General features: G+C 45.8%; 6 non-coding genes across 6 annotated transcripts; 3 read left to right on the top strand and 3 right to left on the bottom strand.

The window, feature by feature from the left end:
- Window positions 1–10,715: 10,715 nt before the first annotated feature.
- trnav-aac (transfer RNA valine (anticodon AAC)) lies at window positions 10,716–10,788 on the top strand. Its single transcript has one exon. It is a non-coding gene; the product is annotated as a tRNA-Val (tRNA).
- A 4,779-nt stretch (window positions 10,789–15,567) lies between these two features.
- trnav-cac (transfer RNA valine (anticodon CAC)) lies at window positions 15,568–15,640 on the bottom strand. The gene has a single exon. It is a non-coding gene; the product is annotated as a tRNA-Val (tRNA).
- Window positions 15,641–18,496: 2,856 nt separating this feature from the next.
- trnag-ucc (transfer RNA glycine (anticodon UCC)) lies at window positions 18,497–18,568 on the bottom strand. Its single transcript has one exon. It is a non-coding gene; the product is annotated as a tRNA-Gly (tRNA).
- A 10,037-nt stretch (window positions 18,569–28,605) lies between these two features.
- trnad-guc (transfer RNA aspartic acid (anticodon GUC)) lies at window positions 28,606–28,677 on the top strand. Its single transcript has one exon. It is a non-coding gene; the product is annotated as a tRNA-Asp (tRNA).
- A 14,876-nt stretch (window positions 28,678–43,553) lies between these two features.
- trnav-cac (transfer RNA valine (anticodon CAC)) lies at window positions 43,554–43,626 on the top strand. Its single transcript has one exon. It is a non-coding gene; the product is annotated as a tRNA-Val (tRNA).
- A 19,975-nt stretch (window positions 43,627–63,601) lies between these two features.
- On the bottom strand, window positions 63,602–63,673 carry trnae-cuc (transfer RNA glutamic acid (anticodon CUC)). Its single transcript has one exon. It is a non-coding gene; the product is annotated as a tRNA-Glu (tRNA).
- Between the last annotated feature and the right edge of the window lie 8,416 nt (window positions 63,674–72,089).

Raw genomic sequence — 72,089 nt, forward strand, 5'->3', positions numbered from 1 at the left:
AAAGTTGATGAGCCACACAATGAAGTTATGGGAAAGAGTAGTGGAGGCTAGACTCAGGACAGAAGTGAGTATTTGCGAGCAACAGTATGGTTTCATGCCTAGAAAGAGTACCACAGATGCATTATTTGCCTTGAGGATGTTGATGGACAAGTACAGAGAAGGTCAGAAGGAGCTACATTGTGTCTTTGTAGATCTAGAGAAAGCCTATGACAGAGTACCCAGAGAGGAACTGTGGTACTGCATGCGGAAGTCTGGAGTGGCAGAGAAGTATGTTAGAATAATACAGGACATGTACGAGGGCAGCAGAACAGCGGTGAGGTGTGCTGTCGGTGTGACAGAAGAATTTAAGGTGGACGTGGGACTGCATCAGGGATCAGCCCTGAGCCCCTTCCTTTTTGCAGTGGTGATGGATAGGCTGACAGATGAGGTTAGACTGGAATCCCCGTGGACCATGATGTTTGCAGATGACATTGTGATCTGCAGTGAAAGCAGGGAGCAGCTGGAGGAACAGTTAGAAAGATGGAGGCATGCACTGGAAAGAAGAGGAATGAAGATTAGCCGAAGTAAAACAGAATATATGTGCATGAATGAAAGGGGTGGTGGGGGAAGAATGAGGCTACAGGGAGAAGAGATGGCAAGGGTAGAGGACTTTAAATACTTGGGGTCAACCGTCCAGAGCAATGGTGAGTGTGGTCAGGAAGTGAAGAAACGGGTCCAAGCAGGTTGGAACGGGTGGAGGAAGGTGTCGGGTGTGTTATGTGACAGAAGAGTCTCTGCTAGGATGAAGGGCAAAGTTTATAAAACAGTGGTGAGGCCAGCCATGATGTATGGATTAGAGACAGTGGCACTGAAGAGACAACAGGAAGCAGAGCTGGAGGTGGCGGAAATGAAGATGTTGAGGTTCGCTCTCGGAGTGACCAGGTTGGATAAAATTAGAAATGAGCTCATCAGAGGGACAGCCAAGGTTCGATGTTTTGGAGACAAAGTTAGAGAGAGCAGACTTCAATGGTTTGGACACGTCCAGAGGAGAGAGAGTGAGTATATTGGTAGAAGGATGATGAGGATGGAGCTGCCAGGCAAGAGAGCTAGAGGAAGACCAAAGAGAAGGTTGATGGATGTCGTGAGGGAAGACATGATGGCAGTTGGTGTTCGAGAGGAGGATGCAGGAGATAGGCTCTCATGGAAAAGGATGACGTGCTGTGGCGACCCCTAACGGGACAAGCAGAAAGGAAAAGAAGAAGAAGAAGTCAACCATGTTGTTTTTCAACGTTTTATCGAAAGAATGTTGCCTGATGCTCATGTTTTTTGGTCACGTGGTCCACGTCGATCCAATACATTAACTTATGTTATTTAGCACTGTAATAAGTCTTAAACATCCATCCATCCATTGTCTGAGCCGCTTCTCCTCACTAGGGTCACGGGCGTGCTGGAGCCTATCCCAGCTATCATCGGGCAGGAGGCGGGGTACACCCTGAACTGGTTGCCAGCCAATCGTAGGGCACATATAAACAAACAACCATTCACACTCACAGTCACACCTACGGGCAATTTAGAATCTTCAATTCATGCATGTTTTTGGGATGTGGGAAGAAACCGGAGTGCCCGGAGAAAACCCACGCAGGCACGGGTAGAACATGCAAACTCTGCACAGGCGGGGCCGGGGATTGAACCCCGGTCCTCAGAACTGTGAGGCTGACGCTCTAACCAGTCGTCCACCGTGCCACCAAGACTTAAACAACCAAAGAAAAAAATTAGTTATTTGTAATAACAATCAGTTGTTGGTGTAATGTGGTGGCCACAAGCTTTATTATTTATTTGTTTATTTATTTTTGTGGCCACAAGCTGAATAGCTGCTCAACATTTTGACGAAAATAAATCAATAGCCCTGCCTCAGTCAACTACTTCCTGTTTCCAGCTTTGCTAACTGACAGTAGGACTCTAGCGCCATCGTCGCTGAGGAGGCAAATTACACCCCTTCTCCTCATATGGTTACCCAACGTTCCAATTTGTCACGCGATTGGTCTTAATAATCGACTAAAAACATGCCAGAAACGTCAAGACATTAATATTGGCCATTAAACATTTCAAGTATATCCAAAAACAGTAAGCATGCCCTGCCCAAAATAATTAATGCAAAAAACGACAGTGAAAACAAAACCAACCTCTCGTGAAATACTTAACTACTATAAGCTACTGAAACTACTGAAAACATAAAACAAAATTAAAAAAAATACATAATTGTAAACAAATGTATGGTCACGAGTAGGCCCCGTGTTTCTCAATTTGCTTTACCTGTTGATGTGAAGTGACATCATATCCAATTTAGCTTCCTTAAAATCTTCTGACTGGTCACTCGTAGGAGGTTGACAAATTACAGGAGTCTGTCTTCTGTATTAACATTTTCTTTCAGTCGTTGATGGCAAAAATGCAATTTTATCATCTAATTTGTTAAGATAACCTAACTTGACCACTCGTTTTCCAAAGTGATGTTCAGGTCACCTGGGACATCTCAGTGTTCTTACGTAAAGGCTAAATAAGTGTTGCTGTTGGAAAATGACTTCATCATAAAACGCTAAAAAATATATACTTTTGGTGATTACGAATTGTTGATTAATTCATATTAAAATGTGCAAGTGCACATAATGTCAGAGAGCACTGAAGACTTTATCAATCATTCAGAAAGAGAAGTTACAAATTGTGAGGAAATTAGAACGTCTCACATTCACTTACGAAAACGAGAAACTATTTGCTCGGAGATAGTGAAGTCTAACTCTGGCAAGCGGATTCAACATTTAAACTGTTAAGGACGTAATATAATGTCAATGTTCAATAGATCATGGAACCTTCAATCGTCCTTGCGTGTTCGTTTTCTTTGTCCAAAGAGAGAGGAAAAAACAAGACACCAACGTGCTGAGTCTCAGGGTGCATTCAACCAACTGCCCACGAGAGTGCAGGTTCAGTGAATGACACACCTTGTTTATTTGAGCTAACTCCTTTTATACACGTCAGAAGGTTTCGTTATGACTGTTCAGCAGAAGGTTTTGATATATGTTTAGCAGAAGGTACCTCTGGCCTTGGATGTTTTCAGAAAAGGGAGTCATCCTAAGAACATCATTCTTCAGTAATCTACCTTGGGTGCAATAAAAAAGAAAAGGGAGTCATCCTAAGATGTGGGCACCCCTCTGGCCTTGGATGGTTTGGAAATGGAACTTAATTGTTAAAGAAATGAACATAGCTTCATGAGTACAAATAGAACAATCCAACAATTCCTCTGTTTACATAGTGGAACTATGTAACATACCCAAAGCAGTACTACTCTATGTGGAAGGCTATTAAGAGGATATATAAACAACGTAGTCATGAGCTAAGCATTCTTCATAAGGCAGTACTACTCTTGAGACAGGCCAAAAACCTCCCCATATATTGATTTGAGGAGGGAAAAAGACAAGTCCCGTAACATGCTAAGAGAAAAGACACTGTATATTCTTAATCAATAATTCATCCATCTGGACACGACGTCGTCTTGTGTGAGCAGAACTTCAGGAGTAGGAGCTCCTTCGGAGGTCATCAACATCTGTGATTCCGGCTGGTTCATATTCTTTTCCACCACTCCCGTGAACATAAGGTGTTTCCATTTTCCAAACCACGCCGTAGCTCAATCTTCCAGGGGGTTGGAAACGCCTGTTGAATCTGCCATTTCAGCAGCCAAAGTTTGTAACCCATGTAGGGCTCTCGTTACTTTTCCATCCCGGGCTGTCTTGTTGGGAATAAAAGTACAACATTGTGGACCAAACATTGCACAAACACCATTCTTTTCGGCAAGGATCATGTCAAGGGCCATGCGGTTTTGAATTGCCAAGAGGGAAGTGGGGGCCAATTGTTCAGCTAAGCTTTCAATGGCATCACTGGTTTAGTTTACTGCTCTTTGCAAATGATAATAAACAAAGTTGATCCTATCCACATTCTTGTTTGGAGTTACTGGGAACAATGCAGAGATGATGGGCATATTTTCAAATCCTGCTGCAACTTGATCAATCAGTTTGTATTCATTTGGAACTCCTCTGGGCACTCCAATGCCATCGATGTATGTGGTTCTGTCCTCTGACCAATTATCGCTGATTGATCTCTTTGACCTCACATTAGTTTCTGTTTTTGGTCTCGTTATTTGATCCTTGGCGAAAATTACAGTGGTTGACGCCACATAGGAAATCATTATACATGTCCCTTTCCATTTGTCAGGTAATGCAGCTCTTACTACATTAATTTCACACATATTTGCCAAATCACCTAAAGACCTTTTGCTCAATAACGTAATATTTCCCCATGTAGTGACATCTATTATATTATGACAAAATGGAAATACCCCCACATATTTAGTTTTGTTCTGGTTAATTCTGTCATGCTTTAAACAAGTGTAATTTCCTTCTGCATAATGGGGCACTGCACTTTTAGGTAATTTTGGCCACATATTCTCATACTTGGCGCATCGAGGGCTAACGTTATGGTTTATTTTGTATATTTCAATCATGCAATTTAGTGAATCAATATCCATAATTGGTCCTGGAGCTAAACATACAGTGGGTCGTGCGGCTGCACACATTATACAATCCCCAAAATTGCCAAGTCGGCCCGTTTCTTGTAAGTAGGCTATCCACATGTTTTGTTGTGTGTATCCTGTGGCTAAAGCTAAAATTTGACTTGATGTAATTTTGTCTGTGACCGAAAGAACGAGATCCCGGATACAAGCGGCCGAAATGAGTTTCCTCCACAGGGTGTCTGGGCTCTCCCTTAGAGATAGGGTGAGAAGTTCGGTCATCCGGAAGGATCTCAGAGTAGAGCCAGATGAGGTGGCTGGGGCATCTGATTCGGATGCCTCCCGGACGCCTCCCTGGTGAGGTGTTCCGGGCACGTCCCACCGGGAGGAGACCCCGGGGACGACCCATGACACGCTGGAGAGACGACATCCTTCGGCTGGCCTGGGAACGCCTCGGGATCCCCCCGGAAGAGATGGATGAAGTGGCTGGGGAAAGGGAAGTCTGGGCATCCCTGCTAAAGCTACTGCCCCCGCGACCCGACCCCGGATAAGCGGTAGAAAATGAATGGATGGATGGATAATTATAATTTGGAATGGTGTTCCACATTTGCTTTGTTCCCTTTCTCCTGCTACATGAATTGTTGGTCTACTAAATTCCCCCCGTTTGCCGAATGCAACTTGAAGCAATAAATACAACACTAATGAAACAATCGAAGTGGTTTGGCAAAACGACATTGTGACCTGTGGAACCAGGTAGTCCCTTTTCCTTCAAGTTGGTAGGCGTGTGAAGTCCTCGCAGTCACGGTGAACGGTCCCGTCCACCTTGGTTCAGGCCACTTCCTCTTCATCACTCGAAGCCAAACAGATGCAGGTGGATTATCGCCGTCCGACTGGATGCCTGCAAAGCTGGACAGAACACCTCTTAATAGATCAAAGTAAGACAGTCGTGACAAGGAAGAAGGTGACTCAAAGGTTGAGCCAGAACCTGGACCAGTAAAAGAAAAAGGAAAAACATGTTATATTTCGAACTGGCTGAGTTTTATTGTACTATTTACAGATGCTCTGATGGAAATGAGCACAATTGGGAGAGCTCTCAACCATGACATATTTGACTGTGCACAGCACTTAGCCAATTTTTGTTTTAACGTTGCATTCATATGTTCAACAACTAATTTCGTTCACGACTCGTTCAATTACAGCCCATCCAGCCACTCGTTCCCCATTGTTTTTCCTATAACAACAGCCATCCGTAAACAACTTTCTCCCTCCCTTCAACGGTTCTGACAATAAATCTGAACGACATGCTTTGTCTTTTCTAGCCTTCACCTCACACCAATGCATTCCTACAGTTACACCGTCGGCCATGTTAGTATTGACAGGTGTAAACTGAATATGCGGTTGTTCTAACAATGATACATTTTCATTTTTTGCTTGTTTGAAAAGGTAAATAGTCGTGAGTTGATGAAAGCGGTTGTGGAGTGTTTGGTGTGTACGCAGAGCGGGTGCATTAGCACCACATGTGCGCAGATTTCGATAAGGGCAACAGCTGCTGCTGCATACCTCTCGCAGTCAGATGCACATGCTACAATTGGTTCTAACAAAACACTCGTTGGTACAATACAGCAGCGGCAGTATGAGTTTTGTTCGAGATGTCCAAGTGAAACGGTAGTTTATAGTTAAGAAGTGCCAAAGCAATGGCTTGACTTAATTCTTGTTTAATTTGTATGAAGAGTTCTTTCTCATCATGTGTCCAATTGAGTTTAGCCGACAGATTTCTTAATCCTTCTCGTTTAAGTGCCAATGAAATGTGAGGCGCAGAAAATGGCATTTTAAACAAAGGCAATAAATCCGATGTCAGGTGAACAACTGCCCCAACACCCTCTCGTCCCACCACTATTCTATCAGTTTGTAAAATACCATGAGTATTCTGGAGGGTCAGGGGGTGGCAGGAATGGCCCCAAGGACACAATCCACATCTTCCACTCCGCAAATGCCTGCAGCACGCTGATATTTATTTGACACGTGTCGACCAGTCCCCAATAGATGTCAATAACATGAGTCACAGCTTTTTGTTGGACACATGCCAGCACATGTGTATGCAGGTCTCCTTTGGCCGGCAGCATGGGTCCATCTGGAAACACAATGTCAAGTCCGTGTACTACACGTACAATGGCAGCATTATATTTTTGTAAAATGTCTGTTTGGCACATTTCCCCTGCCTCGTCCTGTTGTTTCACTGTGTCCTCTGGGCAGCAGGTCGGGACAACAGTTGGCAGTGTGTCCCTCTTGTCCACAGGCGTAACAACTGTAGTTACTCTGTGCTTCAGCAGGGCCTCGACAGACACGTGCCAACGTGTCCAGTTTTTCCACATGCAAAAAATCCTATTGTCATGAACGGAACAGAGAATAGGACCCAAAAATGCTCGACTCCAAAACAAATGGACAGTTTCCAAAAAGAGAGGTTTAATATCCAGGCATAGGTCGGTACACAGGCAGGCAATCCAAGAAAGGCAACAGTATCCAAAAACATGTGGCAAAGAGGCGAGGTCGATAATCGGAACAGGGTCAAATCTTACTGTGAGTCTGTGACATGGAAACAAGGAATGCTGGAAAGCGACGACAAGGTACAACGAACTGGCGACGAGAGGGAATGAGACACGAGGTTCAATACAAGGGGTAATTAGGGTGAACGAGGCACAGGTGGTGAAGATGCTCACAGGAGCAGGTGTGTGTGAAACAGGGGGGAAGACAAAACCCGGAACACACACCCATGACAGTTTTCTCTCCTGTGTGTATTTTCATGTGTCGTTTCAAATTGCTCTGAAAAGCAAATATTTTCCCATACCGAGAACATTTCCATCGTTTATTTTCAGTGTGACATGTCAGATCACCTTCACTCTGTCCATCATCATCATCAGTGTGAGGAGGGTGTGACGTCATGTCGTCACTATCTGATAGTGGAGCTCAGAGTCCATTTGCTTGTGATCCTCCACAGTGGTCTCCATCAGCTTTTGTTGTCATGTGCTGACTTGAGCTGTGCTAACTTGAGCTTGGAGGCTCCGCCACTCTGCTCTCTTTACTTTGACCTTCATCTTCACTCTTCAGTGGGACACCAGTCGAAGGAAACTTGGTGATGTCCTCCTCCACTTCATGTTTGATGTGAGTGTACTCTTCCTCATCCTCTTTTTTAATGGGAGTGGGCTCCAATTTCTCTTCTTCTTTGATGCGGTGGACCTCTTCATCCTCCACTTCCTCTTTAACGTGAAGGGGCTCTACCTCCTGCCCCGCAGAACGAAGATCTTCACTGATGTCTGCAAGATGGTCACATCAATTGTCATGTTTGACTTAAATGTTGTGTCATATGGTTTATATTTATATTTAAGTTTATTCGGACAGTCAGTTGAGTTAAGGTTTATTGGATATAATAAAAATAGGCAATAGTCATTCTTTCTCATCGCCAGTTCCTTGTACCTTGTCGTCGCATTCCAGCATTCCTTGTTTCCACGTCAAATACTCACAGTAAGACTAGACCCTGTTCCGATTATCGACCTCGCCAAAGGTAGAGGTTGCAAAGGCCAAACAAGAGTCATATGATGACATATATGCCAGGTTGGACACAAAAGAAAGAGAAAATGATGTCTACAGGTTGGCCAGACAGAGGGATAGAGATGGGAAGGATGTGCAGCAGGTTAGGGTGATTAAGGATAGAGATGGAATTGTCTTGACTGGTGCCAGTAGTGTACTGGATAGATGGAAAGAATACTTTGAGGAGTTGATGAATGAGGAAAATGAGAGGGAAGGAAGAGTAGAGGAGGCAACTGTGGTGGACCAGGAAGTGGCAATGATGAGTAAGGGGGAAGTTAGAAAGGCATTCAAGAGGATGAAAAACGGAAAGACAATTGGTCCTGATGACATTCCTGTGGAGGTATGGAAGCTTCTAGGAGAGGTGGCTGTGGAGTTTTTGACCAGCTTGTTTAATAATTCTAGCGGGTGAGAAGATGCCTGAGGAATGGAGGTAGAGTGTGCTGGTGCTCAGTTTTAAGAACAAGGGTGATGCTTATATAAAAACGAATAACAGGCGCGTCAAGATCAGAATTCACCGTCATCCCGTATCGGTTAATTAGCAACAGAAAGCTCTGCGATTCCTCATTAAGTCTAACATACTTTGATAATTGTCAGATTTACTTTTCGACAGAAATGTTTGTTTTGCATTTCAGCAATGAGACAGAAATAACATTATACTCTCTTCTCTCTGGTGCATCATTGAACAGTATGCAAACTTATATATTTTGGGGGTACAGCTAGCGAGGCGGTTTGCTGGTCCTGCTAACGGATAACACGAGAGCAACAGTTTCAGTCATGTAGTGGTTGTTATGTTCACCAAACAGGCGTAAGGTCCCTGTTTGGAAACGGGTCTGATGGGCTTTTTTGTTTTCCCACAAAGAAGAGCCCCACGAAAAGCTAAAGACCAGTTGAAGTTAACTCCCCGTCAGTGAATCGGACCCCTGTCTTCCGCGTGACAGGCAGATATACTGTGCACTACACTACCTCGGAGTCTTTTGACCTACTTTCACTGAGTGTATGCACCTGAATGCATGGCAATGCCAGCGAGCCGTTTTGCTGGTCCTGCTGACACGAGAGCAACAGTTTCAGTCGTGTAGTGGTTGTTATGTTTGCCAAACACGTGTAAGGAAGACTGGAGGTGGAGGAGAATACAAGAAAGTCAGTACAAATGCGGGTAGCCAAGTAATGAATCGAACACAAGAGAACGAATCACAAGAGTACCACGGACGATACTACTGGTGCTGGATTCCTGGATCTGGAAGGCTTACTGTATCTGCAGGCAGTGATTAGTGCTGATTGAGGACAGGTGCGTGGGCGAGGAGGTGATGCTTGCTGGAGAGTTAGAGAGGGAAAAGGGAGGCATAAAGTGCCACCCAAGTTCCAAAAAGGAACTGCAGGGCACAGATCATGACAGTCCCCCCCCCCGAAAGGGATGCGTGACACCGTGAAAGCAGGATGTTTGTTGATTATGTGGGGTGGAGGGGGTAAGGCCGGAGGGCTAAGGGTGCTGGTGGTGACAGGCTTGAGCAGAGACACATGAAATGTCGGGTGGATTTTGAGAGAATGAGGGAGCTTCAACTGAACAGAGGTGGGTTTTAAGACTTTAGTGATCGGAAAAGGACCAATGAAGCGTGGCGTGAGCTTCCGTGATTCGGTCTGGAGAGAAAGGTCACGGGAGGAGAGCCAAACCATCTGACCCACCTTGTATACAGGCGTAGGGGAGCGACGAAAATCCGCCAACCGCTTGTTTCTTTCGGCTGACCGAGCCCTGACGTCCTTCCAAATGTAGTTAGAGTTGTGGGCCCACTGAAGTACTTAAGAGCATGTGAAATTGGGGACGAAAAGCCAGTCTGGAAGTCCAGTCTTGGGATCCGGTTGGATCTGCACAAATACTGTAGTTACACATTTAACAGCTGAATGAGGTGCAAACACTCAAATGATCCTCACATCAGAGCACATTTTCCATTAGGAGCTGTGTTGGGTTATTCACGTGGTTTTAGCGCATTGGTCCCCATTACTAATCAAAATGACAGAAAATACTTTGAGAGATAGGTTCCACTAACCCAACCCGTGATCGTATAGTGGTTAGTACTCTGCGTTGTGGCCGCAACAAGTCCGGTTCAAATCCGGGTCACGGCAAGAGCGAACCCCTGCAGTTGCTTTTTGCGCCGTGCTGCTGGGACAGTAAAAATCCTCCACAGGGACTTGCAGAGGGCTCAAACCTTTCTGGGGCTCGTGGCGAATGGATAACACATCTGACTATGGATCAGAAGATTTGAGTATCAACTCCTGGCTAACTCGTGTACAGCTTTGCATATGGTGTTAAACCCAATTCAGAGTGCTGCATTGCATATGGTCACTTTGTTTGTTTCCTTTCTTCAAATCACAAATGGCCAGAGGAATTTCATTGATGTAGAAATAAGAAGAAAAGATGGTTGGCTCGATAACTGCTCAAAACACTTGGTCCCCTCAAAAGAATTCTGACTTCAGTAATGCTTAAATAAATTCCATTATGACTTATCATTTGTAAATATTCAATTCTGCTTGTGAGTTGGTTACTTGGTGGGATGGTCTGTCAATTAATCCATGTCCGCTTTTGGGCACAACAGCCACCACAGTTTCCATAGTGTAGTGGTTATCACGTTCGCCTAACACGCGAAAGGTCCCCGGTTCGAGACCGGGTGGAAACAGCTTTTCTTGCTTGTCAGGCAGCTGTTGTACGTGGTGTGCTGGTGATGTTCTGCAGTAAAAGTTACCATAGCTTAGTTGTGTGCATGTGCCAAGCCAGCCAAGGTGATCAGAGAGGCAGGCAGGAGAGTACTTGGTGTATCTTCTGGCAGGAAAGGAGAGAAGGAGACTTGGTGGTGGAACCTCACAGTACAGGAAAAAGGTTAGCTAAGAAGAAGTGGGACACTGAGAGGACCGAGGAGAGGGGAAAGGAATATATTGAGATGCGACACAGGGCAAAGGTAGAGGTGGTAAAGGCCAAACAAGAGGCATATGATGACATATATGGCAGGTTGGACACTAAAGAAGGAGAAAATGATCTATACAGGCTGGCCAGACAGAGGGATAGAGATGGAAAAGACGTGCAGCAGGTTAGGGTGGTTAAGGATAGAGATGGAAATATGTTGACTGGTGCCAGCAGTGTGCTAGCTAGATGGAAAGAATACTTCGAGGAGTTGATGAATGAGGAAAATGAGAGCAAAGGGAGAGTAGAAGAGGCAAGTGTGGTGGACCAGGAAGTGGCAATGATTAGTAAGGGGGAAGTTAGAAAGGCATTAATGAGGATGAAAAATGGAAAGGCAGTTGGTCCTGATGACATTCCTGTGGAGGTATGGAAGCATCTAGGAGAATTGGTTATGGAGTTTTTGACCAGCTTGTTCAACAGAATTCTAGCGCGTGAGAAGATGCCTGAGGAATGGAGGAAAAGTGTGCTGGTGCCCATTTTTAAGAACAAGGGTGATGTGCAGAGCTGTGGGAACTATAGAGGAATAAAGTTGAAGAGCCTGACAATGAATTTATGGGAAAGAGTAGTGGAGGCTAGACTCAGGACAGAAGTCAGTATTTGCGATCAACAGTATGGTTTCATGCCTTGAAAGAGTACCACAGATGCATTATTTGCCTTGAGGATGTTGATGGAAAACTACAGAGAGGGTCAGAAGGAACTACATTGTGTCTTTGTTGATCTAGAGAAAGGGTGTGACAGAGTACCCAGAGAGGAACTGTGGTACTGCATGCGGAAGTCTGGAGTGGCAGAGAAGTATGTTAGAATAATACAGGACATGTACGAGGGCAGCAGAACAGCGGTGAGGTGTGCTGTAGGTGTGACAGACGAATTTAAGGCAGAGGTGGGACTGCATCAGGGATCAGCCCTGAGCCCCTTCCTGTTTGCAGTGGTGTTTGATAGGCTGACAGATGAGGTTAGACTGGAATCCCCGTGGACCATGAGGTTTGCAGATGACATTGTGATCTGCAGTGAAATCAGGGAGCGGGTGGAGGAACAGTTAGAAATGGAGGTATGCACTGGAAAGCAGAGGAATGAAGATTAGCCAAAGTAAAACAGAATATATGTGCATGAATGAGAGGGGTGGTGTGGGAAGAGTGAGGCTACAGGGAGAAGAGATAGCAAGGGTGGAGGACTTTAAATACTTTGGGTCAACCATCCAGACCAATGGTGATTGTGGTCAGGAAGTGAAGAAACGGGTCCAAGCAGGTTGGAACGGGTGGAGGAAGGTGTCAGGTGTGTTATGTGACAGAAGAGTCTCTGCTTGGATGAAGGGCAAAGTTTATAAAACAGTGGTGAGGCTAGCCATGATGTACGGATTAGAGACAGTGGCACTGACGAGACAACAGGAAGCAGAGTTGGAGGTGGCGGAAATGAAGATGTTGAGGTTCGCTCTCGGAGTGACCAGTTTGGATAAAATTAGAAATGAGCTCATCAGAGGGACAGCAAAGTTTTGATGTTTTGGAGACAAAGTTAGAGAGAGCAGACTTGGATGGTTTGGACACGTCCAGAGGAGAAATAGTCAGTATATTGGTAGAAGGTTGATGAGGATGGAGCTGCCAGGCAAGAGAGCTCGAGGAAGAGAGAAGGTTGATGGATGTCGTGAGGGAAGAAATGATGGCAGTTGGTGTTCGAGAGGAGGATGCAGGAGATAGGCTTACATGGAAAAGGATGACGCGCTGTGGCGACCCCTAACGGGACAAGCCGAAAGGTAAAGAAGAAGAAGAAGTTCTCTCGGCTTCATTGCAACTCATAGCCTTTCTGTTAGGCCTAAAGTGATTGCACATTGCCCATTTAGCTCTGTAAATATATTTTTAAATTTGCTTTCCCAAAATGTATTGAAGCCACACGTATTATAACTCAACTGATTTGGAGTAAACTGAGAAGCAAAACTTATGCATTTGTTAAAATATTTAACCTTTAGACATCTTTAAAATTCCAGTTTGAAACTGAGAAACAGCGCAAATAAGTACAATTGTCTGCTACTTCACAGGTTACATTGACAGTAATAAAATAAATATGAAAGAGGTCAGTAGAAAGTCATACAAATCAAATATTAAAAATAAATTTTACAATTACACAAACCGTACAAGTGCACAAAAATAAATAATTACAAAATTAAACTACATAAAAAATACAAGTCGCCATATTAATATCTACTGAACTCACAAACGGCAACTTCATGTAAAAAATTCAAGAAACATTTAACTTTTTTCTGTTGGTAGCACACAACAGGAGCAGACTGTTCTTCGGTACAAGTGCTCTGTTGAAGAGTTTACGCCCATAATAATCTTTTGCACGACCTCAAAGGTGTCACGGAGGTCACTGGGGTATCTGAGATTTAGCACATAAATGAGTCCAAAATGCATAGAGCAACCATTAGTAGGTTTTGCAAAACCTTGATGATTTCAAGGACAACTCCAGCATGCAGTCATCACTTGAGGCATGTTATTTGAGGACATAAATGCCCATTGTCATGTCTTCAATGGCAAAAAAGAAACAAGGTCAAGAACAATTATTACCAACCAAAGTCGAATGAATTCCGCTTACTTTTTTGACGTTCTTCTACGTTCACAATTTTCATTCGAGTCACACCATTCTATTTTCAACACATTCCAAAAATTCACGCCAAATTTGCTTGTATTTTTCTCACTCCAAAAACATTGTGGAATTTTTGGAAAACTCAGTTTTCATCACTAAAATCCCAATGCAATGCGGGAAGGCCGTGTGAAAGCGAGGGCTGTCAGGTCCTTGTTTCAGCACGTGACGGCCAGCTGGAATGCTGGCCGTCCGGCTGCCCTCCAGTCTCCAGCCTCTCAATCCTGATTCCCCTTCACTGACAGAACCATTCACGGTGTCCGCGCAGGAGACTGGGATTCGATTCCCCCACGGTGAGAAGGTTTTTGCCAGCTTCACCTTTTGGTGAAGTTGCTTTTCATGGAAGATTTATAATAATAATAATGACAATTTAAAAAACGCCTTGTTCACAACCAGACTTAAAAGAAGGGACCTTTCACATGGGAAGTGCACATGATCACCACTAAACGACAGTAACATCCACTCCACTTAAGATTTACAACGTGACCAGCAAACCACGTGCAACAGCTCTGACGAGAGAGACAAAAAATAACCTGTTTCCACCCGGTCTCAAACCAGGGACCTTTCGTATGTTAAGCTAACATGAAAACCACTACACTATGGAGACTGTTGTGGTTGTAATAGCCAAGAGTGGACATGGAGTTAATTACAGACCGGGCCAGCGTATGAATATTTTGAATGCTAAGGCATGATAAATTCACACATAAAAAAGAAAAGAAAACGTAAATCGCTGATATATTTGTGGATCTGACAAACATGTAAATAATTTTGAGACAAATCTCCCCCCTTAGTTGTAGATATCAGATTTAAAAAGAAAAAGAAAAAAAAGCTTTGTTTCTACCCATGGACGTTTCTCATATGAAGGGAACATGATAGCCACTACACTACAAAACTGCTACTTATGCTGCATTCACACAGGATGCTACAGCGAGTTGTTGCTGTGCGTAACTCGTGGGCGTTCGCGGGTGGTCATCGCGCACATAGCCTACCAGAGAAGAGGGGGAGGGGCCTTACCTGTTGGAGGTGTGAACAACCGCACATCCTCATGATGCAATAGTGATGGGCACGGCAATTCTTTTGAGTGTACTGCATCATTTAAAGCAGTTCTATAAAAAGATTCGTTCACCGAATCGTTCGGTTCATTTTCAGAGACTCATTCAAGTGCTTCCTCATTCCGTTCATGATCCATCCCTGAGGTTCATGTTCACTCAACACATTCACCGAAGGACGATGCGTTGTTGTTGTCACGTAAACTAGGAAAGGCGGGGAGATTTTCAAAAAACAAAAACCGTCAGCTAAATTACCACCTACCTATCTCTGTCTCGGCAAGCTCTTGAACACCCGGCATCGGTTGTGACTCATGAACATGTGTGCGAGCTCAGCTACCGAACATCCTTCTGCATCCCCTGACGTCCAGCGAGGATCTCACTTTTCTGCATTCCACCGCGGTGGACAGCGTCGTTGACCAGCACCCGCCACCCGGGCTTCCTGCTCACTGTTATTGTCATCTGATTAGTGTCTTTGGGTGTCTTGCGAAGCGCTTCATAAGTTTATTGTATTATTATTATTATTATTATGAAATAAAAAGCTTAATAATCGCATTAGAGACACAGAGGGAATTATATGTGTAAGTACATACATTTATTATTAATTTACATTTATTTTAATTATGTGTGCTTGTTTCTATGTGCTTGACTGACTCAACATTAGCCGTTAGCTTGAAGAAACGGCTGCTAGTGCAAGCTATCCCTCGTGTAAAAACCATGTGTTAATTGCAGATATATTTGTGCCAAAGATTTTGACAAAAATCTCTCCCATAGTTTTTCATGGCAGATCAAAAGAATAAAGAACAACTAACAAGCCTTGTTTCCACCCGGTTTCGAACCAGGGACCTTTTGCGTGTGAGGCAAACGTGATAACCACTACACTATGGAAACTGCTGGTTTGCTTTGTCCAACAGCCCCAACAGTACTTTTGGGAGCTGCCAGCCAGCAAGCCAATGGAAAAAAAATCTGCATTTGACGTTTTGGACGGTAAATCGAACAGATTCACGACTACCATCTACACATCCAGGAGAAACAAGTCATCAGGGGCCTCATGTGCAAAAACCTGTGTGGCTTTCCTACTGAAACATGGCGTTGCTCAAACCCAGAAAACGTCTGCACAAAAACGTGGCGCACGTTCTTTTTCACGGCAAAGTTCAGATGTATCAAGAGTGAAATGAGCATGGAAATGTGCGGTGCCTGACGCCAACTTCATGGCTGGCGTACGCACGTTTCTGCAGCTGTTGGTGATGGTGGGAAGGGTTAGAGAGACACGGGGGCCTGTGCGCTCGGAGGATGTGCCCAAAACCGTGGTAGATGTTTCAATTTCTTCGCGTGCCCTCTGGCCTGAACGGTAACTTCCAAAAACAAAAGTAACGAGACGACAAATCCGGAAAAGAGAGACAAATGAAACCAAATGGCCTGTGCTGCATATTTATTCCTTGGGCGACCCTCCGATGAAGCGACGAGAAAGATAGCCAGATGTTTGATATTTGCCTGACATTCGCCAGGGACTCTCTACAAGTTACACGACAATTTTCACTGCAAATCAATCCAAACACTTTCTTTCATTCTGATTGCTGTTGGAGTTGGCAATGGGTTGCGGGTCATCATTGCCCCGTGACCGTCTCGCCCCACCCCTACCAGTATCCCCAATTTGAATGCATGGCACCCCAGCACACATGATCACAGTACAGCAATAATGGTGATGTTTAGGAATATGTTTGACGATTATTGCCTTTTGGTGATTTTTAATTGCATCCAGTTTTTCTATGATGCAAGATATCAGCAAACCTTGACCTGTAGTAAGTAGTGGCCTCCCATTGCCACCTACTACAGCAAACACAATGAAAATCTTTTGATATATGCTGATTTGTTCCTCATTTGTCACCCTGGGATGTGTAACTTGTAGACGGTCCCTAACACAGACTGAAAGCGACATGTCGACTCAAGCGCCATTATTGCCGTTATTACATCTACATTTTGGGTGACCAGAAATCCAGCCGCAAGTTTTTTTTTACAGACAGTTTCTGAAATTGTCCTCCACATACTACACACGTGAAATAGTCGAAAATGTTGTAATGAGGCCGAGTACAAGCGTGTGAGAACTGAATGTTAGGCGAATAACAAACATCCGAGCAACTTTCTCTCGGTATATTTATTAAGATGTGAAGGAGCTAGTTTGACTTTTACTCGTTGGGAAAATAAGCGTTCGGATATAACCGATTTTGAGGTTTGCTGTTTTTCCAAACTCTTTTCAGTTCGAGCTGTGCAGTATGTGTAACCAAGGAGACGCTGCGCTCTTTGTGACGTACGCAGTCACGTGATGAAAGAGCATCAGTGTATAGAAAACCTCAGGGGGCTTTCCAAAAGTAATCAGTTCCAAGACCAGCAAGAAGCTCGTATCTTGACTTCAGCCATGGAGGGTCCATTTTTCATCAGGTATGTAAACGTTGACGAGACGTTAAAGGACTTGCTCGTAATCTTCTTCTTATTCTTTTCCTTTCGGCTTGTCCCGTTAGGGGTCGCCACAGCGCGTCATCCTTTTCCAGTTCATGCCTCCATCTTTCTAACTGTTCCTCCAGCTGCTCCCTGCTTTCACTGCAGATCACAATGTAGTCTGCAAACATCACGGTCCACGGGGATTCCAGTCTAGCCTCATCTGTCAGCCTATCCATCACCACTGCAAAAAGGAAGGGGCTCAGGGCTGATCCCTGATGCAGTCCCACCTCCACCTTAAATTCGTCTGTCACACCTACAGAACACCTCACCGCTGTTCTGCCCTCGTACACCGAGAGCCTGTCTCACCTCTTCCCGAAAAGCTCCACAACACTCGTCCTGTCTCAGCTTCCACCACATGGTTCTCTTCTCTGCCTTTGTCTTCCTAATCTTCCTCCCCACCACCAGAGTCATCTTACACACCACCATCCTATGCTGTCTAGCCACACTCTCCCCTACCACAACCTTACATTTGGTAACCTCCTTCAGATTACATCGTCTGCACAAGATGCAATCCACCTTCGTGCTTCTACCTCCGCTCTTGTAGGTCACCCGATGTTCGTGCCTCTTCTGGAAAAAAGTGTTCACTACAGCCATTTGCATCCTTGTTGCAAAGTCTACCACCATCTGTCCCTCCAAGTTCCTCTCCTGGATGCCGTAATTATCCATCACTTCTTTATCGCCCCTATTTCCTTCACCGACATAGCCATTACAATCTGCACCAATCACGACTCTCTCGCTGTCTGGGATGCTCAGAACTACTTCGTCTAGCTCCTTCCAGAATTTCTCTTTCACCTCTCGGTCATAGGTCATAGTGGTCTTTCACCACTTATCACATTATACATAACACCCTCAATTTCAGGTTTCAGCCTCATCACTCGATCTGATACTCTTTTCACCTCCAAGACATTCTGAGCCAACTCTTCTTTTAAAATAACCCCGACTCCATTTCTCTTCCCATCTACACCATGGTAAAATAATTTAAACCCTGCCCCTAAACTTTGAGTCTTCGACCCACAGTAGCTGAATTTTCAACGGTGCCCTGCAGGTTGACGGCGCCGGTGGCGGACGTTTTTAACCCGGGCCACGACCGATCCAGTATGGAATTCTTTGGATGAACGCTCATATTTGTTTGGTAAAGTTTTAAGCCGGATGCCCTTCCTGACGCAACCCTCTGCATTTATCCATGCTTGGGACCGGCCTACAGTTTGCACTGACTTGTGCCCCCCATAGGGCTGCATCAAAAAATCTTGCGTTGGCTGGGAATCGAACCCAGGTCAACTGCTTGGAAGGCAGCTATGCTCACCACTATACCACCAACGCCTGCTTCTATACTACTAACACATGCATCCTATATATGTGGCTGATATAACCACTTGGATAAACCGAATAAAAACCACTTGGATAAACCCAATAAAATGATTACAAAACATTACATTAAAAAATTACAAACAAATGAGCTTCACAAAACATGTGGAAGTATAGTCTCAATATTAGTAGATACAGTGTCAAAACAAATTAAAATCGCAAAATATGAATATGAAAATATGAAATATAAAATTGACTAATGGCGGCACTAATGGTTTTTCTTCAACCGAACCTGCTTCTTTCCCACTTGAGGTCCGGAGGAAGACCACCCCAAGGATCAGCTGATCTGCGTTCGTGAGTTCGCACTGCAATCCTATGATGTACGTCAATGCGTAATAATTGTGGGGAAATTACGAGCTTCCTACGAAATCCCAAATTTGCCTTCTGTTGCTCTGACTCAACGCAATAAACCCTCACACGCTCATTTAGTTTAGTCAAGCGACTACACACGATGTCCTCTTTTCCAATTTTCGTATGCTTTATTTTCTTTCTGTCGTTTACCCTTAGTGTTATGTTCTTGTAGTTCGTAGTCGTAGTTGTGTGTTTCATGAAATATAACATAAAATTTCACTCGAGGTCGTATTTTGTGTGTGTTCTCAATTTAAGTCAACCTCTGTAACCTCGGACTTAAAATGTCGTAGTGTGGAGCAACCTTCAGATTCTGAAGGTTTGTCGTCATTTCGCCAAAAGTTAAACTTGAAAAATTTGATGGGGTCCCCTTTTCGAGACATTAGTTTGATTTTTAACAATTAAATCAAAATTACGATAAACCGGAAGTAACGCAAACGTCGCTCCCGGCTTATTACTTTCTCCTAAATTAATTACAATTCTTATTTCATACACAATCGCTACAGTATTGATGCAACCCGCGTGAGGAGATTTCAAGTTTTGAATTTAGAACACACAGAAATACAAGCTATTTCAGTAAAATCGACACGTCGCCCGCCATTTTGTGTGTGGCATGTCAAACCTAATCTGTGTTGAGCAGCATTCCGTACCGTAGACACAGCGTTGTAAATACTTGCAAACGTGAGAATAGTAAGATTAGCCTCTCAGTAAAACGTGTGAAATCCTTTGTGTTGGGAGACAACACTTGGCATCTACGGCGGCCGCAATTTTGTCTCTCTGCTTTGTGTATTGCAACCACCAGGCTTCGCCATGTGGTCGTACGCGTCACACATAGAGGCCTCCGTAGTCCGCCATCTTTGGCGTCCACGTGACATCATGTGGCTCTTCTTCGGTTGGTCTTTGCGGTCGACTGCCACCTCATGGAAGTTTGCGTCATGACGTAACCTGTGACCTCCCCCCTCTCGAAGTTACCCGTTAGCCATCTACCCGCTAGCAAGCTACTGACGATCGCCTACAAAGACGCCCGACCGATCGATGATTGTTACTTTGGGAACAATAAACTTAGCCTGTCTGTCGCCCCACATTATGATTTTCTGCTGTTTTGCGAGTGCTTTTTCGACCAGTTTTAACCACGCTGCGCGCCGCAAGCCACCGCAAGCCACCGCACCGCAAGCCACCGCACTCTCCCAGAGCCTAGCGTTCCTCGTAACCTAGCAACCGCTAGCCGCTAAGCTACCGCATACGCCAAACGCCGCGATTGCTTTTATTAATTTAAAAGCTTCCGTTTGTGATCGCTTTCAAAACGCCGAGAGACGCGATTGGTTTCATTAAGTTAAAGGTTTATTTTTTCTTTTTCTCTCGTCTGCAAAACGGCTAAAGCCATTCAATCCAACCGCGCAACGATGGCGATTGTGATGAATTGAAACGTTCCCGTTGTCGCTCGTTTGCTTCAACACAACCGCAACAATTGTACGATTGAAGCGTTGTGCCTTTTTTATTTTTAACCAATTTTGAGACTTACAACGTGAGAGTATGACAAGCTTTAGCAACGAAGGCCCTCCATCACCCAAGCGATAAACGCCATCTTCCATTCGCGTACGTGCACTGCACATTACAGGAACCACATTGAGTGGTTTAATTACGTGCTTGTCTATTTTTAATCACTTTGGGTGACACGTGCCAAAACTTTGAACATTTGCTGGAAAAAACTGACACCTGGTCCGGTTCGCTCGAACGCGACAAGCCCAAAAGTCAGGTATCCTCCTTCGCGACCCCACAAGGGGTCGTTAACAAAGAAGTGGGTACGACTGCACATGCTATCCTTGAGATCATACGCAGCTTTGCGAATAATGTGAAGCAAGACCCACGACAGCCCCTGCTTGGAGGCCACGTCCCCGAGCTCGGCCAGCCCGCCGTGATGGTCTGTTCTGACTCCGACGTCTCCAAATAGCGATGACAAGCGTCCCGTCCAACTGACTGGCCAAGCACATAACTGACCACTGCGATGACCAGGGAACACCCGTTACTAAAATCAAAATTCGCGGATTCGACAATCCGACCTCGACAGTCTCCGACCGTGCCCTGTGACTCACTGAATGACTTCAGCTACCTGTCAAACAAAAAGACAAGCACCCATTTTGGCGTCTTCTAGGTAAACTCACCGCTAATGACTCATCAGGGAAATTTTACTTGATTACCACACTTGAACGTACGTTCCAACATGACGGACTCGTGGATACTGCAGCAGACATCACTGTCATGTCCGAAGACGTGTTTGACCTACTGCGTGACAAAGTACAGCAAGACAGCCGTACACTTAACCTTCAACACTGTGAAATGACAATTCGCCCCCTTGCTTTGGTGAACACCCACTTAAGCTCGCGAGTGTGGTTCCACTGGACAATAGGGCCACATTCCATAATTCATCCTGTGTTCGTGTCACCTGTCAAGTCAGTACCTTTGCTCATTGGACAAGATCTGCTAAGTCGTTTCATGCCATTAATTGACGACGCTGGACGCGAGATTTATGCACAGGTGCGCCGGCCCCTGAAGCGGCCAGAACACAATAGAGAATTCTCCCAGTGCTACGCTCTCATCCTCCTGGATGCGTCGCCGCTACCAAAATCGCAGCCAGATGACAGCTTGACGAAAGGGATGTGCACACCGGAAACGCTGAAGATGTCCACCAGTGGGCGCTCTCGCAACCATTTTTCCAAGCTTTTGAGACCACAAGACCCCTCGGTGAGATGGAAAACTGCGCCCTATGATATATACGCATATTACGGGCCCCGGACCTCATTGGTCCATCCATTCAGCTGTCACTCTAACCTTGATTGTGTCTTTCTTGATTAGCTGGCCGTCACTCTCGGTGCCATCTGTTTTCCCGCCCGGCCCACCCTTTTGTTTCCAAGGCAACGCCTGGAACCCAACTCTTCTGGTGCACCTGCAACGACCACTTGGGTTGTGCAATTCCACAGTGGTCTCCATCACCTTCTGTTGTCATGCGTCGACTTGAGCTGCTTGAAGGCTCCACCCCTCTGCTCTCCTCACTGACCTTCATCTTCACTCTTCAAAGGGACACCAGTCGACGGAACCTTGGTTATATCCTCCTCCTCTTCCTCTTCCTATGTGGGGGCACACTTCTTCCTCTTCTTTTTTAATCAAAATGGGCTCCTTCCTCTTTGATGTGGTGGACCTCTTTGTCCTCCACTTCCTCTCTAATGTGAGGGGGCTCTGGCTCCTGCCGCTCAGTACGAAGATCTTCAGTGATGGCAGCAAGACAGAAGACAACCCACATGAGGAGATTTCAAGTTTTGAATTCAGAACACGCGGCACGGTGGCCGACAGGTTAGAGCGTCAGCCTCACAGTTCTGAGGACCAGGGTTCAATCGCCGGCCCCGCCTGTGTGGAGTTTGCATGTTCTCCCCGTGCCTGCGTGGGTTTTCTCCGGGCACTCTGGTTTCCTCCCACATCCCAAAAACATGCATTAATTGGAGACTCTAAATTGCCCGTAGGTGTGACTGTGAGTGCGAATGGTTGTTTGTTTGTATGTGCCCTGCGATTGGCTGGCAACCAGTTCAGGGTGTACCCCGCCTCCTGCCCGATGACAGCTGGGATAGGCTCCAGCACGCCCGCGACCCGAGTGAGGAGAAGCGGCTCAGAAAATGGATGGATGGATAGATAATACAGGTAGACTGCAACAACCGTCACTTCTAATGTCCATCCATTTGGTCACATATCAAATAATATGTATCCCTGAATTGCTTAAAGTGCAAATAACAAAGTCAGGCCACAGAGACAAGTCGCTAGCTGGCATTGCTGATGCATTCCGGTGAAATGAAGTGGGCAAAAGACTCCTCATTAGTATAGTGGAGAGTATCTCCGCCTGTCATGTGGGTTTGATTACACGAAGGGGAGTTGACTTCATGTGGCCCGCAGCTTTTCATGGGGGTCTTCTTTGTGGGGAAACAAAAAAGTCCATCAGCCTGGATTCCAGACAGGGACCTTATGCGTGTTTGGCGAACATAACAACCACTGCACACCTGAAACTGTTCCTCTCGTGCTATCTGTTAGCAGGACCAGCAAACCGCATCGCGAGCTGGCATTGGTGTTCAGGTGCATTGAGGTGTGCTCGACAGTCAGTGACTGTTGGGCAAAAGACTCCTCATTAGTATAGTGGACAGTATCTTCGCCAGTCAAGCGGAAAACCGGGGTTTGATTTCCCGACAGGGACTTGAGTTCATGTGGTCTTTAGCTTTTGGTGGGGCTCTTCTTTGCGGGAAAACAAAAAAGCCCATCAGCCTCGTTTCCAAAGAGGGACCTTACGCGTGTTCGGAAAACATAACAACCACTGCACGACTGAAAATGTTACGCTCATGCTATCTGTCAGCGGAACCAGCCAACTGCCTCGCGAGCTGGCATTACCGATGCGTTCAGGTGCATTGTGTGCTTGACACTAGGTGAAGGTAAGGTAAAAGACTCCTCGTTACTATAGTGGACAGTATCGCAGCCTGTCATACGGAAGAGTGGTGTTCGATTCGCTGACGGGGATTTGATTTAATGTGGTCTTTAGCTTTTGGTGGGGCTCTTCTTTTCGGGAAAACAAAAAAGCCCATCATCCTCGTTTCCAAACAGGGACTTTACGCGTTTGGCGAACATAACAACCACGACATGACTCAAACTGTTGCTCACGTGCTATCTGTTAGCAGGACCAGCAAACTGCCTCGCTTCCTGGAATTGCCTATGCGTTCAGGTGCGTTGACGTGTGCTCGACAACCAGTGAATATAAGCTACAAGACTCCTCGGTAGTACAGTGGACAGTATCTCCGCCTGTCACGCGGAAGACCCGGGTTCGATTCCCCTACGTGGAGGTGAGTTCATGTGGTCTTCAGGATTTTGTGGGGCTCTTCTTTGCGGGAAAACATAAAAGCCCATCAGCCTCGTTTCCAAACACGGACATGACGCGTTTGGCAAACAAAATAACGACTATAACTGTTCCTCTCGTGGTATCTGTTAGCAGGACCAGCAAACCGCATCGCTTGCTGGCATTGGCGTTCAGGTGCATTGAGGTGTGCTCGACAGTCAGTGACTGTTGGGCAAAAGACTCCTCATTAGTATAGTGGACAGTATCTTCGCCAGTCAAGCGGAAAACCGGGGTTTGATTCCCCAACGGGGACTTGAGTTCATGTGGTCATGAGCTTTTGGTGGGGCTCTTCTTTGCGGGAAAACAAAAAAGCCCATCAGCCTCGTTTCCAAAGAGGGACCTTACGCGTGTTCGGCGAACATAACAACCACTGCACGACTGAAAATGTTACGCTCATGCTATCTGTCAGCGGAACCAGCCAACTGCCTCGCGAGCTGGCATTACCGATGCGTTCAGGTGCATTGTGTGCTTGACACTTGGTTAAGGTAAGGTAAAAGACTCCTCGTTACTGTAGTGGACAGTATCTCGCCTGTCACACGGAAGACTGGTGTTCGATTCCCTGACGAGGATTTGATTTAGTGTGGTCTTTAGATTTTGGTGGGGCTCTTCTTTCGGGAAAAAAAAAAAACCCATCATCCTCGTTTCCAAACAGGGACCTTACGCGTTTGGCGAACATAACAAACACTACATGACTCAAACAGTTGCTAACGTGCTATCTGTTAGCATAACCAGCATACTGCCTCGCTTCCTGGAATTGCCGGTGTTCAGGTGCATTGACGTGTGCTTGACACTAGGTGAACATAACAACCACTGCACGACTGAAACTGCTATCTGTTAGCAGGACCATCAAACCGCATCGCGAGCCGGCATTGGTGTTCAGGTGCATTGAGATGTGATCGACACTCAGTGATTATTGGGCAAAAGACTCCTCGTTAGTATAGTGGACAGTATCTCTGCCTGTCATGCGGAAGAGCGGGGTTTGATTCCCCGATGGGGAGTTCATATAATGTGGTCTTAATCTTTTGGTGGGGTTCTTCTTTTCGGAAAAACAAAAAAGCCCATCATCCTCGTTTCCAAAGAGGGACCTTACGCGTTTTCGGCGAACATAACAACCACTGCACGACTGAAACTGTTACGCTCATGCTATCTGTCAGCAGAACCAGCCAACTGCCTCGCGAGCTGGCATTACCGATGCGTTCAGGTGCATTGTGTGCTTGACACTAGGTGAAGGAAAGGTAAAAGACTCCTCGTTACTATAGTGGACAGTATCGCCGCCTGTCACACGGAAGACTGGTGTTCGATTCGCTGACGGGGATTTGATTTAATGTGGTCTTTAGCTTTTGGTGGGGCTCTTCTTTTCGGGAAAACAAAAAAGCCCATCATCCTCGTTTCCAAACAGGGACTTTACGCGTTTGGCGAACATAACAACCACGACATGACTCAAACTTATGCTCACGTGCTATCTGTTAGCAGGACCAGCAAACTGCCTCGCTTCCTGGAATTGCCGATGCGTTCTGGTGTTCGACAACCAGTGAATATAAGCTACAAGACTCTTCGGTAGTATAGTGGACAGTAACTCCACCTGTCACGCGCAAGACCCGGGTTCGATTTCCCTACGTGGAGGTGAGTTCATGTGGTTTTCAGGATTTTGTGGGGCTCTTCTTTGCGGGAAAACAAAAAAGCCCATCAGCCTCGTTTCCAAACACGGACATGACACGTTTGGCAAACAAAATAACGACTGTAACTGTTCCTCTCGTGCTATCTGTTAGCAGGACCAGCAAACCGCATCGCTTGCTGGCATTGGCGTTCAGGTGCATTGAGGTGTGCTCGACAGTCAGTGACTGTTGGGCAAAAGACTCCTCATTAGTATAGTGGACAGTATCTTCGCCAGTCAAGCGGAAAACCGGGGTTTGATTCCCCAACGGGGAATCATGTGGTCTTGAGCTTTTGGTGGGGCTCTTCTTTGCGGGAAAACAAAAAAGCCCATCAGCCTCGTTTCCAAAGAGGGACCTTACGCATGTTCGGTGAACATAACAACAACTGCACGACTGAAACTGTTACGCTCATGCTATCTGTCAGCAGAACCAGCCAACTGCCTCGAGAGCTGGCATGACCGATGCGTTCAGGTGCATTGTGTGCTTGACACCAGGTGAAGGTAAGGTAAAAGACTCCTCGTTAGTATAGTGGACAGTATCTCTACCTGTCACGTGGAAGACCGGGCTTCAATTCCCCGACGGGGAGTTGGTTTCATTTGGTCTTTACCTTTTGCTTTTGGTGGCGCTCTTCTTTTCGGGAAAACAAAAAAGCCCATCATCCTCGTTTTCCAAACAGGGACCTTACGCGTTTGGCAAACATAACAACCACTACATGACTCAAACTGTTGCTAACGTGCTATCTGTTAGCGGGACCAGCAAACTGCCTGCCTTCCAGGAATTGCCGATGCGTTCAGGTGCATTGACGTGTGCTTGACAAACAATGAACGTAGGATACAAGACTCCTCATTAGTATAGTGGATAGTATCTCCGCCTGTCAGGCTGAAGACCGGGTTTCGATTCCCCGACGGGGAGCTGATATAATGTGGTCGTTACCTTTTGGTGGCGCTCTTCTTTTCGGGAAAACAAAAAAGCCCATCATCCTCGTTTCCAAACAGGGACTTTACGCGTTTGGCGAACATAACAACCACGACATGACTCAAACTGTTGCTAACGTGCTATCTGTTAGCAGGACCAGCAAACTGCCTCGCTTCCTTGAATTGCCGGTGCGTTCAGGTGCATTGACGTGTGCTCGACAAACAGTGAATGTAACCTGCAAGACTCCTCGTTAGTATAGTGGACAGTAACTCTACCTGTCATACAGAAGACTGGGTTTCAATTCCCCGACGGGGAGTTGGTTTCATTTGGTCTTTAGCTTTTGGTGGCGCTCTTCTTTTTGGGAAAACAAAAAAGCCCATCATCCTCGTTTTCCACACAGGGACCTTACGCGTTTGGCAAACATAACAACCACTACATGACTCAAACTGTTGCTAACGTGCTATCTGTTAGCAGGACCAGCAAACTGCCTGGCTTCCAGGAATTGCTGCGTTCAGGTGCATTGACGTGTGCTTGACAAACAGTGAACGTAGGCTACAAGACTCCTCGTTAGTATAGTGGACCGTATCGCTGCTTGTCATGCTGAAGACCGGGTTTCGATTCCCCGACGGGGAGCTGATATAATGTGGTCGTAACCTTCTGGTGGGGCTCTTCTTTAAGGAAAAACAAAAAAGCCCATCATCCTCGTTTCCAAAGAGGGACCTTATGCGTGTTTAGCGAACATAACAACCACTGCACGACTGAAACTGTTACGCTCATGCTATCTGTCATCAGAACCAGCCAACTACCTCACGAGCTGGCATTACCAATGCGTTCAGGTGCATTGACGTGTGCTTGACACAAGGTGAAGGTAAGGTAAAAGACTCAGCGTTAGTATAGTGGACAGTATCTCCGCCTGTCACTGCACAACTGAAACTGTTGCTAACGTGCTATCTGTTAGCAGGACCAGCAAACTGCCTCGCTTCCTGTAATTGCCGGTGTTCAGGTGCATTGACGTGTGCTTGACACTAGGTGAAGGTAAGGTAAAGACTCCTCGTTAGTATAGTGGACAGTATCTCCGCCTGTCACGCGGAAGACCGGTGTTCGATTCGCCGACGGGGAGTTGAGTTCATGTGCTCTTCAGATTTTGGTGGGGCTCTTCTTTGCGGGACAACAAAAAAGACCATCATCCTCGTTTCCAATCACGGACAAGACGCGTTTGGCAAACAAAACAACCACTGCACGACTGAAACTGTTCCTCTCGTGCTATCTGTTAGCAGGACCAGCAAGCTGGCATTGGCGTTCAGGTGCATTGAGGTGTGCTCGACAGTCAGTGACTGTTGGGCAAAAGACTCCTCATTAGTATAGTGGACAGTATCTTCGCCAGTCAAGCGGAAACCGGGGTTTGATTCCCCGACGGGGACTTGTGTTCATGTGGTCTTTAGCTTTTGGTGGGGCTCTTCTTTGCAGGAAAACAAAAAAGCCCATCAGCCTCGTTTCCAAAAAGGGACCTTACGCATGTTCGGCGAACATAACAACCACTGCACGACTGAAACTGTTACGCCCATGCTATCTGTCAGCAGAACCAGCCAACTGCCTCGCGAGCTGGCATTACCGATGCGTTCAGGTGCATTGTGTGCTTGACACTAGGTGAAGGTAAAAGACTCCTCGTTACTATAGTGGACAGTATCTCCGCCTGTCACTCGGAAGACTGGTGTTCGATTTGCTGACGGGGATTTGATTTAATGTGGTCGTTAGCTTCTGGTGGGGCTCTTCTTTTCGGAAAAACAAAAAAGCCCATCATCCTCGTTTCCAAAGAGGGACCTTATGCGTTTTCGGCGAACATAACAATCACTGCACGACTGAAACTGTTACGCTCATGCTATCTGTCAGCAGAACCAGCCAACTGCCTCACGAGCTGGCATTACCAATGCGTTCAGGTGCATTGACGTGTGCTTGACACAAGGTGAAGGTAAGGTAAAAGACTCAGCGTTAGTATAGTGGACAGTATCTCCGCCTGTCACTGCACAACTGAAACTGTTGCTAACGTGCTATCTGTTAGCAGGACCAGCAAACTGCCTCGCTTCCTGGAATTGCCGGTGTTCAGGTGCATTGACGTGTGCTTGACACTAGGTGAAGGTAAGGTAAAAGACTCCTCGTTAGTATAGTGGACAGTATCTCCGCCTGTCACGCGGAAGACCGGGGTTTGATTCCCCGACGGGGAGTTGAGTTCATGTGGTCTTCAGGATTTTGTGGGGCTCTTCTTTGCGGGAAAACAAAAAAGACCATCAGCCTCGTTTCCAAACAGGGACAAGACGCGTTTGGCAAACAAAACAACCACTGCACGACTGAAACTGTTCCGCTCTTGCTATCTGTCAGCAGAATCAGCCAACTGCCTCGCGAGCTGGCATTACCGATGCGTTCAGGTAAATTGTGTGCTTGACACGAGGTGAAGGTAAGGTAAAAGACTCCTCGTTACTATAGTGAACAATGTCTCTGCCTATCACGCGGAAAACCGGTGTTCGATTCCCCGACGGGGCGTTGAGTTCCTTTGGTCTTTGGCTTTTCGTGGGGGTCTTCTTTGTGGGAAAACAAAAAACCCCATCAGCCTCGTTTACAAAGAGGGACCTTACATGTGTTCGGCGAACATCACAACCAATCGTGTTTACACACTATAAAAACATCCCACCGCATCCCATCAGTAACACCGCCTTGCGCATTTCCCACATCCTGTACAATAGGCTTGATTGCTTGTGCTGGGACCACAAATAATAACGGAGGTTATATTAAGATATCATATCACAGGTTCTTGCAGATGTTTAAACACTAAAAAGGAATACCACCGCACCACTCAATAGCACCGCCTTGCTCATTTCCCACATCCTGCCCGGCCCTTTTCTGTCCTCTCTTGTCCTATTGCTTAGTTGTTGTATGTCCTCACCAGGTGCCCCCTGTCCACAAATAACAACACAATTTGAGTTTTGTACCGTTACTTGTGGTCAAATATCTAGACTGTCTTAACGATTTTCTTTGACTGGCAATGAGTCTTTCACATCTCTGTGGAGATATTTTGGCCCAGTCTTCCTTGCAGAATTGTTTAAATTCAGCAAAAATTGAGGCTTTTCAACCATGAACGCCCTTTTCTAAGGTCATGCCACTGCATTTCAATCTGATTCAAATCTGGATTTTGACAAGGCCACTCAAAAACCTTCATTTTGTTGTTTTAAGCCATTCATAACCTTAACTGAGGCAAGGGAGGCCTGCAGTTCCTTTGAAAGTACTCAATGAAACCAATTACTCAAGTAACTTTAAGAAAAAAAAAATGAAAATCAAGAGCATAAACATAAAATAAAATAAAAAAATAATAGTATATGGGAGTTGACACACACCATTTAAATTTTTAACTGCACAAAAAGCAACAACATATGTATTGGGCCCTACAGAAACAATATTTGCTTTATTCACTTAAATGACTTCATGAAGAAGCTGTTTGCGGACCAGACTTAGTTATTGTGTGTGTGTGTGCGACACCATAGGGCGAGGGCTAATTTTGCCATATGCACTACCAAAACAACAATAGAAACATCTGCAACTTACCGCAAGTTGTTTTCTCAAGTTAGAAATGGGCTGAAATATCCACGTTTTGGCAGTCAAAATTTATGAGCTGCATGACAAAGCTGTTGTTTTTTTGGAGTCTGTAAAGTAAACACACTTGCGCAGCTGTTTACCCACCCCCCAAAAAATGTTTCATTTTGATTGGATCATGAAGGCTACTGCCTTGAGTCATCTGATTGGTGAATTGGAGTCAAATGACACTCGTGATCACGTTGGATAGGCGCAAATGCGCCCTATAAGGAAGTTGAAGATGTAGTCTAAAAATAGACACGCACACGCAGGAATGGATAAATAAAAGTAGCGAACGGCATGTCGATCATTGTCACGGAGTAAAAGTATCGATCCTTCTTCAAATAAATACTCAAGTAAAAAGTGTGATTGATTTAAAGTACTCTGACAAGTACAGTTTATCTAAAATGTTACTTGAGTAAATGTAACGGAGTAAATGTAGCACGTTACGACCCACCTCTGTGTAAAACAAAACACTTTCTGTACAGTTCATGAATGGATACCACTTGCAGCACAGGTGTCAAACTCTAGGCCCGGGGACGTGATCCGGCCCGCCACATCATTTTATGTGGCCCGCGAAAGCAAATCATGTGTCAACTTCCATGATTCTTGCTAAAATCTGTTCCAAATTTGTGTATAATATTCATATGTCGGCGACACGGTGGAAGACTGGTTAGAGCGTCTGCCTCACAGTTCTGAGGACCGGGGTTCAATCCCCGGCCCCACCTGTGTGGAGTTTGCATGTTCTCCCCGTGCCTGCGTGGGCACTCCGGTTTCCTCCCACACCCCAAAAACATGCATGCTCGGTTAATTGAAATCTCTAAATTGCCCGTGAGTGCGAATGGTTGTTTGTTTGTATGTGCCCTGCGATTGGCTGGCAACCAGTTCAGGGTGTACCCCGCCTCCTGCCCGAAGATAGCTGGGATAGGCTCCAGCACGCCCACGACCCGAGTGAGTAGAAGCGGCTCAGAAAATGGATGGATGGATACTTCAAGGACAAGGAAAAGGACCCACAGCAGATCATTATATTTCATAAAGATTTAATAGCAACTATATTATGCTGCTTCCCATGGGCCCACCACCTGTGGGAGGGGCCATCGGGGTCAGGTGCATTGTGAGCTGGGCATTGACCAAAGGCAGGGACCTTGGCGATCCGAACCCCAGCAACAGAAGCTGGCTCTAGGGACGTAGAACGTCACCTCTCTGGCAGGGTAGGAGCCCGAGCTGGTGTGCGAGGTCGAGAAGTTCCGACCTGATATAGCCGTGCTCGCCTCCACACACAGCTTGGGGTCTGGTACCAGTCATCTCGAGAGGGGTTGGACTCTCTTCCACTCTGGAGTTGGTGTTTCAACTCCCACCTCCAGCAGACCTTCACCCACGTCTCGGGGAAGGTGAGGAACATTGAGTCCGAGTGGACCATGTTTCGCGCCTCTATTGCCAGAGCGGTGGCTGTAAGCTAGTCGGTGCCTGTCGTGGCGGAAATCCCTTTTTTGGCCTGTGGGACACCTGAGGCAGCTGATGAGTACCGGCTGGCCAAGCGGAATGCAGCTTTGGTGGAGGCAAAAACTCAGGCGTGGGAGAAGTTTGGTGAGCCGAAGGAGAACGACTTCCGGATGTTCTACCATCCGGCGTCTCAGGAGGGGGAAGCAGTGCACCATATACACTGTGTAAAGTGGGGATGGGGGGCTGCTGACCTCGAATCGGGACGTTGTGAGTCGGTGGGGAGAATAGTTCGAAGATCTCCTCAATTCCACCGACACGCGTTCCCATGAGGAAGCAGAGTCTGGGGTATCTGAGGCGGGCTCTCCTATCTCTGGGGTTGAGGTCACTGAGGCGGTTAAAAAGCTCCTCAGTGGCAAGGCCCCGGTGGTGGATGAGATTCGCCCGGAGTTCCTCAAGGCTCTGGATGTTGTAGGGCTGTCCTGGTTGACACGCCTCTGCAGCATCACGTGGACATCAGGGACAGTGGCTCTGGATTGGCAGACTGGTGGTCCCCCTTTTTAAAAAGGGGGAACGGAGGGTGTGTTCCAACTACAGGGGGATCACACTCCTCAGCCTCCGTGGTAAGGTCTATTCAGGGGTGCTGGAGAGGAGGATCCGTCAGGAAGTTGAATCTCAGATTCCCGAGGAACAATGTGGTTCGTCCTGGCTGTGGGTCAGTGGACCAGCTCTTCACCCTCGGCAGGGTCCTCGAGGGTGCATGGGAGTTTGCCCAACCAGTCTACATGTGTTTTGTGGACTTGGACGTGGAGTTCTGTGGAGTGTGCTTCGGGAGTATGGGGTACTGAACACCTGTACGACCGGTGTCAGAGTTTGGTACGCATTGCTGGCAGTAAGTTGGACTCGTTCCCGGTGAGGGTTGGACTCTGCCAATGCTGCCCTTTGTCACCGATTCCGTCCATAAATTTTATGGACAGAATTTCTAGGCGCAGCCGAGACGTAGAGGGGGTCCGGTTTGGTGGCCTCAGTATTGCATCTCTGCTTTTTGCAGATTATGTGGTTCTGTTTGCTTCATCAAGCCGGGATCTCCAACTCTCACTGGAGCAGTTTGCAGAGTGTGAAGCGGCTGGGATGAGAATCAGCACCTCCAAATCTGAAACCATGGTCCTCAGTCAGAAAAGGGTGGCGTGCCCTCTCCAGGTCAGGGATGAGATCCTTCCCCAAGTGGAAGAGTTCAAATATCTTGGGGTCTTGTTCACGAGTGAGGGAAGAATGGAACGGGAGATCGACAGGCGGATCGGTGCAGCGTCTGCAGTGATGCAGACTTTGTATCGGTCCGTTATGGTAAAGAAGGAGCTAAGCCGAAAGGCGAAGCTCTCAATTTACCAGCCGATCTACGTTCCTACCCTCACCTATGGTCACGAGCTGTGGGTCGTGACCGAAAGAACAAGATCCCGGATACAAGCGGCCGAAATGAGTTTCCTCCGTAGGGTGTCCGGGCTCTCCCTTAGAGATAGGGTGAGAAGTTCGGTCATCCGGGAGGATCTCAGAGTAGAGCCGCTGCTCCTCCTCATCGAGAGGAGCCAGATGAGGTGGCTCGGGCATATGTTTAGGATGTTTCCTGGTGAGGTGTTCCGGGCACGTCCCACCGGGAGGAGACCCCGGGGACGACCAAGGACACGCTGGAGAGACTACGTCTTTCGGCTGGCCTGGGAACACCTCGGGATCTACTGCCCCCGCGACCCGACCTCGGATAAGCGGTAGAAAATGGATGGATGGATACACGACAAAGACAAGATATTTAATGTTCAAACTGATAAACTTTATTGTTTTTCGCAAATAATCATTAACTTCGAATTATATGACTGCCAGACATTCCCAGCAGACCCTCACAATACGTTTGGCCTGCCACGTCGGACCGGCATCTTCCCCCACCATCGGAGCCAACTCACCACCAGGTGGTGATCAGTTGACAGCTCTGCCCCTCTCTTCACCCGAGTGTCCAAGACATGCGACCGCAACTCCGATGACACGACCACAAAGTCGATCATCGAACTGCGACGTAGGGTGTCCTGGTCCCAAGTGCACGTGTGGACACCCTTATGCTTGAACATGGTGTTCGTTATGGACAATCCGTGACGAGCACAGAAGTCCAATAACAGAACACCGCTCGGGTTCTGATCTGGGGGGCCGTTCCTCCCAATCACGCCCTTCCAGGTCTCACTGTCATTGCCCACGTGAGGATTGAAGTCCCCCAGCAGAACGATGGAGTCCCCAGTGAGAGCGCTCTCCAGCACGCCCTCCAAGGACTCCAAAAAGGGTGGGTACTCTGAACTGCTGTTTGGTGCATAGGCACAAACAACAGTCAGGACCCGTCCCCCCACCCGAAGGCGGAGGGAGGCTACCCTCTCGTCCACTGGGGTGAACCCCAACGTACAGGCGCCAAGCCGGGGGGCAATAAGTATACACCACACCTGATTTGCAAATCATGTTCGACATATATTTAATTTAATACACTACAAAGACAAAGATATTTAATGTTCAAACTGATAAACTTTATTGTTTTTAGCAAACAGTCATTAACTTAGAAATTTATGGCTGCAACACATTCCAAAAAGCTTGGACAGGTGGCAAAAAAGACTGAGAAAGTTGAGGAATGCTCATCAAACACCAGTTTGGAAAATCCCACAGGTGACCAGGCTAATTGGGAACAGGTGGGGGCCATGATTGGCTATAAAAGGAGCTTCCCTGAATTGCTCAGTCATTCACAAGCAAAGATGGGGCGAGGTTCACCTCTTTTTGAACAAGTGCGTGAGAAAATAGTGAGAAAATAGTGAGAAAATATAATAGAAAATAGAAAATAGAAAATAGAAAATAGAAAATAGTAAATAAAATATGTTCCTCAACATACAATTGCAAGGAATTTAGGAATTTCATCATCTACAGTCCATAATATCATCAAAAGGTTCAGAGCATCTGGAGAAATCACTGCATGTAAGTGGCAAGGCCGAAAACCAACATTGCGATCCCTCAGGCGGCACTGCATCAAAAACCGACATCAATGTGTAAAGGATATCACCACATGGGCTCAGGAACACTTCAGAAAACGAATGTCAGTAAATACAGTTCGGAGCTACATCCGTAAGTGTAACTTGAAACTCTACTATGCAAAACAAAAGCCATTTATGAACAACACCCAGAAACGCCGCCGGCTTCTCTGGGCCCGAGCTCATCTAAGATGGACTGATGCAAAGTGGAAAAGTGTTCTGTGGTCCGACGAGTCCACATTTCAAATTGTTTTGGGAAATTATGGACGCCGTGTCCTCCGGGCCAAAGAGGAAAAGAGCCATCCGGACTGTTACGGACGCAAAGTTCAAAAGCCAGCATCTCTGATGGTATCGGGCTGTGTTAGTGCTATTGGCATGGGTAACTTACACATCTGTGAAGGCACCATTAATGCTGAAAGGTACTTAGAGGTTTTGGAGAAACATATGCTGCCATCCAAGCAACGTCTTTTTCATGGACTCCCCTGCTTATTTCAGGAAGACAATGCCAAACCACATTCTGCACGTGTTACAACAGCGTGGCTTCGTAGTAAAAGAGTGTGGGTACTAGACTGGCCTGCCTGCAGTCCCGACCCGTCTCCCATTGAAAACGTGTGGTGCATTATGAAGCGTAAAATACGACAACGGAGACCCCAGACTGTTGACCAGCTGAAGCTGTACATCAAGCAAGAATGGGAAAGAATTCCACCGAGAAGGCTTCAACAATTAGTGTCCTCAGTTCCCAAATGTTTATTGAATGTTGTTAAAAGAAAAGGTGATGTAACACAGTGGTAAACATGACCCTATCCCAGCTTTTTTCGAACGTGTTGCAGCCATAAAATTCTAAGTTAATGATTATTTGCTACAAACAATAAAGTTGAACAGTTTGAACATTAAATATATTGTCTTTGTAGTGTATTCAATTAAATATAGGTTGAACATGATTTGCAAATTATTGTATTCTGTTTTTATTTATGTTTAACACAATGTTGGGGTTGTAGTTAAAAAAAAAGGTTTTCACATCTCACATGCTTTTAGCACATTTAAACTTATTAAAACACACTTATTAATGTGTTCGTTACCACCTGTTCTCACTTTCACTTGCATAGTTTTCCAAATAAGAGATAAGTGTGCATGCTTCAAGCTATTTTAAAAGTAAAACATAATTGTTATTGCCAATTATTTACAAGTATTTACAAGTTTTGACAAGGCCGACAGCTCCAGCTAGAGAATATCCACTTTCTGAGATTCATTCAGGGTGCGGGGGACGACAGGTCACAAACACTAAAAAATTAAAAGGCACACAGGGTAAAATATACAGCAACCTAAACATGCAAATGAGACAAAGAGGAGAGACCCTCCAATAAGTGACCACTTAGTTTTGGACTTGTCAAAAGCCTTTGATCCAATCAATATTGACATCCTCTGATGCCAGTGCTGCAGTTTCCTATCAGGATGATGACTTGACTGCGAGTCATTTTTATGGGGATCCAACAGTCGACCCTGCCGAAATCCCCGGTAAGCCGACTGTGGCTGAACAAGGTGGAAAACCGTCAGCCCCGTCATTAGTAAGGACAAGAAAAGAAATCGCCTTCCTCATCTGTCAGCAAGATCCAAAAAACAGCTTATTATTACAGTGTTCAAATAAAAAGTGGCAAGCTCTCAATCATCTATTTTACAGTGTGTGTGTGCATGAGAATATCTTGAAAACTGCGTTACGTTTGTATAAAAATAAACACGCTTGCCTGCTGATCCACAAACGCATCTTCAAAAATCGACAAGCAGAAGTGAATATTGACAAATGATATCATGTAAATATTCATCATCATCATGTCAAGTTATGATAAATGCACACACAACATTTAAGAGACGTGTGTAAATCATGGATATATTTGTGGAAATCATTCTGAGACAAATCTTTACCCATAGTTAATCATGGCAGAAATACAGAGCCAGCCAATTTCGAACCAGGGACCTTTCACATGTGAGGCGAACTTGATAACCACTACACTATGGAAACTGCTGGGTCATGTCCATACCGGTCTACCATGCACTAAGGGGAGCTGCCAGCCAAGTAACCCGAAAAAAAACACCGTGAAACCAAGATGCTGGTTGATTATGTGGGGCGAAGTGGTAAGGCCGGAGGGCTAAGGGTACTGGTGAGACAGGCTTGAGCAGAGACACATGAAATGTCGGGTGGATTTTGAGAGAATGAGGGAGCTTCAACTGAACAGAGATGGGATTTAAGACATTAGTGATCGGAAAAGGACCATTGAAGCATGGCGTGAGCTTACGTGATTCGGTCTGGAGAGGAAGGTCACGGGAGGAAAGCCAAACCATCTTAGCCACCTTGTATACAGGCGAAGGGGAGCGATGAAGATCTCTGAAGTTCCTTTCGGCTGACCGAGCCAGGGCAGCCCTGACGTCCTTCCATAGTTGGAGTTGTGGGCCCACTGAAGTACTTCAGAGCGTGTGAAATTGGGCATGAAACGCCGGTCTGGGAGTCCAGTCTTGGAATCCAGTTGGGTTCTCTGAGCCCTTTTGACCACTTGTTCTATGTCCCACGTCGCGGCCCCAACAAAGCAGGAGGAAGAAAGAAACTTGAGGTCGTCTGCACAAATACTGTAGTTACACATTTAACAACTGAATGAGGTGGAAACACTCAAATGATCCTCACATTAGAGTACATTTTCCATTTGTAGCTGTGATGGGTTATTCACATCTGGTTTTAACGCATTGGTCCCTATTACTAATCAAAATGACAGAAAATACTTTGAGAGATAGGCTCCACCAACCCACGCCGTGATTTTATTGTGGTTCGTACTCTGCGTTGTGGCCGCAACAACCCCGGTTCAAATCTGGGTCACGGCAAGAGCGAACTCCTGCAGTTATTTTTTGCTGCGTGCTGCTGGGACAGTGAAAATACTCCACAGGGACTTGCAGAGGGCCCAAACCTTTGTGGGCCTAGTGGCACAATGGATAACGCGTCCAACTACGGATCAGAAGATTCTAGGTTCAACTCCTGGCGAGCTTTTGTACAACCTTGCATATGTTGTTAAACCCAATTCAGAATGCTGTATTGGATACATTCACCTTGCTTGTGTCCTTCCTTCCTTTTAACAAGGGTTGATAATTAGCACTTGTGCTAAAACACTGCTTTGTCCAATGTTTTTGTGATGTTTATTTTAAACAAGCAAATGATTCATTGAAATAGACTGTGAGGAAACTTTTAACTCTTTGGGTAAAATGGAAAACTGCATGTGATCCTGAATAAAATGGACATACATTTTGTAATGTAATATTATATTATGTAACTATAGCACACTGTGCAGTTTCTCTTCTGTGTATTTGTATTTGCTTTTATTTTGCTTTGTTTTACTATACTGTCTGCTCCCAGGTCAGCCTTGCAAAAGAGAATCTGTTCTCAATTACCTTGCCTGGACATATAAAGATTAAATTCAATTTTAATTTTTTTTTAATGCTGGATACCTTTCAAACACTGATAGTAACCTCAGGAGCTTCAAAGATTATGACAAATCAGTCAGCCATATTAGGAGTCAGGAAGGAGCTGACCGCATGACGGCGTCAGAAGACGGCATGGTGTCCCTCCAGATTTCGGAGCCCCCAATATTGACTCAGGGACTCAGGGACTCTCCCACCTGCTGCAGTTGTTGGCGGACACTGTATATTGCTTGTTGGCCAATAAAGGTGTCTTTGTTTATCAAGCTTGTATCAGTGGAGTCTTTTTCAAAATCGCCCTTCACAATTGAAAGTCCGACAGGCCTGTCGGGGGGCTGTGGGTAATAACGGGGCAGTTCCAATGAACCATGTGTGCAAAACAGGCTGACTTTTGCGATGGTGGGGCAGCACCATCTAAATTGAGTTTTTCTTAAGTTGTAAATAAACAAGGTGAGGTATAGGTGTCCTCCATTAAGCAAAAGAGAAGATCTGTCACGAGTGGATTTAGACTGGACCCAAGAGCAGACGGAGGCTGAGAGGTTGTGATGAAAAGTTCATGGAAAAAGGGGAATGGAGATGGTCCTTGAGATGTGTTGGCAGGTTGTTCAGTCAGATAACATGTGACAGGCGGTGACGAGGACAGGCGCTGGCTTCGCGGCAGAAATCTACTTGGCGAGTAACACGGAGGGAACACTGAGGACAAGGAGAAACACAGAGGTCAGAAAGATGATGATGATGATGATGATGATGATGATGATGATGATGATGATGATGATGATGATGATGATGATGATGATGATGATGAATTACATAGATTACTTGGTAACTGGGGAGCCGTTGTTCCGCAGGAGACATTTCAATACTCTGGCGAGAGTTTCCCGGATCTGGCAGGCTTTTATGCAGGTGATGTGTGTGTGCGGCCAAGGTGTGCTGATTACTGTGGAGAGAGAGAGAGAGAGAGAGACAGAGAGGGTGAGAGAAGAGCAAAGCACCACCCAGGCTCCAACAAAAGGACTGCAGGACAAGATCGTTTAAATAAAGAGAGAGGTGAAGAAAAGACCCTGTTAGGCCTCGTACACACAAAGACAATCGGGTTGTTTTTGTCCCAATTTTGCCCTGTCCCAACCGAGGACCTCAAACGCCAGACTGTATCATGTCTTAAATTTATACTGTGAGATTATCTTGAAATCTGAGATGTGCTAAGTGGATTTGTCCAGAATATAGATCAAAATGGGTCGGGCCGAAAAATATTTATGACTCTGACGGAATCTCTGCGTGTGGGGAAAGCCATCTCCCCGAGTCATGACGTCGTGAATTGTGACGTGAAACACAATGGAGCCAATCAAGAAGCGCCCTGACTCAGGAACAACCATAAATAAAAACAAACATCTTACCAGATGTCATGGTTTTTTTTGTACAAAGGTGGGTTGCCCAGACGGCAAAAAGTATTTTCCAAAGCAAGTCCGTTATGGACATCGCCGTTCTCCAGAATTGTTTCCAGACCCGTGGTGGAAGAGAATCTTTACGTGTGTGGTGTGGTGCGTTGAGCTTATCAGAGCACACCACACACAACACGACTGAATCTGTTAAATGCCAGAATTTGTTTTCTTCAAGGGGGGGGGTCCACAGCAGATGAAAACTTAAGATTGGAAAAATCTTTGTGTCTTCCGGGCCTTAGTAAGTAGAATTGTCGCTCAAGGTGCATGTTAGAATTCTCAATTTGAATGACAAATCTTTTTTTTTTTTTACAATCAAAACTCAATGTACCATTTTCACCTTCAAAACTCAACATATTCAGATGATTTTACGAACGCTGATTTTATTTTTACATCAAAATATTAAATCCAAACATTTCAGCTTCAAATATTCAGCAGCTCCATTTCAGAGGCAAATTCATTCACTGGCAGAAAAGGCTTTTAAAAAGGCCAAAAATATTCTTGGGCAAGACACTGAACCCTAATTTGCTCCCAGTGGGCCTGGCAGCGCCTTGCATGGCCGCAGCCACCCATTGGTGTGTGAATGTGTGAATTTTGTAAAGCGCTTTGGGCACTGTGATAGTGTAGATGAACTGCTGTATATGTGAAGTCCATTTACCATGTGTGGGTGATTTTGTGTTTATTTTTGTTTATATATGTGGGGATGGGTTCTTGTATATTTTTGGGTATTTTAATTGTCTGTTTTTAAATTTGTTTTGATCTATATTTATATGGAAATTACATTTCCTCCTCGTATTTTGTAAAGGTCATTTGTTTGTATTTTTTTTTCATTTGGTTCATGCTTGGACATTGTTTCAGTTCCACACTCAATCTGTTCCAAAGTCTCAATCCATTGTTTGATATGCAGGTTATTTTTCATTGTGGTCAAAGTCAGCCAAGTACAACACTACCAGTGCCCCAGTTTAGCGGTTTTCCACTTCGGCCTTGTCGCTTGTGCCATTTTTTTGCTTTGTGTTGCCAGCATTTGTTTCTGGAGGGTTTTGAATGGATTGAAGGCATTTCAATTCTTTTCAAAGGGGAAAATGGCTTTGACATACAAGACAATTGAGTGACTCTCACTGTTTGAAGAATTGTATTTTATTAAGTCAAAAGTCTCGTCACAATCTAGTTCGATCAATCATTTGCTCATTTTAAAACATTGGACAAAAGCATTTTGACGCGAGTGATAATTCTCAGCATTTGTCCACAGCAGCCTTTTAGCAGATACAAAGAAAACTAAAAGATTGATAAAATAAAAGATGGCAGACAGAATACAAGAATGTAGATTTTTGTCAATCAGTATGATAGTAATTTCCTTTAATATTCAACATTTACTTTTTCATTTCAAGCTTCTTCATCACTGCTATCACCAGCACACTTCTATATCTTCGCCTGATACTTATAAGAGAATCTTTGGTCACAAACTGAGCATGCAAAAGGTTTCTCACCAGTGTGGGTTCTTGTGTCTTTTTAAATTTCCCCTCTGAGTGAATCTTTTACCACATACTGAGCAGGAAAAAGGTTTGTCAATAGTGTAGGTTCTTGTGTGTATTTCTAAGTTTCAACTTCCAAGAGAATCTTTGACCACAAACTGAGTCGGCAAAATCTTTCCCTTCTGTTTGTATTTTCATGTGTTGTTTCAAATTACTCTGAAAAGCAAATATTTTCTCACAGAGAACATTTCCATCGTTTGTTTTCGGCCACTTCATGTTTGATGTGGGGGTGCTCTTCCGCATCTTCTTTAAAGGGAGTGGGCCTGTCAACACATTTCCAGCTCTATCCTTAATCACCCTAACCTGCTGCAGATCCTTCCCATCTCTGTCCCTCTGTCTGACCAACCTGTAGAGATGCTTTTAACTTTCTTCAGTGTCCAACCTGGCATACGTCATCATATGCCTCTTATTTGGCCTTTGCCACCTCTACCTTTGTTATACGTTGCATCTCAATGTATTCCTTTCGCCTCTCCTCGGTCCTCTCAGTGTCCCACATATTTCTTCTGAGCTAACCTCTTTCCTTGTATGATTTCCTGTACTGTGAGGTTCCGCCACCAAGTCTCCTCTCAGAAGGTACACCAAGGACTCTCCTGCCTGTCTCTTTAATCACTTTGGCTGTAGTGGTCCAGTCTTCTGAAAGCTGTCCACAGAGAGCCCGTCTCACATCTTCCCAAAAAGCCACACGACACTCTTCCTGTCTCAGCTTCCACCACATGGTTCTCTGCTCTGCCTTTGTCTTCCTAATCTTCCTCCCCACCACCAGAGTCATCTTGCAAACCACCATCCTATGCTGTCTAGCCACACTCTCCCCTACCACTACCTTAAAGCCGGTAACCTCCTTCAGATTACATCATCTGCACAAGATGTAATCCACCTGCGTGCTTCTACCTCCGCTCTTGTAGGTCACCCTATGTTCGTGCCTCTTCTGGAAAAAAGTGTTCATTACAGCCATTTGCATCCTTGTTGCAAAGTCTACCACCATCTGTCCCTCCAAGTTCCTTTCCTGGATGCCGTACCTATCCATCACTTCTTCATCACCCCTATTACCCTCACCAACATGTCCATTACAATCTGCACCAATTACGACTCTCTCTCTGTCTGGGAGGCTCAGAACTACTTCGTCTAGCTCCTTCCAAGATTTCTCTTTCACCTTTAGGTCACAACCTACCTGTGGGGCATAGCCACTAATCACATTATAAATAACACCCTTAATTTCAAGTTTCAGCCTCATCACTTGATCTGATACTCTTTTCACCTCCAAGACATTCTCAGCTAACTCATCATTTAAAATAACCCCTCCTCAATTTCTCTTCCCATCTACACCATGGTAAAATAATTTAAACCCGTCTTCGTTTTCGACCTATAGGAGCTGAATTTCCACCGGCGCCCTGCAGGTCAACGGTGCCGGATGTTGTTAACCCGGGACATGACCGATCCGGTATGGGATTCTTTGGATGAATGCTCATATTTGTCGAGCAAAGTAAAGCCAGATGCCCTTCCTGACGAATCCCTCTGCATTAATCCAGGATTGGGACTGGCCTACAGTTTGCACTGGGTTGTGCCACCCATGGGGGTGCATTAAGAGCGGATCAAACCCAGGTCAACCCAAATCATAGTAAATGTTGAACAACACTTGACCAAATAGGCTTAAGAATTAATGTTCCCTGACCAGGAATCGGACCCAGGTCGCAGCGGTCAGAGCGCTAAATCCTAACCACTAGACCACCAGGGGCGGTACGGTGGATGACTGGTTAGAGCGTCAGCCTCACAGTTCTGAGGACCCGGGTTCAATCCCCGGCCCCGCCTGTGTGGAGTTTGCATGTTCCCCCCGTGCCTGCATGGGTTTTCTCCGGGCACTCCGGTTTCCTCCCACATCCCAAAAACATGCATTAATTGGAGACTCTAAATTGCCCGTAGGTGTGACTGTGATTGCGAATGTTTGTTTGTTTGTATGTGCCCTGCGATTGGCTGGCAACCAGTTCAGGGTGGACCCCGCCTCCTGCCCGATGACAGCTGGGATAGGCTACAGCACACCCGCGACCCTAGTGAGGAGAACCGGCTCAGAAAATGGATGGATGGATGGATAGACCACCAGGGACCAACAACTGTGAATCCAGACAAGTCCTAACTCCAGGTGGGCACAGTGAGAAAAATGAAAAATATTAGAGAAGACCATGCATTTGTTATGCAAATCATTTGGTATACAAAATTGTAAAATACTTTAGTCCTTGTGTATTGCATCTTTGACTTGTATCTGTGTACATATATATATGTATATACTTTGAAGACCCAAACCCCTGTTGTAAAACAAAGACAAGTTATTGTCCGAAAAGACAAGGGTGGCCCGAATAAACACACAAATGGCCGTAGGAATACCTTTGTTGTAGAAATAAAAAGAAATGATGGTTGGCTTGATAACTGCTCAAAACACTGGGTCCTCTCAAAGGAATTCTCACTTCAATGCTTAAATATACTACATTATGACTTATCATTTGTAAATATTCAATTCTGATGGGCTGGTCAATCAATAACTCCATGTCTGCTTTTAGGTACTCCACCCACCACAGTTTCCATAGTGTAGTGGTTATCACGTTCGCCTCACATGTGAAAAGTCCCCAGTTCGAGACTGGGTGGAAACCTTCTTTGGTGTACTTTCTTGCTTGTCAGGGAGCTGATGTACATGGTTTGCTGGTCACGTAAATCTCAAGTGGAGTGGAAGTTACCATCGTTTATTGGTGATCATGTGCACCTCACATGTGAAAGGTACTTACTTCAAAATATAGTCTGAACAGTTTTATTTTTTATTTGTATTATTTTAATTCATCTGCCTTGGAAAAACAAAAACCTTGAACCTTGAGCTTCTGCGCGAACACCATGAATAGTGCTGCCAGTGAAGTGGAATCAGGACAGAGAGGCTGTAGACCAAATATGTCAAACTCAGGCAACGATGTAATTATATTTGGGCCGCAAGACCATATTAAATGTGAATTAGAGCTGGCCCGGCAGTATATAGCACATGCGCCACTTATATTACAAATCCCAGAATGCTTTGCTAGTTGGCCCATCAGTCTAGACCAGCAAGCGCCCCTTCCTTTTCTCTTGCAGTCGTTCGCAACTATGCTACCAGTCTCCTCGAGCAAATTCACACTCCTTTTTTTCCCTCTTCCATCTCCTCAGACAAGGCCTTCAACCCTGTTCCTCTACCTGCACCTGACCATGACACCAAGAGACGGACCTACTCTCAACCCCAGGAGACGTGGATGAAGACAGAGCCGCAGGATCTGGGGCCGTGTCGCCCGGTGCGCAGAGCGGGCAACGCCGCCACTTGACAAGCAGCTCTCGTGGCACTCTGACCGAGGGCAGCCGGACGGCCAGCGTTCCGGCGGTGAAGATGGAGCCGGCCAGCAGTGATGGATGGACAGTCGTTCATGATTTTTTTTTTGTGTGTGTACATTTTGTAAAATATTGTGTGTCAGTGTTTGTAATACTGTATAAAAGGATGTGTGTAATCCTGTAAATCCTTTGTGGCCGTAATGTTCTTTTTTCATGTTCATTGTAGTATGTTTTTTCTCACGTTATTTCGTTTTTAATGTGATGGTGGAATCTTTGCATAACACAGAAGAATGCCCTTTTATGTGGGTTTTATTTATTTAAAAATTCACTTTTATCTTCTTTAATCATTTATCATTGTATTTACTTTTGTATATACTGTAGCAGTCGAAGAAGAAGAAGAGGTGGAAAGCGGGTTCTTCGGCAGAAAGAGAAGAGGAAAGCACAGAGCTAGAACTGAATGTGGGGACTTTGAATGTTGGAACTATGACAGGAAAATCTCAGGAGTTGGTTGACATGATGATGAGGAGAAAGGTTGATATATTGTGTGTCCAGGAGACCAGGTGGAAGGGCAGTAAGGCTCAAAGTTTAGGGGCAGGGTTTAAATTATTTTACCATGGTGTAGATGGGAAGAGAAAGGGAGTCGGGGTTATTTAAAAGAAGAGTTGGATCAGAATGTCTTGGAGGTGAAAAGAGTATCAGATCGAGTGATAAGGCTGAAACTTGAAATTTAGGGTGTTATTTATAATGTGATTAGTGGCTATGCCCCACAGGTAGGATGTGACCTCGAGGTGAAAGAGAAATTCTGGAAGGAGCTAGACGAAGTAGTTCTGAGCATCCCAGACAGAGAGAGAGTCGTAATTGGTGCAGATTGTAATGGACATGTTGGTGAAGGAAATAGGGGTGATGAAGAAGTGATGGGTAAGTATGGCATCCAGGAAAGGAAATTGGAGGGACAGATGGTGGTAGACTTTGCAGCGATGTAATCTGAAGGACGTTACCAACTGTAAGGTAGTGGGAGGGGAGAGTGTGGCTCGACAGCATAGGATGGTGTTGTGTAAGATGACTCTGGTGGTGGGGAGGAAGATTAGGAAGACAAAGGCAGAGCAGAGAACCATGTGGTGGAAGCTGCAACAGGACGAGTGTTGTGTAGCTTTTCGGGAAGAGGTGAGACAGGCTCTCGGTGGACAGGAGGAGCTTCCAGAAGACTGGACCACTGCAGCCAAGGTGATCAGAGAGGCAGGCAGGAGAGTACTTGGTGTATCTTCTGGGAGGAAAGGAGAGAAGGAGACTTGGTGGTGGAACCTCACAGTACAGGAAATCATACAAGGAAAAAGGTTAGCTAAGAAGAAGTGGGACACTGAGAGGACCGAGGAGAGGCGAAATAAATACATTGAGATGCGACACAGGGCAAAGGTAGAGGTGGCAAAGGCCAAACAAGAGGCATATGATGACATGTATGGCAGGTTGGACACTAAAGAAGGAGAAAAGGATCTATACAGGCTGGCCAGACAGAGGGATAGAGATGGGAAGGATGTGCAACAGGTTAGGGTGATTAAGGATAGAGATGGAAATATGTTGACGGGTGCCAGCAGTGTGCTAGCTAGATGTAAAGAATACATTTGGCTGTCTGTTGTTATTTTGTCTCAAAAGGGTCCCTTTTTCTACGAGTAAAATTTAGGAGAAAGCAACAACAAACCTATTATCTGTCTTGTAATCTGAAGGTTGCTTCAGGAATTAGATGGGTTCTCGATAGCCAGAGGTCTTTTATTCTAACCTAAACACACACAAATGATACAGGTAGTGAATTTTTCTCGAAATTTCATGAGCTCTACCAGAGGGAATCTACAAGGAAACAAGGCAGGAAAAAGCAAACAAAGGACAAACATTGGTAGGAAGAGGCTGAGCTTATGATGTGAGGGTGGAATGAGCGTGTATTGACAAAGCATATAGCTGGGGGTTCCTGTTCTTGTTTATGTAAACACAAATATGCACAAATCTGTACTTTCAGTAGACCACAAGCTGGACTTACTTTGCATGGAACAGAATTTACGCAGGCTGGTCAATTTCCCGGATGTTTGGCCGGTCTGGTCTGCACGGGGAACAGGTGGATTTGGCGGAAAAGGAAGGGGGAAAAAGGAGAGCAGGAAAAAAATTGCCAGAGCCCGTATGTCACTATTCGCAAGACGTTCGGAGCGGACGTGCGCTGCCCCCGCTTCCTTCCCGGAGTTTGCCCAGGCACCCAAAAGGGTAGCTTGGAGCGCTGGCAGGATGCCCTGCGGCGGGGAAGGGTCCGATGTGTCCTCGCCACTTCATGGTGCGAGGTGGGGCTTCCTGGCTAAGCCAGTCTTCTGCAAGTTGGTTGAACGAGAGCCAGCAAACAGCGGGTTCCTCAACTTTTTGGTGATTAAGCCAGTGTCCCCCCAAAAAAATATTTGTTGATGAGACACTTCAGGCTTGCTGGGGGTGAAAGTTAATTGACTTTGCATCTGAGTGAGAAACCAGTTGTCCGTATCGCAGCTTTGATGAGCTCCTTGGGACTGGCTTGTAATTCATTTAGTGTCCGTGTCCGAAGTTAAATCTAGCATCCCCGTGGCTGTCTGTCTCGGCTGGGCTGCAGAGACAGCGATGTAGCTCAGTCCGGGGTTTGGGGGTCAGTGCCTTCGGGCGAGAGCATGTCCATTACATTGGCGTCATTACTTTACATTTTGGCAACAGACAACAACTACATGTATCGAGCTCTAGACCAGGGGTGCCCAATACGTCGATCGCAATCTACCAGTCGATCGCAAAGGTAGTGTGGGTAGATCGCGTCATGCAGATGTACACAGACAGGCATGCGCAGGAGCACACACCGGGGCCTTCCTTGCCAGCTAGTGACTTATCGTTTAATTTAAACTTAAGGGGTAAAAATGTGTGAGGGCGCTGGACCAAGTAAAAAGACGAAAACGTACCACTTCCATACGGAATGGGAGGAGGACTATTTTTTTACAATGTCATTTTCAAAGTGCGTTTGCCTCATCTGCCTGTCCAACATCGCTATTCCGAAAAAAGGAAACGTAGAGTGGCATTTTCGGACTGTGCATAAAAACGATGACATTGACTTCCCACCAAAAAGCGAGCTGAGGACTTGCACGCTGCCAGAACTAAGACAAGGGTGTGCAAAATCCTCTCGGACCCTCCCCACCCCGGTCACCAGCTCTTCCAGCTCCTTCCCTCAGGTAGGCGCTACCGATCAATGCAAACTAGAACTAGTAGACATTCCAACAGCTTCTTCCCTCTTGCAATCAACTTCTTAAACAGCTAACTTATAATTCCATTACAACAAGCTGGCGATTTTTTGACTTGAGTTCGTTGTCACATTTCTGTGGGGCCAATTATGTATTACTCGTGCACTCACTGTAGTTGTCTCGCCGTGCTGCACTATTTGCATATACTGGCCACTCATGCCAGAGTAGCATCTGGTCCATTTGCACACTGATTAAGGAGTATCTGTAACATTTGCACAACCATTGTCCCAGATTATCGCACTACTCGTCACTTTAAACCGCATACACTCCTTGAAGTCTCAGTGCCCTTTGCACAATGGTCATTGCACCGGACTATTGCGATATTAGCCATTCGAACTGCTCTAAGTGCTAGAGGACTCTGCATCTTTTTGCACAATTGTTGTTTGTTGTTGTTTTTTGTCAATGTCTTTATGTCTCCAAAGTGTTCTGTAAATTGACTGTCTGTTGTACTAGAGCGGCTCCAACTACCGGAGACAAATTCCTTGTGTGTTTTGGACATACTTGGCAAATAAAGATGATTCTGATTCTGATTCTGATTCTGAAAAGCGAGCTGAGAAGGAAAAAGATAAAGGAATTAAAATCCCAATTGTCCGGGCAGTAATCATTTTTCATGCAGCGAACTTCGAAAGCAAAGGCTGTGAGCCACTTAATCGTTAAGAACAAGAAATCCTTCCAAGATGGAGAGATGGTGAAAGAACCATTCGTTGAAGCAGCGGACTCGTTGTTCCAAGACTTGGAAAACTGAGCGGAAATACTGTCCTCGATCAGAGCTCTCCAACTATCAAGAATGACAGTCACACAGCGCTGTGAAACCATAGCTGAGGATCTGACCCAGCAACTGGAAGGATATTGCAACCTGCGAGTGCTTCTCACTGCAGCTGGACGAGTCTACGGACGTGAGTGACACAGCGCAGTTGTGCATTTTTATTCGGATGGTGTTTTCTGATATGACCGCAAAAGAGGAGTTGTTAACGGTCCTAACCATGAAAGAACACACTCGAGGAGAGGACATATTTCAGTCTTTTAAAAACTTTATGGAGAAAACTCTGCTCCCACTGTTCAAATTGGTGTCCATCACCACGGATGGAGCACCAGCGATGGTTGGCCGCTTGAATGGATTTATTGCCAAGTGCAGGGAGGACGACGCTTTTCCAGACTGCCTTAATTACCGCTGCATAATACACTAACAAGCACTATGCGCGAAAATGCTCAACATGAAGGAAATAATGGATTTAGCAACGAAGATCGCCTGTTCTTTTCGCGCCAGATCTCTTTTCCGTGCACATCTGGATAACGCTGACAGTGACTAGTCTGAGTTACTGTTGCACACTGATGTCAGATGACTCAGTCAAGGGAAATTCCTGCAAAGATTTCGAGACCTCTTTCAGTGAAGCTAAATATGCAGAATATAGCCAATTAGCATTTTTAACTGATGTGACCAACATGCTGAATGAACTGAACCTAGAGCTGCAAGGAAAAGATAAAACTGTGATCAATATGATAAGCTCAATTAATGCTTTCAAACTAAAAATGTGAAATTTCTCCTCAAAGCTCCAGCGCCACGATTTGGCAAACTTCAAAAACCTAGTGTCGGAGTTGGAGACGCAAGGGAAATCATGTGTGCAGCTTGACAGCGTATGCTACACAGAACAGATTGATAATTGTCTGTCAGAGTTTGACAAACGATTTCAAGACTTTGCATTACTCGAGCCAATCGCTACGTTCATGTGCTACCCTTTTCAGGAAGATGCTGGGGTTGTTTCACTCGCATCAAAAATGGCAACACTCTTTGACCTCAATTCTACTGGAGTAGAGGAGGAGATTTTGACATTACAAGCCGATATTGCGCTGAAGTCCAAAGCTCGTGGACAGTTCTGGTGCTTATTCACAGAGGAGAAGTACCCCAACATGAGGAAATGTGCAACCTGTTTGACTGCATTATTCGGCTCAACTTATTTATGCGAGTCAGCCTTTTCTCACATGAAGATCATCAAGTCCAAGTACCGTTTCACCATGACTGATGATCATTTGGAAGTGTGCTTGAGGCTAGCTGTCAGCAGCGACTGTCCGGATTATGCATCTCTGGCTGATTCCATTCAGTGCAAGTCATCAGAGTAAGGTAAGGACAAAAAAATTGTTGTGTTCAGCAATATGGGTATGCAAGGTACACTTCCATATATGGTTCATATCAAGAATTCTCAATATATTTAAACATAAATGTATGTTTTGCAATTTTATATTAGGTAGATCATTTTGACTTGGTCATTTTGTAGGTAGCTCGCATGTTAAAAAAAGTGTGGGGACCCCTGGTCGAGCTAATCTAGCTATCACCTACAACCCGAAAAAAAAGCATCATCCCTAAAGTGTTATGCGACGCACGGAGCGAGCCGACGGGGATTTGAACGGCTCCCCGTGTGAATTAGCCTGCTACTAGCGGCTAGTATCTGTTAGCCGCTATAGTGGACTCACGGACGGGTGGACCAGCTTTAGGTCCGTCCAGTATTCCACAGCCTCACTCCGTACGCCGTGCGTAGATCCACACAACAGACACTTAATGGCAAGTTGACTGTTTATTCTGTTCGCAAGCCCGCAAGCTCACAAGCTAGTGAGCTAACAAGCTCGCTCGATCACGGCTTGTTCATCCAATAGGTCAGCGCCTCGCTGACCTATTGACCTTTACCCTTTGAATTAAACTACTGAAATTCAGTTTTCCACGATACATTCATCAGTATTAACAACAGCTGCAAACGTTTTACCCCTTTTGTCCTCATTTTTTTGCAGAACCGCTGACACTGTTTCATAATTTACTTTTCTTTTTTCTTCTTCTTCTTTTTTTGAGGGCTAACAATGCCTTTGACTTTGATTTAAAATATATGGAAAATGCAAACACAGAGTAGTTAATTTTCAGTTAATGTTTGGCTTCAATTAAAAGATAGCATCGTTAAAATTGTAAGGGGTAGCGTTTTATCACAATTTGTTTTCTACTTGGTAAAGTTAATTGAGTTTTTACATCGACTTCGTGGTTTAAGCACATGAGCTTTTATTTTGGAGGATACACACTGGAACTCACCACGTAGCGCAAACTTCCAAAAACAAAAGCAAAAGTAACGAGACGACAAACACTTTTTCTCATTCTGATTGCTGTTGTAGTTGGCAATGGGTTGCGAGTCATCATTGCCCCCTGCCAGTCTCCCCAATTTGAATGCATGGCACCTCAGCACACATGATCACAGTACAGCAATAATGGTTATGTTTCGGAATATGTTTGACGATTATTGTCTTTTGGTGATTATTAATTGCATCCAGTTTTTCGAGTATGCAAGATATCAGCAAACCTTGACTTGTAGAAGGGAGTGGCCTCCCATTGCCACCTACTACAGCAAACACAATGAAAATCTTTTATATGCTGAGTTGTTCCACATTTGTCACCCTGGGATGTGTCACTTGTAGACGGTCCATAACACAGACTGAAAGCGACATGTCGACTCAAGCGCCATGATTGCCGTTATTCCATCTACATTTGGAGTGACAACAAATCCAGCCGCGAGTTTTGTTTTGTCAGGCAAAACTTTGAATGTGGAAATTCTATGTCCCCCCCAGTAGTCCTTATTAGATGTGAAGTTGGCCTTTTATTTCCTATATTGCAAATTATGAACTTTGAAAATAACTAATATGATGTAGGACTTCAATGAGCCCCTCCTTGAGCCGTCACCTTGTCGTGGTGGAGGGGTTTGTGTGTCCCAGTGATCCTAGGAGCTAAGTTGTCTGGGGCTTTATGCCCCTGGCAGGGTCACCCATGACAAACAGGTCCTAGGTGAGGGACCAGACAAAGCACGGCTCAAAGACCCCTAATGATGACGACAAACAATGGACTTCGTTTTCCCTTGCCCGGACGCGGGCCACCGGGGCCCCCCACTGGAGCCAGGCCTGGTGGTGGGACTCGAAGGCGAGCGCCTGGTGGCCGGGCCTGCACCCATGGGGCCCGGCCGGGCACAGCCCGAAAGGGTAACGTGGGTCCCCCTTCCCATGGGCTCACCACCTGTGGGAGGGGCCATAGGGGTCGGGTGCAGTGTGAGCTGGGCGGTGGCCGAAGGCGGGGACCTTGGCGATCCGATCCCCGGCTACAGAAGCTGGCTCTAGGGACGTGGAATGTCACCTCTCTGGCAGGGAAGGAGCCCGAGCTGGTGTGTGAGGTCGAGAAGTTCCGACTCGATATAGTCGGACTCGCCTCCACACACACCTGGGGCTCTGGTACCAGTCCTCTCGAGAGGGGTTGGACTCTCTTCCACTCTGGAGTTGCCCATGGTGAGAGGCGCCGAGCAGGTGTGGGTATACTTATTGCCCCCCGGCTCGGCGCCTGTACGTTGGGGTTCACCCCGGTGGACGAGAGGGTAGCCTCCCTCCGCCTTCGGGTGGGGGGACGGGTCCTGACTGTTGTTTGTGCCTATGCACCAAACAGCAGTTCAGAGTACCCACCCTTTTTGGAGTCCTTGGAGGGGGTGCTGGAGAGCGCTCCCGCTGGGGACTCCATTGTTCTGTTGGGGGACTTCAATGCTCACGTGGGCAATGACAGTGAGACCTGGAAGGGCGCGATTGGGAGGAACGGCCCCCACGATCAGAACCCAAGCGGTGTTCTGTTATTGGACTTCTGTGCTCGTCACGGATTGTCCATAACGAACACCATGTTCAAGCATAAGGGTGTCCACACGTGCACTTGGCACCAGGACACCCTAGGTCGCAGTTCGATGATTGACTTTGTGGTCGTGTCATCGGACTTGCGGCCGCATGTCTTGGACACTCGGGTGAAGAGAGGGGCGGAGCTGTCAACTGATCACCACCTGGTGGTGAGTTGGCTCCGATGGTGGGGGAAGATGCCGGTCCGACGTGGCAGGCCCAAACGTATTGTGAGGGTCTGCTGGGAACGTCTGGCAGAATCCCCTGTCAGAAGGAGTTTCAACTCCCACCTCCGACAGAACTTTGCTCATGTTCCGGGGGAGGCGGGGGACATCGAGTCCGAGTGGACCATGTTCCGCGCCTCCATTGCTGGGGCGGCCGACCGGAGCTGTGGCCGTAAGGTGGTCGGTGCCTGTCGTGGCGGCAATCCCCGAACCCGTTGGTGGACACCAACGGTGAGGGATGCCGTCAAACTGAAGGAGTCCTATCGGGCCTTTTTGGCCTGTGGGACTCCTGAGGCAGCTGATGGGTACCGGTTGGCCAAGCGGAATGCAGCTCTGGTGGTCGCTGAAGCAAAAACCCGGGCATGGGAGGAGTTCGGTGAGGCCATGGAGAAAGACTTCCGGACGGCTTCGAGGAAATTCTGGTCCACCATCCGACGTCTCAGGAGAGGAAAGCAGTGCACCACCAACACTGTGTATAGTGGGGATGGGGCGCTGCTGACCTCGACTCGGGACGTTGTGAGTCGGTGGGGAGAATACTTCGAAGACCTCCTCAATTCCACCGACACGCCTTCCCATGGGGAAGCAGAGTGTGGGTTCTCTGAGGCGGGTTCTCCTATCTCTGGGTTTGAGGTCACCGAGGTAGTTAAAAAGCTCCTCGGTGGCAGGGCCCCGGGGGTGGATGAGATTCGCCCGGAGTTCCTAAAGGCTCTGGATGTTGTGGGGCTGTCCTGGTTGACACGCCTCTGCAACATCGCGTGGACATCGGGGACAGTGCCTCTGGATTGGCAGACTGGGGTGGTGGTCCCCCTTTTTAAGAAGGGGGACCGGAGGGTGTGTTCCAACTACAGGGGGATCACACTGCTCAGCCTCCCTGGTAAGGTCTATTCAGGGGTGCTGGAGAGGAGGGTCCATCGGGAATTCGAATCTCAGATTCAGGAGGAGCAGTGTGGTTTTCGTCCTGGCCGTGGAACAGTGGACCAGCTCTACACCCTCGGCAGGGTCCTCGAGGGTGCATGGGAGTTCGCCCAACCAGTCTACATGTGTTTTGTGGACTTGGAGAAGGCGTTCGACCGTGTCCCTCGGGGAGTCCTGTGGAGAGTGCTTCGGGAGTATGGGGTACCGAACCCCCTGATACGGGCTGTTCGGTCCCTGTACGACCGGAGTCAGAGTTTGGTCCGCATATCCGGCAGTAAGTCGGACTCGTTCCCGGTGAGGGTTGGACTCCGCCAAGGCTGCCCTTTGTCGCCGATTCTGTTCATAACTTTTATGGACAGAATTTCTAGGCGCAGCCGAGGCGTAGAGGGGGTCCGGTTTGTTGGCCTCAGTATTGCATCTCTGCTTTTTGCAGATGATGTGGTTCTGTTGGCTTCATCAAGCCGTGACCTCCAACTCTCATTGGAGCAGTTCGCAGCCGAGTGTGAAGCGGCTGGGATGAGAATCAGCACCTCCAAATCTGAGACCATGGTCCTCAGTCGGGAAAGGGTGGCATACCATCTCCAGGTCGCGGATGAGATCCTGCCCCAAGTGGAGGAATTCAAGTATCTTGGGGTCTTGTTCACGAGTGAGGGAAGAATGGAACGGGAGATCGACAGGCGGATCGGTGCAGCGTCTGCAGTGATGCGGACTTTGTATCGGTCCGTTGTGGTAAAGAAAGAGCTAAGCCGAAAGGCGAAGCTCTCAATTTACCGGTCGATCTTCGTTCCTACCCTCACCTATGGTCATGAGCTGTGGGTCGTGACCGAAAGAACAAGATCCCGGATACAAGCGGCCGAAATGAGTTTCCTCCGCAGGGTGTCCGGGCTCTCCCTTAGAGATAGGGTGAGAAGCTCGGTCATCCGGGAGGATCTCAGAGTAGAGCCGCTGCTCCTCCGCATTGAGAGGAGCCAGATGAGGTGGCTGGGGCATCTGATTCGGATGCCTCCCGGACGCCTCCCTGGTGAGGTGTTCCGGGCATGTCCCACCGGGAGGAGACCCCGGGGACGACCCAGGACGCGCTGGAGAGACTACATCCTTCAGCTGGCCTGGGAACGCCTCGGGATCCCCCTGGAAGAGCTGGATGAAGTGGCTGGGAAGAGGGTAGTCTGGGCGTCCCTGCTGAAGCTACTGCCCCCGCGACCCGACCCGGATAAGCGGTAGAGAATGGATGGATGGATGGATAAATATAATTTTTTTTGGAGACTATGATGTTTGGTTTTCATTATTGGTAAACCATTATCATCAGCTTGCAAAAAACAAGGGCTTGTAATACCTTTATTTTACATGGGTTTCACTTTCCGCAATGAATGACAAAAAAACTATAACTAATAACGACATCAAGATTTTTTTTTTTTAGATGTTCCCTTAAGATCTGAAATATCTCAATCGAGACCTCAACACTCGATGACTTTACTGCTCCCTTTTTATGTTTTTTTTTAACATGTCGATCAGCCATAAAATTTGAAAAATGTAGTTATTTTTGACAAAGTAACAAAGAGAAATTACAGGTTTTCTTTAACTTCAAAAAGTGAAAGTAAATTGTCGACAGTAAAATAAAAAAAATAAAAAACTAAAAATCTACTTTAGTACAATGTCCAGTAATCCCCACTCCACCTCTGGGGTTAGGTTCTGGACCGGTTGCTGCGGCCACAACACAGAGTACTAACCACTATACGATCACAGCTTGGGTTGGCACGAAAGTTGTCTGTCTAAAACTGCTGGCTGCAGGAAGGCTGAAAGGAACCTGCAGGACGCTGAGCCAGGACGACAGTGAACCAATGTGAAAGGCATGATAGGCATTAAACTATTGATCAAGTGAATCATCTCAACATTTTACTGTATTGATAAGAATATCAATCAACATTTAATACAGATTACCATTCCGCTTTTAGGCTCACATCGTGTCTGGTGATGAAATGTGACACGCATGTCACTCTCCACTTTATCATAATTTTTTTACTTCATAAAATAAAGACTGAAGCCATAATTTATTAACAATTAGACAGAATCATGATTATGTTTGCAATTTAACATTATGCAGAATAATTTTCATCCGATTACATAATAGACTGAAATAGCTTTCCCGCGTAATGTTCTTGGCAAAATAAAAAAAATATAGCAATTCAGACAAATTTGGACAAACTGTTCTGCAAGTGCACGGTGGGCAACTAGTGAGCACATCTGCCTCACAGTTCTGGGGACCTGGGTTTGAATCCCGGCCCCGCCTGTGTGGAGTTTGTATGTTCTGCTCGTGCCTGGGTGGGTTTTCTCCGGGCACTCTGGTTTCCTCCTACATCCACAACACATGCGTGGTCGGTTGATTAAAGACTCTAAATTGCCCATTGGTGTGAAGGTGAGTGCGAATGGTTGTTTGTTTCTATCTGCCCTGCGATTGGCTGGCGACCGGTTCAGAGTGTACCCCGCCTCCCACCCGAAGATAGCTTGGATAGGCTCCAGCAGCCCGCGAGCCTAGTGAGGAGAAGCGGTGACGAAAATGGACGGATGTTCTGGAAGTGATTTTTTTATAAGTTGGCACTTTCCGACACCCGATTGGCTTGTATGCGATCCATCTAAGGACTACGAATTTAGATGGAGAGGCCCCCGGTGAACACAACCGAAGAGCAATTTTTTTTGTCCCTCCTGCCTTGCAACAAAGTCCCGAATACTAACCAATGAGCAGTGACCGTGATGTCATCATTTTTGCTGTATACACTGCGTAATACAATTGCCTACCCAGTACGGCAGCCTTACACACGGCATCTCTTCCGGTCGGGTTATTGCTGCTTCCTGTTCCATTCTCATCCTTCTCCCCCAATAAGACCACCGCATCTTCCTCCTCCTTCTTGTTCTCCAAGACCAGCGCCACCATGGCGTCACCCAGTCCCTCAATAACCCCTCTGCTAGTGACCTCAATCCCTGATGCTGCTAATCATAACAAAACAATAATAATCATAGCAAGAGTTTTGTTATTCATACATAAAGGCAATCCGTGTAAGAAAATGCCATAAATTAAACACACACCCAATTGGAGGGTTTACGCTTTATTTTATCAAAGTAAACCTGCTCATTTGTTCACGTATCAAATAATATTTATCCCTTAATTGCTGAAAGTTTAAATCACAGAGTCAGGCCACAGAGACAACAAGAGTCAAAGATGCTTGCAATACATAAGGATGAAAGTAGTTCACAATTTTGTATAGCAAATTATTTGGATAACAAATGCATGGTCTACGAGGTATAATAGTTAGAAAAACTCCTTGTTAGTACAGTGGACAGTATATAAGCCTGTCATGTGAAAGACTGGGGTTCGATTCCCTGATGGGGAGTTGAGTTCATGTACTCTTTCGCTTTTGGTGGGGCTCCTTTGCGGGAAAACAAAAAAGCCCATCACCCTTGTTTACAAAGTGGGACCTTACGCGTGTTTGGCGAACATAACAACCACAACACGACTGAAACTGTTACGTGTTCGCAGAACCAGCAAACTGGCTCGCGAGCTGGCATTGCCAATGCGTTCAGGTGAATTGACGCACTCGGTGAATGCAGTACAAGGGACTCCTCGTTAGTATCGAGGGTATACACTGATGTCACATGCCCACTGGAACACACCACCACATTGAGGTGCCACTCGGACTGAGTGGCAAAACATGCCTGTGTTCAACACATTATTTAGTAGTTGCTGAGGAAATTGAAAATTGGACCCATCACTTCTAAATTTAAGTTTCAAAAGGTAAGTAAATACCAACAAGAAAGTAAGTTTGCATACTGTTCTATGATGCACCAGAGAGAAGAGAGTACTTTTCATTAAATTATGTTATTTGTGTGTCTCATTGCTGAAATGCAAAACAAACATTTCTGCTAAGAATGCTGCACAGTTGAAAAGTAAATCTGACAATTATCAATTTACGGTCCAAAACGTCAAATGCAGTTTTTTTCGGGTTACATGAAAATTGCCGGCTGGCAGCTCTCCTGCTGGCCCGGTCTGGACAGCATGATACAGCAGTTTCCATAGTGTAGTGGTTATCATGTTTGACTCACATGTGAGAGGTCCCTGGTTCGAAACTGGCTGAAAACAATACTTTGTATTTTTTCATCTGCCATGATTAGCTATGTGGAGAGATTTGTCTCAAAATTCTTTCCACAAATATATTCATGATTTACGTAGGTTTTTCAAAAACCACAAATATATCTACAATTTACACGCTTTTCGGAAAAAAAAATGTATGTTGTTGTGTGTGCCTTTATCATGATATGTGAGGATGATGAATATTTACATATCATTTTTTAATATTCAATTCTGCTTGTGAATTGTTGAATGTGTGCTTGTGGATCAGTGGGCACATGCGTTTATTTTTTAGACAAACGTAACGCAATTTTCAAGATATTCACACACACATAAGTTGAGAATCTTCACACGTATGGGAAGGCCCGTCCCTTCATCCACTCGGCGGCAGTGTTGCTGTCTACATTGACTGTTATTATTTTAATACTGTAATAATAATCTGTTTTTTGTATCTTGCTGACAGATGAGGAAGGCGATTTCTTTTAATTTTCCTTACTAATGACGGGGCTGCCAGATGTCCACCTTGTTCAGCCACGGTCGGCTTACCGGGGATTTCGGCAGGGTCGGACCACAGACTGTTTCAGTCAAGTCATCATCCTGACAGGAAACTGCAGCAATGACAGAGGATGTCAATATTGATTGGATCAAAGACTTTTGACAGGTCTCTCCTCTTTGTCTCATTTGCATGTTTAGGTTGCTGTATATTTTAACCAATGTGCCTTTTTATTTTGTAGTGTGTGTGACCTTTGGTATTGTTAGTGACCCCCCTTTTCCTCACTCTCTCACTCTGTAAGCTTCCCTGAATGAATCTGTGAAAGTGGGTATTCTCTGGCTGGGGCTGTCAGCCTTGTCAAAACAGACATTGTAAATAATTGGCAATAACAATTACGTTTTACTTTTCAAATAAACAGCTTGAAGCAAGCACGCTTTAGCTCTTATTTGGGGAACTATGCAAGCAAGAGTGAGGACAGGTGGTAACGAACATGTTAAAAAGTCTGTTTTAATAAGGTTAAATGTGCTTAAAGCATGTGAGAGGAGAAAACCTTTTTTTAATGATATGGTCTGTCGATATCGCTGATTTTCACCAATTAGGTCGGTCTGGAAAGTATGAGAGTGAGTGTTGCTCTCTGAGCATTCACACACTGAAGCCGAGAAACAACAAGTGACCATCAGGCTGCTGAACCCGTCTGAAGCTAAATGTGGACGTGAGCGACATCCTGACCTCGATGATGATGCAGCTGAACAAAGGCGATCTAAAGATGAGATCCACGTCTGCTTCACCTTCACGTGATTACACGCACGCTAATTGACATGCACATGCTGCCCACTTGATTGCATTTGTGTGATACAGAGGAAATATGAGTGAACTCGACTGACTCCCTTCCGTTGATGGCGGCGTCCAAGATGTCCACCATGTTGACGTGGACGTGGACATGCCTTTGAAGCAGCGGTGAGCCATCAGGGCCAGCAAGGGCAAAACACGATCACAAGCATCGACCGACATTTACAATTTAGTGGTACTTTGACGCAAGAGTCTCCTAATTTATGAACGACTTTATGTATAATTATCAGCCCGTCGATTTGTTTTGCTTTGGTGGGAGCAAGAATTGGACTTAGAATACAGTAGAATTCATTTATTTGATATATATGTGGCGGCACGGTGGACGACTGGTTAGAGCGTCTACGCACAGTAGACGGGGTTCAATCCCCGGTCCCGCCTGTGTGGAGTTTGCATGTTCTCCCCGTGCCTGCGTGGGTTTTCTCCGGGCAGTCGGGTTTCTTCCCACATCCCAAAAACATGCATTAATTGGGGACTCTAAATTGTCCATCGGTGTGAATGTGAGTGCGAATGGTTGTTTGTTTGTATGTGCCCTGCGATTGGCTGGCAACCAGTTCAGGGTGTACCCTGCCTCTTGCCCGATGACAGCTGGGATAGGCTCCAGCACGCCCGCGACCCGAGTGAGGAGAAGCGGCTCAGAAAATGGATGGATGGATGGATGAATGTTGAAGCTAAATTGGTGGAATGCAGGGTAAAAAATTACTCTCATAATGGGAGTCACACTGGGATAAATATCCATGCCACACTACCAGAATCAAGGTGATGCTGGGTCTTCAAGTTATTTTTTGAAATTCTATACTTTCTTTCCAATTGATACACTCAGGCCAAAACAAAAGAATTCACGTTACATTCCCATATCGGGAGTAGGAGACCAATGAAAACCAGAAATCCTGACCGCCAGACCATATGGGACACGTTGGTCTGCCAGTTTTTCGAAGCACAAAATATTTGAAATTTTCTGCATGATCAAAGCCCACATAGTGGAATACATTATTCCCAAACATTCTCAAACCAGGAGTCAAACTCAGGCCTCCTGGGTGAGAACCAAGCAACCTGACAGCTTCACCATATGGGAAAATCCTTTGTTTGTTTTTTGTTTTTTTCCAAAATATTGAACATTTCCCCAAACTGGAATTTTTCGACATGATGTTAAAGCCCAAATGGTGGAATTCAGAGAACGTTCCCATACCCAGAGTCAAACCCAGCCCTCATGGGTGAAAACCAAGAATCCTGGCCGCTTGGCCATCTGGGAAACACCTTTGTTGTGTTTTCTTCCCCAAGCTCAATCGGAAGTTTTCTGGATGAACAGCCAAATTGGTGGGTAAAGAAATGCTCTCATACTGGGAGTCGGATATGGTTCCCTGGGTGAAGATCCATGCCATAATACTGGAACTGAGGTAATGTAACCATACGAGGTGACAAAGTCTAAATGGGAGAGTTCTGAACCAATTCAAGGAACATTCCCAAAACGGTAGTCAACCTCGGGATGCCGGGGAGAAAACCAGGAATCCTGACCACTAGACCAGATAATGGTGTCACTTCCATCCATCCATCCATCCATTTTCAACACCGCTTATCCTGGTTAGGGTCGCGAGACACTGGAGCCTATCCCAGCTGACTTCGGGCGAAAGGCGGACTACACCCTGAACTGGTCGCCAGTCAGTCGCAGGGCACATATCGACACGGACAACCATTCGCACTCACATTCACACCGTCACTGAGTGGGAACTGAACCCACACTGCCTGCACCAAAGTCAGGCGAGTGTACCACTACGCCATCAGTGGTGTCACTTCAACTTTCTTAAAAAATCTTCACTTACTTTCAAGCCTAATTTTCCATAAAACGACCAGGCCAAAACAAAAGAATTCAGGTTACATTCCCATACCGGGAGTAGGAGACCAGTGAAAACCACTAATCCTGACTGCCAGATCATATGGGACACATGTTGGTGTCTCTAACACTGATTCTTTCCAAAATTATTAATGAATTTTTTCAAGTGCAATATATTGGTAATTTTTTGCATGAAGATCAAAGCCCTTCTTCTTCTTTTCCTTTCGGCTTGTCCCTTTAGGGGTCGCCACAGCGCGTCATCCTTTTCCATGTAAACCTATCTCCTGCATTCTCCTCTCGAACACCAACTTCCCTCATGTCTTCCCTCATGACATCCATCAACCTTCTCTTTGGTCTTCCTCTAGCTCTCTTGCCTGGCAGCTCCATCCTCATCATCATTCTACCAATATACTCACTATTTATCCTCTGGATGTGTCCAAACCATCGAAGTCTGCTCTCTCTAACTTTGTCTCCAAAACCTTGGCTGTCCATCTAATGAGCTCATTTCTAATTTTATCCAACCTGGTCACTCCGAGAGCGAACCTCAACGTCTTCATTTCCGCCACCTCCAACTCTGCTTCCTGTTGTCTCTTCAGTGCCACTGTCTCTAATCCGTACATCATGCCTGGCCTCACCACTGTTTTATAAACTTTGCCCAGGACCAGCAAACCGCCTCGCTAGCTTGCATTGCTGATGCGTTCAGGTGAATTGACGTGGTAGACACTAGGTGAATGCAGTACAAGGGACTCCTCGTTAGTATCGAGGGTATGTCACATTCCCACTGGAACACGGCCCCTCATTGAGATGCCACTCGGATTGAGTGGCAAATCATGCCTGCGTTCAACACATTCTTTAGGAGTTCCTTAGGAAATTAAAAAATTTGACCCATCACTTCTAAATTTAAGTTTCAAAAGGTAATTAAGTACCAAAAAAAAAAAAAGTTTGCATACATTTCAATGATGCACCAGAGAGAAGAGAGTACTTATTCCCCCCATTATGTTATTTCTGTCTCATTGCTGAAATGCAAAACAAACATTTCTGTCGAAAAGTAAATCTGACAATTATCAAAGTATGTTAGACTTAATGAGGAATCGCAGAGCTTTCTGTTGCTAATTAACTGATACGGGATGACGGGGAATTCTGATCTTGACCCGCCTGTTATTCGTTTTTATATAAACATCAGAATTTTCCATCCTGCATATCACCCTTGTTCTTAAAACTGGGCACCAGCACACTCTACCTCCATTCCTAAGGCATCTTCTCACCCGCTAGAATTCTTAAACAAGCTGGTGAAAAACTCCACAGCCACCTCTCCTAGATGCTTCCATACCTCCACAGGAATGTCATCTGGACCAATTGCCTTTCCATTTTTCATCCTCTTGAATGTCTTTCTAACTTCCCCCTTACTAATCATTACCACTTCCTGGTCCACCACAGTTGCCTCCTCGACTCTTCCTTCCCTCTCATTTTCCTCATTCATCAACTCCTCAAAGTATTCTTTCCATCTATCCAGCACACTACTGGCACCAGTCAAGACAATTCCATCTCTATCCTTAATCACCCTAACCTGCTGCACATCCTTCCCATCTCTATCCCTCTGTCTGGCCAACCTGTAGACATCATTTTCTCTTTCTTTTGTGTCCAACCTGGCATAAGTTATCATATGACTCTTGTTTGGCCTTTGCAACCTCTACCTTTGCCCTACATCACATCTCAATGTATTCCTTTTGCCTCTCCTCGGTCCTCTAAGTGTCCCACTTCTTCTTAGCTAATCTCTTTCCTTGTATGATTTCCTGTACTGTGAGGTTCCACCACCAAGTCTCCTTCTCTTCTTTCCTGCCAGAAGATACACCAAGTACTCTCCTGCCTGCCTCTCTGATCACCTTGGCTGCAGTGGTCCAGTCTTCTGGAAGCTCCTCCTGTCCACCGAGAGCCTGTCTCACCTCTTCCCGAAAAGCTGCACAACACTCGTCCTGTCTCAGCTTCCACCACATCATTCTCTGTTCTGCCTTTTTCTTCCTAATTTTCCTCCCCACCACCAGAGTCATCTTACACACCACCATCCTATGCTGTCAAGCCACACTCTCCCCAACCACTACCTTACAGTCGGTAAACTCTTCAGATTACATCATCTGCACAAGATGTAATCCACCTGCGTCCTTCTACCTCCGCTCTTGTAGGTCACCCTATCTTCTAGCCTCTTTTGAAAAAAGTGTTCACGACAGCCATTTCCATCCTTTTTGCAAAGTCTACCACCATCTGCCCCTCCAAGTTCCTTTCCTGGATGCCGTACTTACCCATGACTTCTTCATCACCCCTGTTTCCCTCACCAACATGTCCATTACAATCTGCACCAATCACGACTCTCTCTGTCGCTGTCATTGTTTAGCTCTGTCCAGAATTTCTCCTTTACCTCTAGGTTACATCCTACCTGTGGGGCATAGCCACTAATCACATTATACATAACACCCTCAATTTCAAGTTTCAGCCTCATCACTCCATCTGATATTCTTTTCACCTCCAATAAATTCTCAGCTAACCCTTCCTTTAAAATAACCCCTACTCCAGTCCTCTTCCCATCTACACCATGGTAATAAAATTTAAACCCATCTTCGACCCACAGTAGCTGAATTTCGGATGTTGCTAACCCTGGCCACGACCGATCCAGTATGGAATTCTTTGGATGAACACTCACATTTGTTTGGCAAAGTTTTAAGACGGACGCCCTTCGTAACACAACCCTCTGCATTTATCCGGTCTTGGGACCAGCCTACAGTTTGCACTGGCTTGTGCCCCCCATCGGGCTGCAGTTAGAGAGGACCAAACCCAGGTCAACGGAAATCACAGTAAATGCTGAGCAACACATGACCAAATAGGTTTAAGGATTAACGTTCCCTGACCGGGAATCGAACCCAGGCCACGGCGGTGAGAGTGCCGAATCCTAACCACTAGACCACCAGGGACTGCTGGTATAGTCAACAGTTGTTAATCTAGACAATCCCTAAGCGGGTCGTCTTGGCCCCCCTGCCCCCACAACGGATGTGAACCTAAATGTGCAAAGATTGACAGATCTTTTCAGTGGAGCACGACTTTCCAGCAGCACGACTTCAGGTGGGCACAGTGGGAAAATGGCAAAATATTACACCGAGCAGAGCATGCATTTGTTATCCAAATTATTTGGTACACAAAATTGTTCATTACTTTAGTCCTTATGTATTGCAAGCACTGCAATTGGCTGGCGACCAGTTCAGGGTGTACCCTGCCCCCCGCCCGAAGATAGCTGGGATAGGCTCCAGGGCAGCCTGGAGCCTTGTGAGGATAAGCGGTACAGAAAATGGATGAATGGATGGATGTATTGCAAGCATCGTTGATTCTTGTTGTCTCTGTGACCTGACTTTGTGAATTACACTTTAAGCAATTCAGGGCTACTTACATATTATTTGATATGTGAACAAATGACCGGGTTTACTTTGATATAAGAAACCGTAAACCTTCAAAGTGGGTGTGTGTAGGTGTGTAATTTATGGCATTTTCTGACATGGAATGTCTTTGTGTATTAAGAACATAACTCTTGCTAAAATTATTATTGTTTTGTTATGATAAGCAGCAGCATCAGGGGTTGACGTCACGAGCAGAGGGGTTATTGAGTCCGGGTGACCCCATGGTGTCAGTGAAGAGGTGGTGCTGGTCAATTATGTAATGCAATCAAAATTATTCTGCATAATGTTCAATTGCAAACATAATCATGATTCTGTCTAATTGTTTATAAATTATGGCTTCAATGTTTATCCCCTCTTTGAGCCATCACCTTATCGTGGTGTAGGGGTTTGTGTGTCCCAATGATCCTAGGAGTTGTCTGGGGCTTTATGCCCCTGGCAGGGTCACCCATGGCAAACAGGTCCTAGGTGAGGGACCAGACAAAGCACGGCTCCAAAAAGCCCTAAGACGAGTACAATAAATGGATTCAGGTTTCCCTTGCCCGGGCGCGGGTCACCGGGGCCCCCCTCTGGAGCCAGGCCTGGAGGTGGGGCTCGAAGGCGAGCACCTGGTGGCTGGGCCTGCATCCATGGGGCCCGGCCGGGCACAGCCAGAAAGGGTAACGTGGGTCCCCCTTTCCCAGGGCTCACCACCTGTGGGAGGGGCCATAGGGGTCGGGTGCAGTGCAAGCTGGGCTGTGGCCGAAGGCGGGGACCTTTGCGATCCGATCCCCGACTACAGAAGCTGGCTCTAGGGACGTGGAATGTCACCTCTCTTGCAGGGAAGGAGCCCGACTGCAACGGACAATCAAAACTGCTGAAAGGATTGTCGGTACCCACCATTGAGGACTTGCACGCTGCCAGAACTAAGACAAGGGCGTGCAAAATCCTCTCGGACCCTCCGCACCCCGGTCACCGGCTCTTCCAGCTCCTTCCCTCAGGTAGGCGCTACCGATCAATGCAAACTAGAACTAGTAGACATTCTAACAGCTTCTTCCCTCTTGCGATCAACTTCTTAAACACCTAACCTATAATTCCATTACAACAAGCTGGCAATTTTTTGACTTGAGTTCGTTGTCACATTTCTGTGGGGCCAATTATGTATTACTCGTGCACTCACTGTAGTTGTCTCGCCATGCTGCACTATTTGCATATACTGGCCGATTATGCCAGAGTAGCACACTGATTGAGGAGTATCTGTAACATTTGCACAACCAACATTGTCCCAGATTATCGCACTACTCGTCACTTTCAACCGCATACAATCCTTGAAGTCTCAGCGCCCCTTGCACAATGGTCATTGCACCGGACTATTGCAATATTAGTCATTCGAACTGCTCTAAGTGCTAGAGGACTCTGCATCTTTTTGCACAATTGTTTTTTGTCAATGTCTCTGTCTCCAAAGTGTTCTGTAAATTGACTGTCTGTTGTACTAGAGCGGCTCCAACTACCGGAGACAAATTCCTTGTGTGTTTTGGTCATACTTAGCAAATAAAGATGATTCTGATTCTGATTCTGAGAAGTTCCGACTAGATATAGTCAACTCGCCTCCACGCACAGCTTGGGCTCTGCGTGGAGGCGAGTTGACTATATCTAGTCGGAACACAAGCAGAATTGAATGTTTACAAAATGATAAGTCATAATGGAGTTTATTTAAGCATTACTGAAGTCTGAATTCTTTTGAGAGGACCAAGTGTTTTGAGCAGTTATCAAGCGAACCATGTTTTCTTTGTATTTCTCCATCAATGGAATTCCTACGGCCATTTGTGATTTGAAGGAAGGAAACAAGGAAGGCAACAAACAAACACATCCAAGACAGCACTCTGAATTGGGTTTAACACCATATGCAAAGCTGTACACAAGATAGCCTAGAGTTGAACCTAGAATCTTCTGATCCGTAGTCAGATGTATTATCCATTGCGCCACTAGCCCCACAAAGGTAGTGGGCCCTCTGCAAGTCCCTGTGGAGGATTTTCACTGTCCCAGCAGCACGGCGCAAAAAGAAACAGCAGGGGTTCGCTCTTGCCATGATCTGGATTTGAACCAGTCTTGTTGCGGCCACAACGCAGAGGACTATCCACTATACGATCACAGCTTGGGTTGGTGGAACTTATCTCTCAAAGTATTTTCTGTCATTTTGATTAGTACTGTGACCAATGCGCTAAAACCAGATGTGAATAACCCAACACAGCTACAAATGGAAAATGTACTCTAATGTGAGGATCATTTGATTGTTTGCGCCTCATTCAGCTGTTAAATGTGTCTTCTTCTTTTCCTTTCGGCTTGTCCCGTTAGGGGTCGCCACAGCGTGTCATCCTTTTCCATGAGAGCCTATCTCCTGCATCCTCCTCTCGAACACCAACTGCCATCATGTCTTCCCTCACGACATCCATCAACCTTCTCTTTGGTCTTCCTCTAGCTCTCTTGCCTGGCAGCTCCATCCTCATCATCCTTCTACCAATATACTCACTCTCTCTCCTCTGGACGTGTCCAAACCATTGAAGTCTGCTCTCTCTAACTTTGTCTCCAAAACATCGAACCTTGGCTGTCCCTCTGATGAGCTCATTTCTAATTTTATCCAACCTGGTCACTCCGAGAGCGAACCTCAACATCTTCATTTCCGCCACCTCCAGCTCTGCTTCCTGTTTTCTCTTCAGTGCCACTGTCTCTAATCCATACATCATGGCTGGCCTCACCACTGTTTTATAAACTTTGCCCTTCATCCTAGCAGAGACTCTTCTGTCACATAACACACCTGACACCTTCCTCCACCCGTTCCAACCTGCTTGGACCCGTTTCTTCACTTCCTGACCACACTCACCATTGCTCTGGACGGTTGACCCCAAGTATTTAAAGTCCTCTACCCTTGCCATCTCTTCTCCCTGTAGCCTCATTCTTCCCCCACCACCCCTCTCATTCATGCACATATATTCTGTTTTACTTCGGCTAATCTTCATTCCTCTTCTTTCCAGTGCATGCCTCCATCTTTCTAACTGTTCCTCCAGCTGCTCCCTGCTTTCACTGCAGATCACAATGTCATCTGCAAACATCATGGTCCACGGGGATTCCAGTCTAACCTCATCTGTCAGCCTATCCATCACCACTGCAAAAAGGAAGGGGCTCAGGGCTGATCCCTGATGCAGTCCCACGTCCACCTTAAATTCTTCTGTCACACCGACAGCACACCTCACCGCTGTTCTGCTGCCCTCGTACATGTCCTGTATTATTCTAACATACTTCTCTGCCACTCCAGACTTCCGCATGCAGTACCACAGTTCCTCTCTGGGTACTCTGTCATAGGCTTTCTCTAGATCTACAAAGACACAATGTAGCTCCTTCTGACCTTCTCTGTACTTTTCCATCAACATCCTCAAGGCAAATAATGCATCTGTGGTACTCTTTCTAGGCATGAAACCATACTGTTGCTCGCAAATACTCACTTCTGTCCTGAGTCTAGCCTCCACTACTCTTTCCCATAACTTCATTGTGTGGCTCATCAACTTTATTCCTCTATAGTTGCCACAGCTCTGCACATCACCTTTGTTCTTAAAAATGGGCACCAGTACACTTTTCCTCCATTCCTCAGGCATCTTCTCACGCACTAGAATTCTATTGAACAAGCTGGTCAAAAACTCCACAGCCACCTCTCCTAGATGCTTCCATACCTCCACAGGAATGTCATCAGGACCAACTGCCTTTCCATTTTTCATTCTCTTTAATGCCTTTCTAACTTCCCCCTTACTAATCATTGCCACTTCCTGGTCCACCACACTTGCCTCTTCTACTCTCCCTTCTCTCTCATTTTCCTCATTCATCAACTCCTCGAAGTATTCTTTCCATCTACCTAGCACACTGCTGGCACCAGTCAACATATTTCCATCTCTATCCTTAATCACCCTAACCTGCTGCACATCCTTCCCATCTCTATCCCTCTGTCTGGCCAGCCTGTATAGATCCTTTTCTCCTTCTTTAGTGTCCAACCTGCCATACATGTCATCATATGCCTCTTGTTTTGCCTTTGCCACCTCTACCTTTGCCCTGTGTCGCATCTCAATGTATTCCTTTCGCCTCTCCTCGGTCCTCTCAGTGTCCCACTTCTTCTTAGCTAACCGTTTGCCGTGGTAGAGTTCCTGTACTGTGAGTTCCACCACCAGTCTCCTTCTCTCCCTTTCCTGCCAGAAGATACACCAAGTACTCTCCTGCCTGCTCTCTTGATCACCTTGGCTGCATGTGGTCCAGTCTTCTGGAAGCTCTTCCCGTCCACCGAGAGCCTGTATCACCCGTTCCCCGAAAAAGCTGCCACAACACTCGTCCTGCCTGCTCAGCTTCACACATGGTTCTCTTCTCTGCCTTTGTCTTCCTAATTTCCTCCCCACCACCAGAGTCATCTTACACACCACCATCCTATGCTGTCTAGCCACACTCTCCCCTACCACTACCTTACAGTGGTAACCTCCTTCAGATTACAGTGTCTGCACAAGATGTAATCCACCTGTGTGCTTCTACCTCCGCTCTGGTAGGTCACCCTAGTTCGTGCCTCTGTCTGAGAAAAAGAGTTTCACTACAGCCATGTTGCATCCTTGTTGCAAAGTCATAACCACCAGTCTTGTCCCTCCAAGTCCTTTCCTGGATGCCGTACCTATCCATCACTTCGTCATCACCCCCTATTTCCTTCACCAACATGTCCATTACAATCTGCACCAATTACGACTCTCTCTCTGTCTGGATCGCTCAGAACTACATCATCTAGCTCCTTCCAGAATTTCTCTTTCACCTCTAGGTCACATCCTACCTGTGGGGCATAGCCACTAATCACATTACACATAACACCCTCAATTTCAAATTTCAGCCTCATCACTCGATCTGATACTCTTTTCACCTCCAAGACATTCTTAGCCAACTCTTCTTTTAAAATAACCCCGACTCCATTTCTCTTCCCATCTACACCATGGTAAAATAATTTAAACCCTGCCCCTAAACTTCTAGCCTTACTGCCTTTCCACCTGGTCTCCTGGACACACAATATATCAACCTTTCTCCTAATCATCATGTCAACCAACTCCCGAGATTTTCCTGTCATAGTCCCAACATTCAAAGTCCCCACATTCAGTTCTAGGCTCTGTGTTTTCCTCTTCTCTTTCTGCCGAAGAACCCGCTTTCCACCTCTTCTTCTTCTTCTTCTTTGACTTTCGACTTCGACCCACAGTAGCTGAATTTCCAACAGCGCCCTGCAGGTTGACGGCGCCGGTGGCGGACGTTGTTAACCCGGGCCACGACCGATCCGGTATGGAATTCTTTGGATGAACGCTCATATTTGTTTGGCAAGGTTTTAAGCCGGATGCCCTTCCTGACGCAACCCTCTGCATTTATCCGGGCTTGGGACCGGCCTACAGTTTGCACTGACTTGTGCCCCCCATAGGGCTGCATTAAAAAAAAAAAAAAAAAAAAAAAAAAAAAAACAACATGGTTGACATTCATTCAAAACCATATATAGTTGTCCAAATGTGACCCATATGTGATTATCATGTCGATATGTACCACCGTAACTTGTAGGTGGCGAATGAGGTTCTGTTTTATGGCCTTCTGTTGGTATTGCTTCTCAGTCTTTTGGCTAAGACTGCGATTGCCTCCTTGAAGTCTTGACGTCTTGAAGTTTTACACCTTACGCGTGGTGTGACATTGGATTCTTTCTATTTGAGGAGGTTACTGTTTGTGTCTATTTTGTGTTGTGAATTCCTTTTCCAAATGGTGAAGCTTTTCAGGTCAGTTATGAATTACTGTGTACTCTTCCAAATTGTTACTTGTCACACTTTAGTTTTTAGCTTGTAGTACCTCTACCAAGTCGGCCATCTATGCTGGCATGCGGAAGCATCACAGCATGTGTTTCCTATTTAAGGAAAGGGTGAGACCTTGGTCATGCCCAGATTGGATTTTTCCCAAAAGTTCATTCAACAAACTTTAAAGTTTAAGGCTGAAGCTTTAAATTGTCTATTGATGTAAGTTTCATTTCTGCTTAAACCTTTGTGAATTTTGGTCTCGTTATGAAGATGTGAAGGCCCAGTTTTCTGCATTTAATGTTGAAAAACTGACTGATAATGCGGCTAAAACAGTCATTGTCAGAATGTTTAATGAGACGGTGAATACAGATGACATTTGTTTTTGGCTGGGTAGATATTGCACAGTTAAAGGCCAACCTATGAAGTGAGAGATATAGATGCCATTTGGAACTGTCCCTGGCAGGGTCCCCATTCAACAATGGCAAGACCCTCAGGGCTTACAGGGGCTGAAACATCTCCCATCAGTGATAGTCTTGGGAGAAAATCGAGCCTACATTCATTACCAGGGTCAACCCAAGCGTTGCCATAAGTGTGGCAAACATGGGCACCTGGCAGAGGTGTGTCAACAAATCATTTGTGGAAAATGTAGAGAAATTGGACATACATTTGAACAACGTACCAATGGCAGAAAGTGCTATCTGTGTGGAGAATCAAACCATTTCTTCAGAAATTGCCCTAAATCCTTTGCCAACAAGTTGAAAGCTGGGAAGGAAAGGGCGCAGGATAATGAAAATGACATTAACAAACAAATTGAAGGTGAAAGTGGAAACAAAAGCGTGCAAAATCCTCTCGGACCCTCCACATCCCGGTCACCGGCTCTTCCAGCTCCTTCCCTCAGGTCGGCGCTACCGATCAATGCAAACTAGAACTAGCAGACATTCCAACAGCTTCTTCCCTCTTGCAATCAACTTCTTAAACACCTAACCTACAATTCCCTTACAACATGCTGGCAATTTTTTTACTTGAGTTTGTTGTCACATTTCTGCGGGGCCAATTATACATTACTCGTGCACTCACTGTAGTTGTCTCGCCACGAAGCACTATTTGCATATCTGTGTCCCAGATTATCGCACTACTCGCTTGAAGTCTCGGCGCCCTTTGCACAATGGTCATTGCACCGGACTCTTGCAATATTAGTCTTTCGAACTGCTCTAAGTGCTAGTGGACTCTGCATCTTTTTGCACAATTGTCAAAAATTTATGTACCGGCATTACCAGATAACTAGCAACCCTTTTCTTGCTCAGTGACTGTTTTTTGTCAATGTCTTTATGTCTCAAAAGTGTTCTCTGTCAATTGACTGTCTGTTGTCGTACAAGAGCAGCTCCAACTACCGGAGACAAATTCCTTGTGTTTTTTGGACATACTTGGCAAATAAAGATGATTCTGATTCTGACATGCCGACGCTTCATAATGATTGATTTACTCTGACGCCATCGAGAGGTCAAAATGTAGAACTGCTTAATTTCCACTCAAGCACCATCACGTAGACAAATACAGTAGACACCCAAGGGAGTAGAGACCACCATGAAACACAGTATTAGAAATAGGAATGTGCTTGTTACTTTGTAGTGGTTCTAAATAAATAAGGAGAATTAAAACATTGATATGTTTCATTGTTTTTTCATTTTAAAAAAAAGTTTTTTCCAAGGTAGTTGGACGGAGGCGGTTCCGTTTTTTTGTAATGATTTCTCCTCCTTTATAAAAAATCAGCTCACAGATGATGCTGGTGTCGAAAGATAAGTGAGAGCCAGTTTGAATAAATTAGGGAAATTATTTGTTTGCAGTTTCCAATAGTGCAGTGGCTCTTCCTGTCTGTCGATGTTCGGTTCTGCGAAGTATTTCTGAACTTCAATTGTAACAATCAGTGTCACAAATGTAGATGGGGTTTTACTATTTTGTATGGATTTGTCCAAGCGCTGCCACAGTTTGCTTCCTGAGAGAGAAAAACAGTCTTTAAGCCACTATATAAAACAGAAACATTCATGTACCACGTACATTTCCTAGTATTTGTGGCTGTAAAGCTTCAGATGATGCTGGAGTTGAAGTTGATGCTGAAATTGATGCTG

Source organism: Phyllopteryx taeniolatus, unplaced genomic scaffold, assembly GCF_024500385.1.
Source record: "Phyllopteryx taeniolatus isolate TA_2022b unplaced genomic scaffold, UOR_Ptae_1.2 contig_85, whole genome shotgun sequence".
NCBI lineage: Eukaryota > Metazoa > Chordata > Actinopteri > Syngnathiformes > Syngnathidae > Phyllopteryx > Phyllopteryx taeniolatus.